General features: G+C 34.7%; 2 protein-coding genes and 1 pseudogene across 2 annotated transcripts; 1 reads left to right on the top strand and 2 right to left on the bottom strand.

Annotated features, from left to right (window-relative positions):
* Nucleotides 1–20,862: 20,862 nt before the first annotated feature.
* Nucleotides 20,863–36,788, bottom strand: LOC120196817 (annotated as a pseudogene).
* Nucleotides 30,659–33,156, top strand: LOC120196816. Its single transcript, XM_039198535.1, has 4 exons — nucleotides 30,659–30,677; nucleotides 31,458–31,741; nucleotides 31,977–32,098; nucleotides 32,751–33,156. The coding sequence occupies exons 2-4, from the start codon at nucleotides 31,474–31,476 to the stop codon at nucleotides 32,913–32,915; spliced, it is 555 nt and encodes a 184-aa protein (XP_039054466.1). The 5' UTR covers nucleotides 30,659–30,677; nucleotides 31,458–31,473; the 3' UTR covers nucleotides 32,916–33,156.
* Nucleotides 36,789–69,948: 33,160 nt separating the features above from the next.
* LOC120196500 lies at nucleotides 69,949–70,992 on the bottom strand. Its single transcript, XM_039198303.1, has 3 exons — nucleotides 70,799–70,992; nucleotides 70,577–70,748; nucleotides 69,949–70,476 (listed from the first exon to the last, which is right to left on the bottom strand). Exons 1-3 carry the CDS (start codon nucleotides 70,990–70,992, stop codon nucleotides 69,949–69,951), a joined length of 894 nt encoding a protein of 297 aa, XP_039054234.1.
* Nucleotides 70,993–72,089: the final 1,097 nt, after the last annotated feature.

A 72,089-nucleotide genomic window follows, 5' to 3' on the forward strand; every position in this document is an offset into this window, starting at 1 on the left:
TTACACCACATAGAAGCAAGATTGTAACATCAAAAGAAAAAAACTGAAAACAATACAGTAGGAGCCTGATTAGCTGATTGTAGGACAAAGCCTGCCAGGATGATCTAAGAAAAGAATCCCCATATCCTAAGGGCTACGATGTTGAAGCTGTTCGCTGTTACCACATAAGAAGCCCCAAACATTCCTCTGAAAACTGTAAGGCGCTTGCCGAAGAAGGGGGCATGGTATATACCATTTGCACTTAGAGGATTGTTTTGTTTGAACACGTCTTTGATATTTCATGTTTGCTTAATCTTTTAAATGATTGAATTTATGTTGCTTTCTAAGGTGGAGCAATTGAACAAATTTTAATCTTTAGTTCTTCGAATATTAAATGAATTAATGATTCTTTTAATTCTTCAAGAATTATAGGTTTTTGACATATGGAAAGATTTGACCTTTCTTACCCTGTCTCAAACCCCAGAAAAAAATACCTTGATTCTTTGCCCAAAACAACTCTTGGTCATTACCAAAAGACGAAATTTTGACATTACCTCCTTTTGAAATTCTTGAACATTGCCTTTATCTATTTGATATACTCATACCTTTCTTTGAGTCAATAAGATCACACCACTGTCTTTTTTAGACTCAAAAATAACATTTCTTACCATTAAAACCCAAGGCATTGAGTTGTTCATTTTAACATGAGCATTCTTCTAAAGAACCAACTTGGGGCATCTCGCGGGGAGCCTGAACATTGAGACATCTGGGGAAAAAGAAGAAGAATTCATTCGAAATAATTCTATCATACAATAATTACACTGTTTTCATGTGAATATAATTAATCTTGAAAATCTATCCCCCTGGGGATACCTCTTCTGTGAAGATTTATATGTATGAAATGATGAACGACTTTCTTTCTTTATCCCTTCACAACAGGAGAAAAAAATATATCCCTTGTGTCCCCTTTTGAGCCTGTAGTATTTTTCTTTTGATTCAACCCTAACCAAGGATCACCCTCCACACTGGGGGGGCAAGGTGGAAGAAATATGCTCACATGAGTGAAGACATTGATTCAGATGAGATACCAAAAGGTGAACCAAATGCCAAGTGTGAAGATTCAATCAGAACAAAAAGGGCAAAAACAAAAAAGAAAAGAAGAAAACAAAAAAAAGAAAACAAAAAAAAGAAAGAACAAAAATCAAAAAGAAAAAGGGACAAAAAAGAACATGCAAAGATTCCCTAAAGACAAATGGTACATCAAGCTTCAAACTATGAGATTGATCAAGCATAATCATTCCCGAATTACTGAATCACTTCACTCGAAGATCATAGAGCATCAAGAGAGAGAATCATTTTGAGCAAGATTGAAGGCATCAGAATGAATTGATCATTGGTTCAACACCCTGAAACACTTGTTTGGGGGTATTTATCCTTTTCTTTCATAATCATGAATCCTGGCCTACATTACGTGCCTTAAAAGTCCCTTCTAATCATACATGGATTTCTAAACAAAAGAGAATATCTTCAGATTTCATCCCTCCCATCAGGATTAATCTTTGTTTGCAAAACACAATGTAATTAATGCATGGTAGAGAAAAATAACAAAGGGGGTTCAAGATGTAAATCCTGAATAACGTCTTAAAACCAAAGGAGGGTTCGAGTTGAAAACCTGAAAAGGCGGCTCGAATATAAAAAATTTTCAACTGAGGCGATCACACAAATTCCTTGATAAGGCATCGCACAATCCAAATGTGACTATGAAAGCTGGGAGTCGAAGAACACTTCCAGTAGAGGAGCATGCAAGCTACCCCATCAAACCTTTGAGCATCAAATGCCAAACCTTTGACCAAACACAATAACCTGAGACCTTTTTATCCTTTCCTTACTTAACCATTTCCCAAAGATAGCTTTGATCTTGGCACGAGTCAAATAGCTATAATTTATTGAAGGATTGACATTGTAATTAAACGTTTGATATCCAATGAACTCTAGTTTTATGATTTGTCTCAATTGTAAAACCGTTAAAGAGACAATATTTTCAAAACTTTTGATTAAACATTTTTCGAAACTCTTTATTGATATTTTCATAACTTTGAAAATAAAAGAGAAAGAAAAACATTTTTTCTTCAAACAAGACAGTCTCTCTAGAGTGGATCTTGGTAAATGACATGTGACTCTTAGACACAAAACTCATGCTCAGAATCAATGCTGAAACAAGAAATGAGGAACATTTGGGGCATCTTTGGAGATTCAACATCAAATATTGGGGCATTTTTGGATATTGGGGCATCATTTGGGGATTCAACATCCTAATGAAATTATCAGACCTTTTTCAGGAGATAAAATATAACCAATTCATGTTACATGCATCTTATGCATATATTTTAGAGCATCATATTTATCATTTTCCACATACTTAATTTTTTGCAGCTTTTAGAGTCAAGTTTCAACTTCAAGACGAAGGATACTCGATTCAAAAGCACCTTTAAAGATTCATGTTGGTTGCTTAACTCAGCAGCAAGAAGCTACACTTCGACCAACTCGACAGATTGAAAGTTTCTCTCGAAACAACACAATTTGCTCGAGAGTGGATTTCAACTTCACGACGAAGGATATCTAGCTCGAAGCCAAACTTCACAATAAAGGGGTCTCTACGGTTTCAACTTCACGGTGAAGCGAATTGTGTCCACCCGCAACATACAATACTTCGATTTCAACTTCACGACAAAGGATATTCAAGTCAAGGCTCAACTTCACAACGAAGTGGCTATCCGCGATTTCAACTCCACGACGGAGGATATCGTGCCACTCGAGACAACACAAGTTCAACTTCACAACGAAGGGACGGCTGGTTGTCAACAAACAACTTCCCAAATTCAGAGCCAATTTCAACTTCACAGCGAAGGATATTGGACTCCAGACAACACAAGTTCAACTTCACGACGAAGGGACCGCTGGTTGTTAATAAACAACTTCTCAATTTCAGAGCCAATTTCAACTTCACAACGAAGGATATTGGACTCCAGACAACGTAAGTTCAACTTCACGACGAAGGGACCGCTGGTTGTCAATAAACAATTTCCCAATTTCAGAGCCAATTTCAACTTCACAGCGAAGGATATTGGACTCAAGACATGGCAAGTTCAACTTCATGATGAAGGGACCGCTGGTTGTCAATAAACAACTTCCCAATTTCAGAGCCAATTTCAACTTCACAGCGAAGGATATTGGACTCCAGACAACGCAAGTTCAACTTCACGACGAAGGGACCGCTGGTTGTCAACAAACAACTTCTCAATTTCAGAGCCAATTTCAACTTCACAACTAAGGATATTGGACTCAAGACAACGCAAGTTCAACTTCACGACGAAGGGACCGCTGGTTGTCAACAAACAACTTCCCAATTTCAGAGCCAATTTCAACTTCACAGCGAAGGATATTGGACTCGAGACAACGCAAGTTCAACTTCACGACGAAGGGACCGCTGGTTGTCAACAAACAATTTCCCAATTTCGGATCCAATTTCAACTTCACAGCGAAAGATATTGGACTCCAGACAACGCAAGTTCAACTTCACGACGAAGGGACCGCTGGTTGTCAACAAATAATTTCCCAATTTCAGAGCCAATTTCAACTTCACAGCGAAGGATATTGGACTCCAGACAACGCAAGTTCAACTTCACGACGAAGGGACCGCTGGTTGTCAACAAACAACTTCTCAATTTCAGAGACAATTTCAACTTCACAACGAAGGATATTGGACTCCAGACAACGCAAGTTCAACTTCAAGATGAAGGGACCGTTGGTTGTCAACAAACAACTTCCCAATTTCAGAGTCAATTTCAACTTCACAACGAAGGATATTAGACTCGAGACAACGCAAGTTCAACTTCACGATGAAGGGTCCGCTGGTTGTCAACAAATAATTTCCCATTTTCGGAGCCAATTTCAACTTCACAACAAAGGATATTAGACTCGAGACAACACAAGTTCAACTTCACAATGAAGGGACGGCTGGTTGTCAACAAACAATTTCCCGATTCCAGAGCCAATTTCAACTTCACGACGGAGGATATTGGACTCGGAACAATACTACTTACTTGGATTTCAACTTCACGACGAAGGATATCCAATTCCAGGCTCAACTCCACGACGAAGGGGCCACCCGCGGTTTCAACTTCACGACGAAGGGAATCGTGCACACAAGCATCATCCATCTTTAGATTGGATTTCAACTTCACGACGAGGGATATCCAACTCAAAGAAGGATTATTTGTCAACAAATACCTTCGAGTTCGACTACGCTAAGCTCCAAGGCATATCATTTACAACATAACTCAAGGCTAGAAGGGTTATCTGCCATCAAAATTGTCGAGTTCGATTCCATTCAGCTCGATGACACATCAATCGCACTACTTTCCGGTTGCAGTCGAGGTTTTCAAGTCGAGAAGAGGACCTGGGTTAGCCGTGCTTGAGTGACAAGCAACCATTTTCAAGCAGCATAGCTTAAGTCAAGAAAAAGCTATTTGTCAATGAAGATTTTTGAGTTCGATTCCGATCTAAGGTCTTTAAACCGAGAAGAAGACCGAAGGGCAATGGGAAGCCACGTGCTGGTTCAAATTCTGAACTACGGCTTCAATTTCATATCATTTCAAGATGAACTTGACTTCACGATGGAGGAGTCATCCGTAACTCAATTCGACAGGGAGTTATTGAAACATCAGAGTCAATTTTCAACTCCACTGAACGAAAAGTGTATCTTTTAATCTTTTCCCTATCCCGTTACACGACTATGGGCAAAGAGGGGCAGCTGTCAACACACCTTTTCGTCCTACTAGGATTCAAACTCCTAAAAATATGATAGAATTTTGCTAGGATTCAAACTCCTAAAAATAGGATAGAGTTCTACTATTATTTAAACTCCTAAAGATAAGATCCACAAGTATTATAAATAGTCATTGTAACTCACTATTGTAACACACTATTGTAACACATTAGTAAGAGGATGTACGAAATACCAAGCAAAAAATTACAAGCAACTCGTAGCCATTTTTCGAAGCATTTATATTTTGAAAAGTAAAGTTCATACCTTCGCATGTTATTTTTCCTTACCCTTACTGTGTTTTGATTTCGAAAGAAAACTGAGAGAAGTGTTTTTGGCCGATGAACGGGGACGTTTTCGAGATCTATTTTTGTAGATCTAGTCCCCGAGGCTTGTGTTTTTGAAAAACTATTCGGATTTTTATAAACGAGTTGTGTGGATCCGCGTGTTTTGTCATTTTTTCTTCGATTGGTTTTAATTTTGACCCCTATTTCATTTTTATTTTAATTTAACCTTATTATTTACGTATATTTAATTATTATTTTTATTTATTTATTATAATTTTGTTTCATTTACTTTACGTTATATTATATTATTTCCTATTATTATATATATATATATATATTTTTTTCTATCTATGTTTACTTATTTACTATGTTTTTTACTATATTTTCCTAACATTATATATATATATATCTTACTTTATTTTATTTTATATTTCTATGATTACTATTTTTTTTAGTTAATATTATATGTATATTTATTTTTTCATTTATTATTTTATTATTACTATTTAGTATTTTATTATACATAAATTTTTATATTTTTATATATATTTTTTATTATTTTATTTATACTATTTATTTATTTTCATTATATTTTTTAGTTTCTTTGCTCTTATTATTTTTTTAAAAAAACACTTTACCTTTTTATTCTTTTTGTATATATTTTATCTTCATTTATTTATTTTTCAATTTCATTTTTTTTCATCCAATTATTTATGTTTATTTTATTGGTTTCATTTATTCCTTGGTTTACTCTTTAGTTTTGTTACTTTCTTTATTATTTTATTTTCTTTTAAAATCTTATTTTTAAGGGTATTTCCGTAAACTCATTAAGGGTAAGTAATTCAGATCAAATTTTACATTTTAATTTAACTTGCAATTTTCTTAATCAAAGACAATTGGAAATTACGTAGTACCGAAAGGACGATTCAAGGGTGCTAATCCTTCCTTGACCGTAACCGACTCCTGAACCCGACACATCTTTGGAAAGGCGCAAATCAGGTAAGAAATAGGGTATCTGATCAACCTATTTATTTTAAATAAATGATCGGTGGCGACTCCAATCCACATTTTTCAAGTCGAAGCCCAATTCCAGGGCCCAACCGAAAGACAGTTGCGACACCGGGTACTATTCCGGTCACTATTAACAGTCGGAAAGAATCAAAATAGCTCAAAATGTAGATCTATTAACCCTCTACCCGAATCCACCATCTTTTTTCCCTAAAAAACTTCAAAACGACCTAGATCTAAGATTTTACCTTCGGTAAAACAACTTTTCCGACGATGTTTGGGCTTCGACGAAGGTAAAATCTCCTATCCTTTCTTCTCCTTTCGGTTTGTTTGCTACTCGTTTGGTGTTGCTTGCTCTCTTCTCGTTCTTGCCATTGTGTTCCCGTTTCTTTGCATGGAAATCAAGGCTTTTTATAGCCCTCAAAACACTGTTCGTTCGGTGAGTCATCGGATCTACGATGGTGACTCACCATATAGATGATGAAGTGTGCGACTATCCTCGCTTCTTCTGGATCCTTTTGTTGGAGGCGACGGCGTCGTGGCAGTATCTGGTTGGAGCACCTAGAGGCGGCGGTCGAAATATCTCTAGGGTTGGTGAACCCTAGATTTTTTTCTAGATTGGATCTGGACCTTTGGATATAGGCCAGATCTAACGGTTGTGAGGAGATAGGGTTTAAAAACCCTAACTATAACTGGATCGAGTTTGTTGGGCTGATTCTGCACTGGGTTGTCTGGATCTGGGCCTCCGGGTTATTAGGCTCTGAGATTGATTTGTATTTAGGCCTGGGTTTTGGGCTAAGACTGTTGTAATCTATAAAATAATAATATTAATAAATTATTATTTTTATTGTTAATAATAATAATATATTAATAATATAATAATATTATAACAATATTATTAATAATATCGAAAAATGAGTGCCGACAGCTGCCCCTCTTTGTTATATTTTGTGTTAACAAGAATAGGACAAAGACGAAGAGACAATACGTTTTTCGTCCAGTCAATCTCAAGGTTTGGAATATGATTAAGAAATCTGTTCTGTTGTTACTCGGGGAATATCTGATTTGAGGATGTTGATCAATTCCACTGTTCTTCAGGGAAACTTGAATCGAGGTAGATTTATTCCACTAGCACTCAAGGAATATCAAATATTGGAATATATGAATCTGTTCCGCTTCTTCTTGAAGGAAATATCAGATCTGGAAGGAGATGTGATTCATTCCACTATTTTTCAGGGGAAATTGAATTGAGGTAGACTTGTTTCACTTACTCTGAAGGGAATATCAAATCTTGGAAAAGAGAGACCTGTTCCGCTTACTCTGAAGGGAATATCAAATCTTAAGGAATTTGATCCATTGAATTGGGGCAAACTTGTTCCACTTACTCTGTAGGGAATATCAAATATTGGAAAAGAGAGACTTGTTCTGCTTACTCTGAAGGGAATATCAGATCTGGGGTAGTTGATCCATTAAATCGGGGCAGACTTGTTCAACTTACTCTGAAGGGAATATCAAATCTTGGAAAAGAGAGACCTATTCCGATTACTCTGAAGGAAATATCAGATCTTGAAGGAGTTTGATCCATTTAATCAGGGCAGACTTGTTCCGCTTACTCTGAACGGAATATCAAATCTTGGAAAATAGAGACATGTTCCGCTTACTCTGAAGGGAATATCAGATCTGGGGGAATTGATCCATTGAATCGGGGCAGACTTGTTCCACTTACTCTGAAGGGAATATCAAATATTGGAAAAGAGAGACATGTTCCGCTTACTCTGAAGGGAATATCATATCTGGGGGACTCTGAATCGGTTATTTTTTCAAAAATTTCTTCTCTTTTTTTCTTCAGAAAGTATTTTAATGAGAGACTTCGGAAATTGTTTTCTTATTTTCTGAAAAATCATGCAAAAATATCATGCCCGAAGGACTTATCATCTTGCTCGAAAGGCTTATAGATGGCCTGAATGACTTAAAATTTTTTGACATAGTTTACTAGGTAAGAAACATTTTTTACTTTTTAAAAATTTCAAATCTCAGATTTAAATGAGAAACATTTCTCATATTTTGATAGACATGTGAAAACATCATGCCCGAAGGACTTATGGATGACCCGAATGACTTATCATCTTTCTTCGAAAGATTTATAGATGACCCGAAGGATTTATAAATTTTGAAAATAGTTTACTAGGTAATAAACCTTTCTTACTTTTCCACAATTTCAATTTTCAAATTTAAATGAGAAACCTTTCTCATATTTCTTTTATTTATAAAACAACTTAATAGTTGGGGAACATGCCCCATTTCAAAGTAATGTTTCCTCTGTGAATTGGGTCCACCCTGTTCTTCTGGTTCTATCTCCTTAAACATGATTCCCTGTATTTGAAGTTTGAATTTTAGCTTCCACTTGTTGGGATTTTGATATAATAGATCTTCTCTTTTCCTTGGAAAATATGAAAATCCATACATCTATGTGTGAAATGCGAATGCAATGCAATACATTTTCTTTTATGCAAATGATGTTTTCGTGCATGCATAAATCCTGATTCAATTCCTTCGACTCCAAAGTAGAGAACCAAGTCTTCTATCTTTTGATCATTCTTCTATATGGTTTACTCAGATATCGGTGTAGCAGTTTACAACTCTTGGAGATTTACCCAATCATCTTGTTTTTGTGTCTTCTTTAACCTCATCTGCATTAGTATTAGAAGAAATGTTTCATTTCTTGTGGTGATCAGTAATATGATCTTGATGTCCCATTCTGACTTTGGCTCAAATGCGACATCAGAGTTATTGTTTGGGACTTTGCCATTAATTGATGCTTGATTGATTTGCTTTACAATGTAAGCTCTACTTATAACCAGGGTTTACCCCTGGCACTTCAAGTTGTGAGACACATCCTTAATGTCTTCTCAGTATGAAATTTGCTATTTCGACATGATAAGGGTCTTTGGTCATGCCCCAAAGTGGGTACTTTTATGGCTTCTCCCTACTTGGGTGCCAAATTCCATCTTTGACTGGTCACATTCTTTTATTCTTGCTATATGCTTGGGATATGCCCTTTTTAAACAAGGCGATCATCTGTCTCTTCAATAGATCACTACTTCAAAGACTTTTCGTATTTGAAACTGCCTGTTTGAAAATGTTTTTTTTCCTTTATTTTATTTTAGAAATCAAAGAATGAAATAAATTTGTAAAGAATTGCCCCCTAATTCAAGCTCACAATCAAATCACAAACATGAGTTCACAAAATATCAAAAGAATCAACTACCCTTTAACTTTTCAAAGTTATATATCTTTGACAAGTATCAAAATTAATGGGTTGGCTTCAAGTTGGCTTCCTTATTTTCTAAGGTTTCAGCCATTGAAATATTTGTTTATATGCATTTGTGAACCTTATGACATGCCCTTCTTTTTCGGCTTGGCATATTAAGTGGAAGCAAACAAAAGGAAGCAACGAGCATATTCAATCGCTAGACTTTTTGGAACACTTGTATTTCAGTTCTCTGAAATCTTCAATTTGTTCAAGCTTTGTAGAATCCTCTACAAAGGCAGGCAGATCAGTCTAAAATAAAATTTCTAAGTGCTTGTGTGAAATGACTAAAACAAGTGTTCATTGACTCCCTTAGTATCTTTACCGAAACTCCTTATTTAGTAAATTTGATTTATTTGCCATGTTTGGCTAGCTGAATTCAGCTTTATGTATACATCTATTTTATAATAGCATTTGTTCGATTAGCTGAAGGATTCATGTCATCACAAAGTCTTTGAATTGAAAACCACAGTGGAGTAAACACTGAATTACCAAGTACCCGATCAATGTCATGGTTTGAATATAATCTATTCATAAAGCCAGGGCTTTCGAGTTTTCTCTATAACCAGTTGCTTTAGCGGAATAGCTCAGCTTTATTGTATACACATATAATTATATTCTGGGTATACATATTTAATTTCTTAAGCTTGTTAAGGAGAACCTGTTATAGTCTAAGTGTTGTTGAAAGTCAGAAAATCTCATTCTTATAGTTCAATTTCCAAGCAACTGACTTAAACTAGATTCACCTACTCTACTGTTTCATTTGTGAAGATCATGATCATCATTGAACATCACTAACAAAAGTGTATACCAATCGACTTTGCAATCTCATATGTAAGATGCCCCATTTTGTCCACATCCTTACATATCTGAATGCCAAAACCTTAATTGTAGCTTCATGCAGAGAGAAGGCTAGCTTGGTCATTGCAAGAGAAGGGTATGGTGTTCGAATGTATATTTTGGGGTAAAGTCCAGGGTCATTGTTTTATCAGTTTTCAATTTTGTCATTTTGTTAAAGATTTATAACTCTGATTAAGTAAAGAGTTTATTGATATTTGAAGTACTGCAAGATTGCAAATTTGATTCAATTCTCACCATCTTTAAAGCAGCGTAATTTATTTACATATACTTACAAAAAGAAAGATAAGAAAGCATAAAAAAAAGTTCAAACAGGATGCTGCAAAAAGAAAATGTGATTGCAGTGAAGCATGACCTTCCTTTGTTCAGCAAGAATACCCTATTTCTCCTAGAATGGTGGGTGTTCATTTGGATTAGGGTATTTACCCTCACTTGTTCCTCATTTCTCTATAACTGTATTGAGACTTACCCCTGCATGGTTTAACAGTGGGTTCTGATCCACGTTGGGTTGCTTGTTGTCACTGAAGTTAATGATATTTCTCTGTTTTAATCATTATACGACCTTTTTAAAAGTAAAGCAATTTTCGATTGAATGCCTATGAACCCCCGCATGATATTCACATTGGGCATTGATCCCAAACCATTTCGGGTAAGGAGGCAGCATTGGTGAAATATGGTAAGGTGACACCACATGCTTGTCGTACAAGATTTGGAACAAATCCTTGTAGGTCATGGGGATGGGGTCAAATTGAATTCATTTTCTTTCCTGACTTAGTTCTCTTGCCCCTTGCTGGGCAGGGTTCTACATGAATGACCTAATGGCTTGAGGTCGGGACACAGTAACGTTATTGGAGTCATATTTCCTCACGTTACTGATCTCATTATCATTCCTTCTTTCTGACAGCTTCTTGCTAGATTCTCCTCCATCTAGCTTCCCACACCTAATTGCCACCTCAACCATTTCTCCTACCGTGACCACATCAGCAAAATTCTTGGATGAATTTCCTATAAGGTGGCCAAATAATGGGCTTTCAGAGTGTTCACGAAAAGAATATTAGTTTCTTTTTTCTCTAGCGGTGGATGAACTTGCACAACCATATCCCTCTACATTTGGGCATATTACCTGAAGCTTTCGTTGGACCTCTTCTCCATGCTCTGTAACTGGATTCGGTTTGACCTTATATCTTTTACGTGCTTATACTGTTCTAGAAAAGCTTTAGCCAGGTCCTTCATTCCAGGATTTAATCTAAACCCGACTTAACTGATTGTACCAACGGATAGTTGACCCTGCTAGGCTCTCCTGAAAGCAGTGGATTAACAGTTGATCATCCCTTACATAGTCAGTCATTTTTCTACTGAACATTGTAATATGTGCAGAAGGACAACAGATCAAATTTCTCGAATTATGGAACTTTGAATTTTGGTGGCAACACTAAATCGGGAACCAGACTTAGCTCTTTGGCGTCAATTCCATATAGGTTAGCGTATTCTTTCATAACTCAGAATTCATGCTTCATTTGTTTCCCATTCTTTCTTAAGCTCCTTATTATGTTATTTCTTGTCCTCTTCATCGAGATCAGAGACACATTCTACTGGTTGTGGGTTTACAGAAGCCCCAGGTTGGTTCACTTGTTTTTTTTGGTTGAACAGTCATTGCTTGTTGTGCTCGGACATGCAGTGGTATAAAGCCAGAGGGATATAATGGTTCCACATAAGAATTAACAACTGGGGCTTTTCCACTGTCAGTTCATGGTTCAGAACCTAGGGGATATACATACTCCTCAACATTAGGACCGATAACTGAAGTCTCTTCTTGGATTATACTATTTCCTCGTATCAAACTAGCTAACCCTTCCATCATGTCGTTTTGAGCCATCATCATCTGCTCGCGCATATCATCTTGCGTTTTCTTAAAATTCTCTTGCATTTCAGTTTGAACCTTCTCTATTTGGTCAATTCTGTTATCCACTGACCTTTTCCGTGTGTGATACAGATGCTTGTAAATGTCCAGTATTCTGCCACGCAATGCTTTTATTATCATTGGTGTTTTATTAATGAATGTGAAAAATATGACTAAAGTGTAATACAAAAAAGTAAATGCAATGTGGATGCAATGTGAATGCAATACAGGGTGTTGATTCTAGAATGATTCCTTAGAACAACTTTTCATATTAGAAACGAAGTTCAATTAGAAGGATTAAACATATCACATATAAATCTAAGCTATCTCTTCTAATTATTGGATGTGCCCCAGTAAGTCCAGGATCCTGTGTGCTTTTTCAGTCTCGGGCTTCAATCATTTACTTACAGCATCAACATCATGTGATAATTCAACCAAGTATTGACCTTCCTTGTGCATGTTAAATGTAACTAGTGATCAGGTCATTTTGACAGTCATTAATGCGTGTGCCTAGTCAGATCTGAGCCAGTCTTCAAACTGCCTTTATTTGTTAGCTGAGACTGGTTGGACCATCTCATAATATCTGCATCATTTTCTACCTCTTTTGAATCCTTCGTTCTATATTACTAGCCTTCTATATGGACATTGTTCAAGGGTCAACACCATGAGATGAATAATACAATGCAAAATGGTAACAAAATTTAAGCAAAATGATAAGAGAAAATTGGTTAGTAATCATAAATGAATTAATCAAATGTAATTTTATTTTTCAATAAAACCTACCCCACATGTTGTCTACCCAATCATGCTTTAGTAGATCCTAACCAGTCATGATTTCTACCCATATGCTTTGTTTATAGAACATCCTAACCTCATACCGTCTAGTTCGCATGCTTATCCAAGAAATTAAACCTAACCGCATGATTTCTAGTTCGCATATATTTATTCAAGAAATTAAAATTTCACTAAAGAATGCTCAAATAAGCTTTTCCTTATGTACTCTCCTTGCATGATCATATGGTCTGGGTAAGACTGTATTTGGGTTCTAAGTTTACTACATGCTGGGTTCGGTTCTAAAGTAAGGGGTCATCGAATTGTCCTTTGTCGGTGCCCTCTTGGGCTACCGAACCCTCAATCATGGCCCATAACAGGCTTTCGAATCGAGTTCAATTTGAGGGGACACACTTCCTTATGTCATTGCGGAGGTGAAAACCTCACGAGGATCATAAGGCGTGAGCCCAAAAAGCGTTTCACTATCCCACACGGAGGTGAAAACCACACGAGGGAGTAGTTACTTACTCCTACTTAAATAGGACAGAGCAGGGTTTTAGCTCATGTCATGCAAATGCAGTTGTGCAGTGTATGAGGAAAAGCGAAAATAAAGCAAACAACACTGAACAGAAAACTCAAGACCATGAACAATTATTTAATCTGAAAACATTAGCAAACAGATCAGTACGACTATTTAGTGGTTAAGCAAATTAAGAGTCAAAATGCAAACAAAACTTATTTAAAACCAAATAAGGGATCAAAACCAAATTAGAACGAACTTGTAATTTTATTTGCAAAGACAATTTATTAATCGACTAATGGCCTGACTCTCTAAAAAAAAGTCCCCAGCGGAGTCGCCAAGTTACTGAATCGGTCTTTTACCCACGTGGGGGGAAAGGTTGTCCTCGTTTCGAAAATGATCTTTGGATCGATCGGTTTGAACTAAAACGTGGTTCGGGGAGTCGCCACTAATATTTTATTAGGGTGTGATTGGACACCCAAAAATAAATTTGTCATTTTAATAAAATATTAACTTCAATTAAAAAGACAAACTTGGGATCTGCATTACCAAACTTTGAGTTCGGGAGTCGGTTACGTGTGTGAAATGATTAACACCCCCACAATGCCCTAAATCGGTACCTAGTCGTTTAATTAATTGTATTTTCTATAAAATGTACAAGCTTGAGTCTGATTTAATTTAAGATCCCTTAAAATATAATTTTTCAAAATTTTGGATGAAAGATAATAATATTTAATTATTTCTTATCGAGAAGAATCGATTTATCATACCTTGAAGAAATCGATTCTTACTATAATTGAAATAAAAAATATTAAAATTTCATTCTAAATTTCAAAATAATAATACCCAAAATAATTTTTAGAGTGAAATCATGTAAAAGTCAAGCAAATTAAAAATAAATCAAGCAATTAATTATATTATTTATTTTACCAATATTTAATGAGGATAAGGACATTCGATTAATCAAATATCTTGAGACAAGACTTTAAATTTGATCTAACTGTCTTTTCTGATTGAATTTAATTAAAAGAATACGATCTTTTCCTCGATTCCCAAATTTTTTAAAAATGAATTCGCTTTAATTAGTGTCATTTAGCGGGATAGACTTTTATTTTAAAATTATCGAAAGTAACTTTCTTATACGTTAAGATAGTCACTTTACGACAATATTAAAATGCTCGAATATTACCTTTAGTCAATGTATTTCGATTCGATTCAAGTGATGCTTATGAGGATATCATGTGAAATTAACTAGGACTAAAATAAAATAAAGAATAATAATTAAAGTACTAAATTAAAAATATTAAAACTAAAGAGGTAATAATAAAATATAAAATAAAATAAAATAGTGACCAAAATAAAGAAAATTAAAATTATAGGATTAAAATATAAAATATCAAAACTCATTGCCCTAATTCAAAATATTAAGAAATATAGATAATATAAATGTAAATAATCCTAAAATATTATTTAAAATTAAAATATTAAAGCTTATTGATTAAATTATAAAATATCTAAATTAATGGTCTTAATTCAAAATATCATAAAATATATGACATAATAATCCTAAATTTTATTATGTAAATTTATATTTTATTAATTCAAAATATAGATAATATAAATGGAGTATCCATAGTTATAGTGCTCTTATTAAAAAACAAAAATTAATGTGATTATAAATAATTAAAACAAAAAAACGTGGGAACATGACAAAATTTGGCAAAAATTAATAAACATGGGTAAAAGTTATTTGAACATCCACCATAATAGTGCTCTACCTTTCTATTTTTTATTATTACTTTTAATAATGGTAGCATTTTATTATTATTTTAATTATTCAATATTTTATTTTATTTTATTTTAAACATTAGTATATATTATTAGGATACATATATGACTAAAATAAAAAATAATAAATAAGTACTAGATTTAAAATATTTAAACATAAAAGGTAATAATAAAAATAAAATAAAATTACAATTAAATAATAACCAAAATAATAATAGGAAAATATAAAATATATAATTACCATAATACAGAATATTATAAAATATATATTAAAAGTGTAAGTTATCCTAATTACTATTAAGATTAAAATAATTATTAAAATTATGAGGACTAATATGAATATTTTATCTAATATATGTAAATATACGAGTAGTGACTAAAATCAAAATAAATAAAATGCGAAGACAAAATTAAAAGATATAGAAACCTGATTTCGGTGACTATAATGGAAGATTATAGAATATAGGGACCACGAATATGATTTATCAATTCTGAAATTACACAGACACTCCCTCCTTAAAACGACATAGTTTTGAGGAAAGTATAAATAGGTCTTAAATGACCATTTTTTCTCATTTTCCCTCATTTTCCTCTTTTGCTTCTCTCTCTAAGAAGCTCTCCATTCTCTCTAAACTCTCTCACCGAAGGAAACTCCGGTCACCAGCCGACCACATAACAGTCATTATTCCGATCACCGTCAGTCAATATTCACCGTCACTGGTTACTATTCCAGTCACTATTCATGGCCGGAAAAAATCAAAATAGCTTAAAATGTAGATCTATTAACCCTCTACCCGAATCCACCCTCTTTTTTTCCCTAAAAAACTTTAAAACGACCTAGATCTAAGATTTTACCTTCGGTAAAACAACTTTTCCGACAACGTTTGGGCTTCGACGAAGGTAGATCTCCTCTCCTTTTTCTCCTTCGAGTCACTCGTTCTGCCGAAAAAAAATCAAAATAGCTTAAAATGTAGATCTATTAACCCTCTACCCGAATCCACCCTCTTTTTTTCCCTAAAAAACTTTAAAACGACCTAGATCTAAGATTTTACCTTCGGTAAAACAACTTTTCCGACAACGTTTGGGCTTCGACGAAGGTAAGATCTCCTCTCCTTTCTTCTCCTTTCGATTTGTTTGCAGCTCGTTTGGTGTTGCTTGCTCTTTTCCCGTTCTTGCCGTTGTGTTCCCCTTTCTTTGCAGGGAAATCAAGGCTTTTTATAGCCCTCAAAACACTATTCATTCGGTGAGTCACCGGATCTACGATGGTGACTCACCATATAGATGATGAAGTGTGCGGCTATCCTCGCTTCTTCTAGATCCTTCTGTTAGAGGCGGCGGCGTCGTGGCAGCATCTGGTTGGAGCACCTGGAGGCGACGACCGAAATATCTCTAGGGTTGGTGAACCCTAGAGTTTCTTCTAGATTTGATCTGGATCGTTGGATCTAGGCCAGATCCAATGGTTGTGAGGAGCTGGCGGCTGGAGATAGGGTTTAAAAACCCTAGCTATAACTGGATGGGTTTGTTGGACCGGTTCTGCACTGGGTTGTATGGATATGGGCCTTCAGGTTATTGGGCTCCGAGATTGATTTGTATTTAGGCATGGGTTTTGGGCTAAGCCTGTTATAATCTGTAAAATAATAATATTAATAAATTATTATTTTTATTGTTAATAATAATAATAATAATAATATATTAATAATATAATAATATTATAACAATATTATTAATAATATCGAAAAATGAGTGTCGACAGTATACAAATGGTCTCTCAACTATAGGATATTGTTTTGTTGAGTCTTTCAACTATTGAAAGTTACAAAATAGTCCCTCAATTATAAGACATTATTTTGTTGAGTCTTTCGACTATTAAGAATTACAAAATGATTATCCGACTATTCATATATCATCATTTCCCTTTAAAACATTGATAGTCGCCTGAGTTAGACAGTAACTTGTTGACTGTGATATGATAAAATCTGATCTCATAATCGTTTGAGTTGTATTTTGTGGATCGCCTAACCGTTTTCTTTACGTCGTCAAGCTAGTTCTTGAAAGAAATTGTGGTGTCAATAGACATCATTAAAATGTGATTTTATCATATCTCAATCAACAGGTTAATGTCAAGCTCAGACGTCCGTCAATTTTTTAACATAAAAGGATGAGTTTGAAAAATATGAATAGTCGGGTGATCATTTTGTAACTTTTAATAGTTGAGGAATCAAGAAAACAATACCCTATAGTCAAGAAACTATTTTGTAACTTTTAATAGTCAAAGAAATTAACAAAGTAACTATCTATAATTAAGGGTCCAATTGTATACTTTACCCTAAATTAAATGAATTGATAGTTTGTGTTACCTTTTTGCCATTACCTTGGCAATAGCCAATTCTTTCATAACTTTTTGAAGGGGGCCTATGTTGCTATCTTTACTAATTACTTAGCTTTTCATGGCCCATAAATTTCACTTCCCTAGGCCTTAATTATCTTCACTAATTTCTTTTATGCTGCCTCAACTTTTTCACCATTTTCGTTATTGTTACGAGTTAAAGTATAATCCTTTCCCTTTTTGCACTTTCATCGGTTATGGCGGGCCATTACTCGAATCAATTTCTTGAACGGGAAGATGTTTGAGTAATCCGCATCATGTCTTCCAGCGATCGATTTAGAAATATTTTTTAAGGTGCGTATATGTGTTTTAATAATAAATATTTTTATAAGAAATGAGCAACAATAAAATTTTAAAGTGGATACCATTAATAAAAGAGAAAATCGCCTCAGTGACCAAAAATGTCTTATAATATACGATTTTAACCAACTTTTTTTGGATTTGCCAAAATGACCAACAAAATCGCAACGCGAAATAAAAATCGCAACGCGATCCCCAGAATCGCAAATCAGTTTCCAAATCGCAACGCGATTCTTGAAAATCGCAATGCGATAGTACAAATTCGCATTGCGATTTTCAAGAATCGCAACGCGAATATGAAAATCGCAACGCGAACACATAAATCGCAACGCGTATCCGTAAACCGCAACGTGTATCCGTAAATAGCAACGCGTATCCGTAAATCGCAATGCGTATCCGTATATCGCAACGCGTATCCGTAAATCGCAACGATAATCCGTAAATCGCAACGAGAATCTGTAAATCGCAATGATAATCCGTAAATCGCAACGAGAATCTGTAAATCACACTGAAATTTGGGTATATAACTACGCAACAGCAGCAAATCATAAACTAAATCCCTAAATCGCAACTCATTCCATCTCCATCTATCACTCTCCGGCGACATCCGTTCCTATATCCAACGACATCCTTCCCAATCCGGCAACAGGTTTTAGTTTCGCAGCGTCTGTTTAGTAAATTAATTTACAACCATGAAATCATCTAATGTTGATCATGTTTGGATAGATTTGTGTTTGGAGGGTCATGGGATAATGTTCATGGTGTTTTACAATATATGCCTTTACCCATGAATTCAACTAAAATTGTCTTTACAAAAGTTAACTTATGAAACTCTAATGCTACGTGTTTCAAATAAATGAATTTAGAGCCCCTAAGTGGATTTAGGCTATCTTATCAGAAATGGTAAAGTTTATTTGTTAACCGACAATGAAGATGTTGAACGATTCATTGCTTACATTAGTGTTTCACAAGATGATGTTACATTGTATGTGTTGAACCTAGAAGTAGTATTGTTGGGTCAGTAGCGGGTAGTAATCAACTAAGTTTTCTCAAAACCACAACCTTTCTCTAATCCAAATCCCAATCAACTTTCAGCACCAAATTCCGGTTTTCGTATTGACCAGTTAGACGATCGCAACAGAAGTTTATCGACAGACTTATGCCGAGATTGTCTACCCTATTCCACATCCTTCTGAGTGGGACATACCAGATGACTTACAAACAGTTTTGCCACCAGCCATGGACAGAAGGCTACCTGGCCGACAAAAGTCACGATCGTATACCGTCTAAGGTGAAGAGAAGAAGAGATCGACATGTAGTCGGTGCAAGGAAAGTGGTCATACAAGGTTGACATGTGGATCACCAGTGCCATCAAAATCATCTTTTCCTCTACAAAATGGATCCTCATCCAAAGCTCATATGGTGTCAAGCAAAAGGCAATCATCTTTAAAATCCCAATCACAATTGGCTTCACCTTTTGGGACTGTTAACTTAGGTGATTTTTAAATGCAAACGTTGTGTTATATGGATTTTATGTGTGAACTTTTAACATTTTCAGTTGAATTAATGACTCAGGCCAACCATTTTGACTTAACCAACTCTTGTTATTCAGTTGTTATCACTTATTAGGCATGCATTTGACTATCGCAACACGGAAATTACAATCGCAACGAGAGAATCGCAATGCGAAATGAAAATCCCAACATGAAAATCGCAATGCGGAAATGAAAATCGCAATGCGAATGAAAATCGCAACGAGAGAATCGCAATGCGAAATGAAAATCGCAATGCGAAATGAAAATCGCAATGCGAAATGAAAATCGCAATGAGAGAATCGCAATGCGAAATGAAAATCGTAACGAGAGAATCACAATGCGGAAATGAAAATCGCAATGCGAAATGAAAATCGCATTGCGATTCTCGTTGCGATTTTCATTTCCGCATTGCGATTTGCATTTCGCATTGCGATTATCTCGTTGCGATTTTCATTTCGCATTGCGATTTTCATTTCGCATTGCGATAGTCATTTTGCCTTCAACATAATGCAGATTGAAATCAACAAATCAACCATTACATTTCAATCAATTAAACAAGCACAAATAAGAATTATGTTCGTATCAATTACACAAATCAACTTTTACAATCATCTTTTACAAATCAATTAAACAATCAAAAAATAAGCAATAATTCTTATTCCAATCATCTACTATTGAATCAACTTTTACAAATCAATTAAACAATCAAAAAACAATCAATTAAACTATTGAATCAACTTTTGCAGCCATACATCATTTCACGCAGTTCACTTCTGAGATTAACCTGCAGAAACCAAAATTTGCTCAAACAACACTTTCTACACATCTAAAACCTACAAACAGCAAATTATTGAATTCTAGGTACTTAACCAAACATTTTCAAACCAAAAGTCTATAAACTTACCAATGTTTATGGACATTTTTATAACGCGGATGCAGGTAGGCAGCGTCTCGTATATATCGATTTAGCCATATAATGCCGAAACCACAAGCCTACTGCAGCTCTATCTCTATCGGTGGGAGGTAGATACTTGGTGCTTCCGTCGTCAAACGCTCCAACGCCAAGCATACGAGAGGACCACAATCTCCTCTGGCTCCTTCTATTTGTTGTGGCGCGGTTCGTCTCTAATAACTGTAATATTGAGCTTCTTTGGCTTCTTGTTTCCAGAACGAGTCCAATAATTGATCGCATCCAAGAATTTAGCCAAATGAGAGCTCCATCCCTTAATAATATCTCTTAAATCAGCCAATGATATGTAATTTATCATGCTGTCTACACTATTGTCTTAAGGGATGGGAGCTGAAGCTCGACGAGAATCCAATGTTTACGTTCCAAAACAGGGATAAACACCTGCAATCATAAGTAATAATTCATTCATTTGCGCACTTATTCATAAAACCTTTAAACTCAATCTAAAATAAATACTAACCTTATCGACCTCCCACCATGCAGGATAAAGTTTAGCTTGTCCATTGCCCAAATCAAATGATTCATCTCGTGCATTCTTCAAGTGAACGGCGTTAAAAGACGTCGGCATAATTGTATATCATATTTTATTTTTCTTAAGTTTTCTTATTATTAGAAGACGTGTCACCCACGCATCGATATGCTGTTTTACAAAAAGACATATATTAGTTACTTACATAAATTTAAAAAAAATTAATCAAATTGAAATATAAGAAAATATAAGACTTACCCCCCATCGAAATAGCCATTGTCTTCGACCCTAATAATACGCCCCACCAAGACTGATCAAGCAACAAATAGATATCATCGGTGAGCTTGCATATGTCAGTGAAACACCCCTGGCTCCGCTCATGTAGATAAAAATCAACTGCGGTCTTAGCCCAAAGGGTGTTATCCAGAATTGTGTCTGGTAGTTGTCTCCTCTCCACTTCCGATACCGGAATGGTACTGGCCGGTAACTTATACGAGAGCCAACTCTCATCCATTATGTCCGGCACGTCAGAGGGTTTATCAAGAAGCCTACATATGACGCCATGTGAATCGGGCTCTTGAATGGTGGGAGGGACCTCTTCAATGATGACAGTGGCCTCTTGAACGGTGGGAGGGGACTCTCGAGGAATGATAAGGGGGCCTCTTCAACGATAGGAGTGGACTCTTGAGGGATGACAGGCGAGTCGGGCTTCTTCTTGCGGTGTCTTCGCACTATTGGGGTGTACGGAGACTTAATAGCACGTGCACGCTGTCTAATGCATGAACTCCGTCGTGCAAGCATAACCCGACGTAAAGCATCCACTCTATCGGGCCGCTAAATAATTAAATACAAAAATCAGTAAATAAACAGACATGATATTTAAACAGTGAAAACAAAGACAAATATGTTTCAAACTTGCATTGTATTCACCCAAGTCATTATCTATCATAGTTCACAAAATGCATCAGATAACAAAGAAAAATATGTTTCAAACTAATACCCTGAAGTTAGATTTGTCTTTGTTTTGTCTATTGGTTGAAGTAATGCAATCCATTCAAGTTTCAATTTGCAGAAGAAGAAATAGTTTACTTTCGCAACACGAAACTTAAAATCGCAACGCGAAACCAAAATCGCAACGCGAAATGAAAATCGCAACGACAGAATCGCAATGCGAAATGAAAATCGCAACGAGAGAATCGCAACGCGAAATGAATCGCAATGCGATTTGGTTTCGCGTTGCGATTTTGTCGTTGCGATTTTGGTTTCGCGTTGCGATTCTGTCGTTGCGATTTTCATTTCGCGTTGCGATTCTCTCGTTGCGATTTTAAGTTCGTGTTGCGAAAGTAAACTATTTCTTCTTCTGCAAATTGAAACTTGAATGGATTGCATTACTTCAACCAATAGACAAAACAAAGACAAATACTGACTTCAGGGTATTAGTTTAGCAGAATGGTAGCAACCGAACAAATTTACTTTCAACCAAAAGACAAAACAAAGACAAATACTATTTCACAGTGTTAAAGAATACACAGTTTAGCAGAATTGGCAGCAACCGAACAATTTACTTTCAACCAAAAGACAAAACAAAGACAAATACTATTTCACAGTGTTAAAGAATACACAGTTTAGCAGAATTGGCAGCAACCGAACAATTTACTTTCAACCAAAAGACAAAACAAAGACAAATACTATTTCACAGTGTTAAAGAATACACAGTTTAGCAAAATTGGCAGCAACTGAACAAATTTACTTTCAACCAAAAGACAAAACAAAGACAAATACTATTTCACAGTGTTAAAGAATACACAGTTTAGCAGAATTGGCAGCAACCGAATAAATTTACTAAGCAATCTAAGTGAAATGGCTAATCTAAGTGAAATTACGAATAAATTTATCATTAAGTTAAATATGGAAAATCTTAAACTTACCTCGTTGCGTAGAGTATGAACCTCATTCTGCAACGATACTATCATCTCACGTAGAGCGGCAACCTCACCATGTAAAGTTGACACCTCCACACGCCATGCACCATCGTTATCGCGTAGAGTACCGATCTCCTCACGCAAGGCATTGACCTCATCACGTAACTCATCCCGTGGAGGTGGAGAACAAGGAGATAAATGTCGTGGCCTCTTTACCGGTCGCCTATCATGAGGTGATGGTGGAGAAGAGGCTCGATGATGTGACGGGATAGGTGATGGCTCTCGTTCTAGAGGTGTATAGTCGGGGTCGGGTGATGGCTCTGGGTGAGGTGATGGCTCTCGAATTGGAGGAAGTGGATGCTGCTCATCATCCGTGCCATCAAAAAAACTCTGACTAGCTTGCCACCAATTGGCAAGCTCTTCCTCCGTGGGTGTCAGTCTTTGTAATGGAATGTTGGCCTCCTAACAATATAAAACTCAAACAAAGTTAAACGTCTACTATTAATAACTTGTTTATATATATGAAAGTATTTGTGTTAACTTACATTATTTATTGTCGCATATGGTATTAAGTCTTCCCAATCCAACAGATTTTTCCTCTTCCAGGAAATAGCCCTGGGAATATCATTTGACGTTTTATTGCATATGTATGCTGGGGAAAGCCTCGAATATCCAAATCTACAAACAATATAATACAAAATTAGTAATTGTTAAATAATTAATTATAATTTTAGAAACATTATATAGAAATTCTTACCTTAAAGGCCCAAACAAAGCCTGACAAAGTGTATTTCGACCCACGCCACGCAAACTTTTGCGGTCATCAAAGGCAGTAGACAACTTAGTCCAGGTAGCTTTCCATATACGAACCCCACGGAAACAGATTCCATGCATTCAGGTCCTCTACCAATATTATTAACTCCCGAGGAATAGGTTGTCTGGCCTCTCTGCCTAAAAAGCCGGCATACACAAGTAGTAGAAGGCATACTCGGACAACATCGACGTCATCCATCCGAGTGAAACCAGCTTTCTTATTAAACAATTTCTTCAGGTCGTCGACGTGTAGTTCGGCTTCTCCATTGACTCATCCGGAAAAACCCAGGATAACCATGATGGGCGGGCGATATGACGAGTGTACGGCCTACATCATCGTGTCCGAATCGTAGACCAGTGATTAAGCAGAACTCCTTCCGCCAAAAACAAGTATACGCTGGTGGAAAATGAAACCATATCTCTTCCTCACCACGTTGTATACTGTCGGGTAGATTTGATGTCATGGTCTGAAGCCACAAATGGGTCAAATTAGCATCTCCACCCGGATGTTGTACTCTCAGCCATGGCCCGAAGCAGGTTTCCTCAAACAATTGTCTTTGTGCAGGTGAAAGCTTCGAAGCAATTGTAGTGGCTAGGCTAACTTTATTCCTTAATGTCAATGAAGCCGAAAAAAATTTCTACAAAAACAATAAACATACCAAGTTAGATATACCAAAAACTACACTGTGAAGATATACCAAAACAATAAACATAAAAAGTAGTAGTTTATTCTTGAAACTAAAATTTGTAACACTGTTTTGTCTTTTGGTTGAAATGAAAATCGCAACGAGAGAATGACTGTCGCAACGAGAGAAATGAAAATCGCAACGAGAGAATCGCAACGCGAAATGAAAATCGCAACGCGAAATGAAAATCGCAATGCGATTTGGTTTCGCGTTGCGATTCTCTCGTTGCGATTTTCATTTCGCGTTGCGATTCTCTCGTTGCAGATAGTCATTTTCACGTTGCGATTTTCATTTATCTCGTTGCGACTCTTCTGCAAATTGAAACTTGAATGGATTGCATTACTTCAACCAAAAGAAAGAACAAAGACAAAGACAAATACTAACTTGAAAATCGCAACGAGAGAATAGCAACGCGAAATGAAAATCGCAACGAGAGAATCGTAACGCGAAATGAAATCTAAGTGAAATGGTTAATCTATTATTGAAATGACCAGTAAACTTATCATCAGTTTCAATATGAAAAACCTACAATAATGCAAAAATTTCAAAATAAAAATAATTAAAAAAACTAACCCTCGGAGGTTGATTTTCCATTTCTGAATATTGTGAGGGATTTCTGACCGTGAATGGTTGTGAGGGATTTCGCCAGAGATGGGGACAGAAATCTTCGGAGATGGGGACGGATTTTGCCGTAGAGAGTGAGAGATGGAGATGGGAATGAGTTGTGATTTTAGGTTTTAGGTTATGAGTTGCGATTACGGGATTTTGTCTTAATATTCGTTTTTGTAATTTGAAAATAAAATACGCTTAGCGATTATAATGGCGCTTTAAAAATCGCGTTGCGATTTACGGATACGCGTTGTGATTTTACGTATTGTCGTTGCGATTTACGGATACGCGTTGCGATATATACGGATACGCATTGCGATTTACGGATACGCGTTGCGATTTACGGATACACGTTGCGATTTACGGATACGCGTTGCGATTTATGTGTTCGCGTTGCGATTTTCATATTCGCGTTGCGATTCTGGAAAATCGCAATGCGAATTTGTACTATCACATTGCGATTTTCAAGAATCGCGTTGCGATTTTGGAAACTGATTTGCGATTCTGGGGATCGCGTTGCGATTTTTATTTCGCGTTGCGATTTTGTTGGTCATTTTGGCAAATCCAAAAAAAGTTGGTTAAAATCGTATATTATAAGGCATTTTTGGTCACTGAGGCGATTTTCTCTTAATAAAATGAACAACAAATAAAAAAATTTAAATTTTAGAATAATCACGTGTACATCCTAAAATATGTAAAATATACATGCATCCGCCACCCGTGTAGGCGCCAATTTCACTCAACTACCGGGATATATCTTTTCTTCACTTTAATATCAATTGTTTATAGTAACCATACGCTTTACTTTACTCCCATTGTCCAAGATTCTAAACCCATTTTAAATTATCATATTACATTCATTTTTATGTTTTTGATTTCTAACATTTTATTGATTTAAATGTGAAACATATAGCTTTTTCCGTGATATTTTATTAATTTTAACGTCGAGCATACACTAATCATCTACAGTTTATTCATCTTGTTTTAGTCCCATATGTGTTTTGAATTCATGTTTAAGATTTTGTCACGTTTCATAATTTATGTTGTATTTAAGTTGCAACATGTATGTGTGCGGAATAACTCACATTTTATTTTTGAATAATAATATATGCAAGGCTTGATTTTTGGCTTTTTTAAACTGATCATTTGATTAATCATAACTTACAAATTTATTTATTCATATTAAAAATATACCATAATTTGAATTGAATGTTAACATATTAAATGAGATTAAATAAAATAAATTTTTTATTACATCCGGTTCTAAAAGCAAACAAAATCAGTTAGCCTTGTTGAAGCTCTCCTCTTTCGCGAGTCTTGACGCCTTCCTGCTGACTCATCTTCGACCGTTGCAACCTTCTCCTGAACAACATCCTTTTATTGAGCTACCTTCTGGGCCCTTGTGGCTATACTAATATCACAGTCAGTAGGATAACATTCAGCTTCGACAATTGTCTAACTTTTAACAAAAATGAACAAGTTATAAACGATTAGTTGAGTGACCGATTTATAATTTTTCATAGTCAAAGAATTCATTAACTGTAACACCCCAACCCGTACCCGACTCGAATACAAGTCCGAGGTGTCACATTGACTTTTCAAACTTTGACTCTTTTGAAAAACAGAGAAATTTAAAACTTTGTTTAAAGCAAAATACGTTAATTTACATAAAAAAGGACCACAAAATACAAACTCCATCAGAGTACTCATAATTAACGACTTATTACATGCCAACACTCTATACACACCAAAATACATACTTTGTCGATTACTTCGGATCTGATCTTCTAGTAATAATAATGTCCTTGCCACTTCTATTCTTGCTCTTCTCGTTTCTTGGTACCTACGTGTAAATCACTTACACGCTAAGTCATAGACTTAGTGAGGCAATAAATAAACATTTAACAACAAATTCATGAATGTGCATTCTTATCATTTGATCATGACATTTCAATATGCATGTATCTATTACATGATAACATATATAAGCATGTCATGCACATGTAAAACTTACCTTCTTGTGCCACTTTCACTTTAATTTATCTTTCAATTGCATTGCCCATGTATATTATTGAGAATAGAGGTATGCGAGTACACTGAGGTTGTGCACACATATGCTGTCACCACAGCTCATATAAATGTCCCGAAGGACCTATCATCCCCAAAGGATGCCATCTGTGTCCCGAAGGACCTGTCATCCCGAAGGATGTAATCTGTGTCCCGTAGGACCTATCATATGTCTTATAGGACATATGTAACCCTCGACTCTTGGCATGCCAACTATACCTATAACTCTCGTATCATATACTATGGGCATTTATTATGAATACATTTCTCATCACTTGTTCTTTCTCTTTTATCACATACCACATGTATGTGTAACCATGTATTTCATATCATATCACATGTATCACGTATTACATATTCATATGTCATTTCATATCATATCACGTATTGCATATTCATATATCATTTCATATAGTCATATAGCTTATCTCATTTCACGTTGGTCATGTCTCATAGCATATATCACATATGCATATTATGTAACATATATAAAAACCTATACTCATTTCATGTATTCATGCACATATAAGAATCACAAATCAAATAACATTTTAGGAGTCACTTCTTACCATAGTAACTCCATCACTAACTCATCGCAAGCCAATGTTCGTTCAATTATATAAGTACAATTAAAATTGCACTCACCTTAACCTTGTTTGATTTGAATCAATTATAATCCCTTGATTATTCTAGAGCTTGTTTAGACTCAATATCTACATAAATATAACATTTCAAAACAACTATCAGAAGCCTAAACTTTAAACTTGATGTTAATAACTTAAACCGATTTAATGAATCAAATTCCATTTTTTCATTTAGGGGGGAATCGATACCCCCCAGAGGGAATCTGTTCCCAGGGAATCGATACCCCCCCAGGGGGGAATCTGTTCCCCCTGCACATACTGGAATTTTTCGTCCAAGAGGGGGAATCGATTCCCTTCATAGGGTATCGGTTCCCTCTACCCAGAAATTGTATTTTAACCCCAAAAATCATCAATTCTTCACTTAATTCTTTTATTTTAAACCCCTATCATGTCATTAAACTCAACTACCATTACTTAAACCAACTTATATCCATGAAAATCATCTATAACTTCAAAATCCTATTCTTCATATGTAATTCAAGAATCATACTCAAATTTCAATATGTTCTAAATACAATTCTAATACTTCATATTCCTTAATTAGCATGATGACAAGTCAAATTTAACTTCAAATTCAACTTATCAACTCTTTTCCATGATTTCATATAAAAACTCGTTTTCTTAAATCTCTTATAACTTCTTCATCTTTTGATTATAAGACAACTTAAGCTTTCCTTAAGCTTAGTTATCATCTAATGATCAAAACCTAACCTTAAAATCAACAATTAATTAACAAAATAGAAAACTCACCTTTGATGTCTCTCTCTCTCGTATGGAAGAACAAAGGAGGAGAAGAAGAAAATCTCTATATATTTCTTCTTATCCATTCCCCCGTATATATCCCATTTTAATTCATTTAATGGTTAAATGATCATTTTGCCCTTTAATTCCTTTAATAATTATTAATAACTTTCAGGAAATATTTCTGAACAAATCATTAAACTATTCAAATATCCTACTTCGATCACCAAACTCTGAAGTTTTATAATTTAATATAAAAGATACACAAATTTATAGATTAAAATGTGATATATATATATATATGTGTGGTTAAGATAAACTTACACAATGCAAAATTCTTTAGTTTTACATAGATTTAAGACCGTTGGATAAATGAAAATAGCTGATTGAGATTGACTCATTGTTTTTCTCCAATTAATATCTTCTCATTTCCTACCGTTAATCTCAACAATCTATTTTTACTTATCTAAGTGTACTAAATCTGTTTTTAGTTTTACATTATAACATGATCACATCTTTTATATATATATATATATATATATAACATGGATCGTGGAATCTAGACTTTATTTAGCTGATACTTGGAGACTGTAGACACTTGAAGTTGAAGTAATGAGTTACATCATTCTTGGTTTTGAAAAGCATGCTATTTCCTTGCACATTTTAACATATAACCAACCAACCGACAAGTGTATTCCACATCCTTGTCTCATATCATTGGGTTCAACTTGTTAGTTACATTTTATCGCGGTTAATTAACCACCCACTTCATTATTACTATTACTTTTCTAAGGTAGGATTCTAAGAATTACCAATGCCATTTAAGTACTATCATCCACCCACTTTAGTAATTATTAGTGTTGTATTTGTCTTTGACCGCGTTGTTAGTGGTAAATCAATATATTATTATTTTAGCCTGATGATATAACTTTATTAATTTAAACGGTAGAAGAGTGCGTTATTTTTTTTAAGTTTTGTGTTCAATTAATTTTATATATAGGATATGCGTACGTTGTCAATGATTAAATAAAATTCTAAATATTTATTATCTTATAATTACACTAAACTATTAAAAAATGATTAATTTATATTTAAATTCAATTTGATCTAATTTGATCATAAAATATTAATAATTCTAATATATCCAATGTAAATCAAAATAGAATGCATTTAAAAATAACTTAAACTACAAAAAAAAAAACCTTAGTTTTTTCTCTTTTTATTTACCATCTGCAAGTCTTTTTATTTATTTATTTATTTATTTTGTCAACGACAATATTAGTTTTGGTGCTAGTTCTGACTGACAATTTTATCTTTATCATTTTTTTCCATATCCCGTTTGAGTTTGTTATTTTTCTCAAATTAATCCTAATTTTTAATAAAAATCTATTTTATTTGACTTCTTACTCTCTAGATATTTTACGTATTTTCGTGTTCCTTTTTGACACGTTTTAACTCTACTCTTGTGGCAAGTTTCTTCTGTCTTATGACACATTGTTCCCCTATCTTTGTGGTAGATATGTGACCGTGTAGAGATTCTCACGTCGTTCGTATCTGATTTGTGATTATCGGTAGTCTTTCAGTGGTTAGATTCAATTATATGGTTGTTTGTCGATGTATTTGTATCTATTTTACGAAGCATCATGTAAGTTTGTTTTGATTCACTCGACACTCCTTCATCATCTTTAAAGCGTATAGTTGGATAGAGACGAAGGAACGCTATTGATGATGACTGGGTTACTATGAACGATGGACATCAAATTCAAAATAAGACTTCAATTGTTATTCTGTCATTGGATTTTCTTTTTTATTTTCTTTTATTTTTTTTAATATTTTTTTGGTGAACATTGTTCCTAAAATTCTCTTTGTGATTGGTTATATTGTTAAGGTTGTATATTATTTTGTTTCAATAAAATTCAATATTGTTTCAAAGTTAAAAAAAACTTAAACTACAATAGACTTATTCTAAGATGATTTAGAAAATGATCCAACCCAAAATAATTCAATCTTAAATTATTATAATTTAAAAAATGACGTGATGATTTAACAACTCAAATTAATCTAATCTGGATCAATATGACCCATACAATCAATATATTTGATTGTATATACTGAAATGTGAGACTAAATTCATTGTATGATTTAAATGGTTAAAAATAATGTTATTTTTTTAAAAAAATTTAGGTTCGAATAACTGAATTTACATGTTGTGTATGCATTATTAATAATTAAGAAATATTCGAAACATATACTACTTTATAATCACATACTATTTGGATCAAAGTATTTGTGATTTTAGTTTAGCATATTGTGGAAGTCGGTTTGGACAGTCTCATCGATTCGGTTTGGATCTTAAATTTAGAAACCTTTTAAACCGATTTTTAATAAACCGGTTTGGATCTTTTTAAATAATATATAAACCCAAACACAATACGCTAATAACACTACCCAAACCCAAATATCAGTCCAGCCCAATTAAAATTTAATTTTAAAACCCAAACTAAATAAAAAAACTCAACCCAAATAAAAATATCATTCATTAACAAAAATAAATATTAATAAAAAATAGATTAAACTACTCATTTAGTCACCTAACTATTTCTGTGGTTCGATTTAGTCACTAAACTATTTTTCTTTTAAAATCATATCTAAAATTATGTTTTTATTCCGTTTTGGTCACCCGTCATTAAAAATAAACAGAACAACTGACGTAATAAATTTTTTATTTTTTATGATGAAATGACATTATCTTATAATGACACATTAATTAATTTTTTAATGAAGGGTAGCCAAAACATTACTTTAGATATGATTTAAAAAAAAATTAAAGAAATAGTTGAATGACTAAACATGTAGTTTACTCTAAAAAAAATCCAAAAGTCTAGAACAAAAAACCTAAGTCCCTCCCTCATCCATCTCACTCGGCAGCAGCAAACTTCACGACCTCAGCAGCGTCCCGCCTCAGTCTTCACTTCAGCAGCAGCAAGATAGCCGGCTACTGCCGCCTTTGTCAACGACGGTATATATTGCCGCTTTATCTTTCAACAGTTGCACTTTCGATATCTCCATTTCATGATCTAGAACAATGGGGTTTGGAGCTTTAAGAAGTATCGCTCGACCGCTATGTCGGACTCTCCTATCTCAGACCTCCCCTGCTTCTCGAACTATATCGACTCTCCCCTCTTCGTTGTGTACTAAACCCTGTTTGAACTCCTTTATGGGTGGGTCAGTTTACCGCCAATCTCCATGGACCTCGATGTCAAATCAACTGCATAGCTTAACCGATACTCGTTTCGCAAAGAGAAGGCCTCAAGACAAGCCACGCCGAAAAAGAGCCAGCTTGAAGCCCCCAGGTAAATAATTAAGCATCCCTTCATTTTTTTTTGTTAATTTATCTCTTCAGGGTTTACATTTGGTTTTTCCCCCCTGTCAAATAGTAGAGCTTTATGTGGAATTAGGGTTTTAGAAGCCAATTAGGAAGAAAGCTTTTCTTTTCCCTTTAAAGATGCCAATTTTAACGAAACCCGAAGTTATTGGTGAATGAATGGGGAAAAGGAACTGGAAATGCTAATGAATTTAAGAATGCAGGTCCATATGCGTGCGTAAAGCATACACCAGGGGAGCCTATTCTCCCAAATAATCCGAATGAAGGGAGTGTCAAAAGAAGGAACGAGAAAAAGAGAATGAGGCTGCGCCGTGCATTTAAATTGGTTTGTTTCCATCAAACCACATTGAAAAAGTTTTTCTGATTTCTGATTCACATAGCAATTTATCAAGTTTGTGATATTATTTTTTTTATCAAGTTATGAGTGATGAGGAAGGAGGTGCCTTATATTTCTAGTTGTACGCATTATCAAGCATTTTTTCCTTTAATTATAGTTGCATTAAATCTTCAATATTCATTTTATTGGTTGGTTGCCTTTTGAAGCTATGATCTGCATAACTGGTTACATTGTCTAATATATTTAGAAGAGATTAGAAGGTGTATATATGATCAATTTCGTTAGTCAATGATTTTGGGATGTGAAATGAGGGCAGGTAGGTTCATGTTTCCTGAATAGATTGTGTCCCATTTTCAGAATCATTGGGAGAAGGTTCATGTTAACCATAGCCCGACGTAAACGTTCAGGCTGATGCTGAATTATGTGTATGGATGAACCGATTTATTTCATAACTTTGGTTATTAATGCCTGTTCAATTTTTGGTTCATTTCATTTAAAAACTAGCATTTGGTTGCGACAACTTTATTGAAATCTGTCTTTAATCGGTAATTAATTTCATATTATGCCTCTACCATATTGTTTCCTGGGGATTGCATTGATTCTGGAGAAAATGCTTATGTCTTGCCGTTGGGTTCTACAGGCAGAGGCAAAGAAGAGGAAAGCTCAGTTGCAGGAAGCTAATCGAAAGAAGAAGATAAAGCAAGTAGAACGTAAGATGGCTGCGGTGGCAAGGGAAAGAGCTTGGGCTGAAAGGCTGGTAGAACTGCAGCGGCTTGAGGAAGAGAAGAAAAAGGCCATGGCTTGAAACTTTCACTTGCTTATGTACCCGTTGTCTTCCGATGCTATGATGATTTTGTGACGGTTTATAAGAACCTCTAGATTGTGTTTCCTTTCTAATGTTTGGTTATTGCTAGCCTACATAATGACACATCTGATGTTGGTTTCTCTAGTTCTTCACTTTCTCTAGTGTAGGATTAGGAAACATAAAGGTGTCGAAAAGTTCGTTTTCTTAGACTTGGGTGAGAACTTATTTTTAAATTGGTGAATCAAGATCTGAAATAAGTTGGGGCCAATTTTTACCTTTTAGTGATGAATTATTGCCGAGGGACCTAACAGAGAGACATGAAAGTATAAAATTTCCTTTTAAGATATGCTTCACTCCATCATGTTTGAAGATTCTTGTGGTACCATTTCTTACCTTTTTGTTTTTGGTCTGACGACTCACATTGTCAATTAGACTGTGGCTCAAAGTGTTTCTAAATTGGGCTGACTCGTATTGTCGGTTGGGTTGTGTCTTGAAGTTTTTCTAAATTAGGTTCTCACATTGTCAATTGGGTTGACTTACATTGTTATGGATATAGTTTGCATGTTTATAATTTAGGCCAGCTCGCAGTGTTGGGAGACGTAAGGTTAAAACTTGGATCCTGGGGAACTTGCAGTGTTTGTTATTAACGGATTGATGAGTAATTTAGCTTACTAGTTCAGAAAGGCATGACATACGGACTGTTAATTGCATGTATTGTTATAGTTACCATTATGGCCTACTGTAAAGCTCTTCTGTTTGTACTGTTACTATGTAAACTTTGTTTGATAATGTTTATCATCAGCACCGTTAGACCCATGTGAGTTTTGAGCTCACCCTTTCCTTCAACTCTTCGTTTAAATATTATAGGACGCTAGGATCGAATTGGTATTCAGAGAATCAGTCTCAATTTTTTTTCTTAATTTTAATTAAATAAATTTGGTATACGTTTTATTTCATATTATGACAGGATTTTATAAAAAAAAATTTGAGATATTTAATATTACTAATTTATGTATAGTTATAATAAAAAGAAAAAAAGTTATTCCATTACAATAGAGGACAGGCACAAATACCAGCATCAAAGTAAGATTGTCAAGCAATTAATCTATTCGAACTTCTCCTTTTATTGGGGAGGCAATTGTTCAATTCCAATCATAGCTATCCTTTTCTCAAAATATAAATAAAATCAAATGAAATAAAAAATGAATTTTTTTTTAAGATCATGAAAGATAGAATATGAAAAGATGATAATGCAACAAAAACCCGACGCATGGAAAGGAGCAAGTTTTCAACTTGTGGTACCACAGGCAATTGCTGGTTCATCCACATTGTTGTAAAACGTGCTTAATTTAGTTATGGCAAGTGCCTCTCCAAAAAGTGATGCTCTTGAAGACTTTGTTATATGGACTTCTACATAATCACCGATAACAGGATTCCTTTTCTTATCCGTTTGATTATCCCGATCTAGCAAAGGAAGATTAACAAATGCAACTTTATGGCCTTTATCGCTTTTTCCAATAAGCTCTGTATCTAGAGCTCTCTTGTTTAATCCTTCAACCAGTACAACTTGGATGGTTCCAATCTGAGAGTCGTAGCACTGACCTGTACTCTCGCGGAAAGCTTTGATAAGTTCAGTAAGCCTCCTTTTCTTGATTTCTTCAGGAACATCATCGGTGTAGTTTCTGTGGGCATGTGTTTTCTCCCTCATGCTGTAAGCAAACATGTATGCCATATCATAACCAACAGCCTTTACTAGGCTTAGTGTGTCAGCATGTTCCTCTGTTTCACCGCAGAAACCTGCACCATTGGATCCCGACAATAAGAACACCAGAAACTTGAGGCTACCATTCATACATAATGAAGATCAGTCACTGGCAGCAACTCTAGCAGCAATGCATCAGCAGATCATCGAACACCAACAGCGCTAATTTTTACAATAACTGATAATTAATGCCAACCCTTCATAGTCCATACTAAAGGTAAAATGTCCAACTTCCAAGTTCCAAATATAAGTAAATAATCGAAATGGTAAATCAGAATAAGATGATAATAACTTACCACATATAAAATCACTGGTTATTGCAACGTCTGGGATGATTTTGCGTATCTTCTGAACAAGTTCTAAATAAGCCTCTCTACTATATCCCCGACGCATTCTCTCAAGCACTGTGGTACTCCCAGTTTGTGCAGGCAAATGGATGGACTTGCAAATATTATGGCGGTTGTGCATCAGATACAGTAATTCATCTGGAAAATCTTTAGGGTGTGGGGATGTATATCTGAACCTCATCTCTGGAAACTCGGTAGAAAGTCGGTCTAAGAGGTCAGCAAAACGCAAGCCCATATTCTTTACCTTACACATGCTTTTAAAGCCATCACTCAACTCCCAATTACTTCCTGGTTCAACGTCTTTTTCACTACCAGATGCATCATTATAACTATTCACATTCTGTCCAAGAAGTGTGACCTCTTTCACACCTTGTTCCCAAAGCTCCCCCACCTCCTTCACTATAGACTCCACAGGACGAGATCTTTCTCTGCCTCTAGTAAATGGAACAATACAAAATGAACACATATTATTACAACCCCTCATCACAGACACAAAAGCCGTAACCGAATTCTTTGAAATCCTAACAGGGCTAACATCTGCATACGTCTTCGAGGGAAAGAAGAGTGTTAATCCCTTTCTGACCATAATCAACCTCTTCCAACAACCTCGGCAAGTCTCTATAAGCATCCGGCCCACAAACCACATCAACCATCTTATCAGCATCCAGAATCTTATCCTTTAACCTTTCAGCCATACATCCTAACACAACCACTTTCGGAGGGTGCAACGACAATGATCTTCCATTAGCTATATTATTCTTCCAACGCCTCTTCAAAAACCAAAAGTAATTAAGCCTTTGCCACACGTTTTGTTCAGCATTGTCCCTTATAGCACAAGTATTAATAAATATAATCTCCGCACTCTCTGGAACTTCCACAGTTTCAGTATGTCCAGCGTTCTTCATAATTGATAGCACAATTTCCATATCATTTAAATTCATTTGACATCCATAAGTTTCATGATAAATTCTACCCTTTGAAGCAACTTCTGAAATCGGTGCATCACTAGACAAAATACTAAAACCAAATAAAAAAATAAGATATTTTAAAATAAGTACTTGTTTTCTCTTGATCTACTTATGAATTTCATCTCGAAAAATAAAATGTTAATCCTTCTGCTTCAATTTATCAAAATTTGATCCTCGTACTATTATAAAAAACAAAAAAGCTTAGTGCAATTGAGTAATATTATTAAACATGTATATGAAAGAAAAACACAGTTTAACGAGTTCTATGAAATAAATTAGTAAATATCAATAGTTCGAGTTATGAATTTACCAATAATTGAAACCAATTCTCAGTTTTCGTAAAATATGAGAATCAAATTAAACAAATCAAAGGAAAACAGACTAATTTTTCAGTCTCTTTTTGTTGCAAATAGAGGCATGAAATTCTTAATTTAACCAGATTTCTTCCTTGAAAATTTACTTAATAATTCCACGCATAAGAACAGAAGTAAATGGAAAAAGAGACTTACTCAGGTTGTGCTTGAGAGGCGGAGAGCGAAGCTTGAGAGATGAAGTGTTGGAGAGTAGAGGCTTGGTGTTGAGGAGGCGGTGAGATTCAAAGAAGCTTCTGGAAACGTCGAGAGCGAAGCGTTTTCTGAGCGGCCGGTGCGATAAATGGCGATGGGGATTGGAACGGGAAACTAACGGCTTTGAAGAGAAGAGCCTAAGAGTGCTAAAGCAGCATCGCCGATGGATTCTAATGCAGCAGATGCCCGGTTGAGTGAGAATGGAGGCCATTGGAACCATTTCGTTGTGTGAGTGCTCTGTATTATTACTTCAACGCGACTACACCGACAGGAAAAGGATAGGGAACTGGGGAAAGGATCAAAACGCTGCGTCTAAGCAAAAGAAATAGGAAAAGGTTAAATTTCATGATTTTAGCCCCGTCTTATTCTAAACTTTAGAATAATCCATGTATTTGGCATAATTTGGGGCTCCTACTTTTATAATATTATAAATTAGTCCCGATTAATTGAGCTTATTACGGTGCTTGTCTCCGTGAATGTTTTACTATTACATAAATAAATTGATCTTATTATTGTTCTTGTCTCCGTAATGAATTACTATTGTCGCGGCCGTCTTTCAGGTGGGCCCGAAATTGGGCTTCGACTTGAAAAATGTGGTTAGAGTCGTGTTGAAAATATTTTGATGTTTCGATATAACAAATTAAGTATAAATGAATTTTAAGATTTTACAAAGATTTTTATAAGTATATTCGATTCAATTAATCGAATATCAAATTATTACTCCAAGTCTTTCAAGATCAATTTCAAACCTTACTAAATGTGTAAAATTGTGTTTTATACTTAAACTTTTTTTTAAACAATTTTCACAAAGTATTTTGAACCAAAATCAAGCCTAAAATCAATTTTTCAAAGTGATGCATCGATGCACCAATCCATGCATCGATGCACCATGGAATAAATTGAACATCGAATGCGTTTGATGCATCGATGCACTGAGGATTTTATGAAAACATTGAATGCATTTGATGCACCAACCATGCATCGATGCACTCTGACTATTTTGAAACATAGAATGCACTTCATGCATCGATGCACTAAGGGTCCAACGATCAAAATATTTGAATTTTACACTTGATGCACCGATGCACCATGGGTATGCATCGATGCACTGACGCTCCCAACTGATTTAATTAATTGTTTTCACACTTAAACGGCATTATTGACTCCACTAATCATCCCCAACGTCCAGAATCAATTGAAGGAGTATTTAAATAAGCTTAGAAGCCATTGATCAATAAGATAAAACAAGTAGAAACAACAAGCAACTAAAATCAAGAGAGAATCAAAGAGAAAGCATCAAACTTATTGTTTGAGCACTTCAAGCCTATTTTTCATTCAATATTCATTTTGCTTTCAAGAACACTACTTGTACTCAATTGTATTCATTTTTTAGTGTTCTTTTCTTTGTTCTAGAATTATGCAAACAATCTACCTTGTGAGGATTTCCTTGTAAGTTTGCAAATTTGTAATATTCTCTTTGAGAAAGAGTGTTCTCAAGAATTGAGGTATATTCTTAAGAGAGTTGTAAGGTTATCTCTTTGGCCTCAAAAGAAAGAACAAATTAGTGAATTTGTTGGAAAATCCTTAGTGTGGATAGCTAAGGTAGTGGACGTAGACTTTGTTTGAGAAAGTCGAACCACTCTAAATCGCTGTGCAATTACTTTTAATTTTCTACAAAAGTTTCCACCAAATTTTTAATTGCCAATTCACCCCCTCTTGGCTGATTCCGTCGATCGATTAACTCAACAATTGGTATCAGAGCCTCACTCATTTGAAGGTTTAATCGTCTCTTGAGTCGATTCAGGAAGAGTTAAATCAATTTTCAAAGTCATCAATGGTCGGTACTTCAAACTCCGACTTCGGTCTCGATTCATTGCCCGTTAACAAGCCTCCTTTCTTCAATGGAGCTAATTATGCTTATTGGAAGAATATGATGATGTATTTCATTCAAGAAAGTGACATGGGAGCATGAAATATCATAGGATATGGATATATCAAACCCTCCACTCACCCGAGGTTGTGGAGTGAAGGAGAGACAAGAATGTTCCAGCTCAACTTCAAAGCTATCCATATTATCTTTTGTGCTCTTAGACCAGATGAATACGGGAGAGTTTCATCTTGCACAACCGCCAAGGAGATATGAGACAAACTACAAGTCACTCATGAAGGCACAAAAGAAGTAAAAGAATCTAAAATTAGTCTTCTAACTCATAGCTATGAAAATTTCAGGATGAAACCGGATGAAGATGTCAAAGCTATGACGGATAGATTCTCCACGATTGTCAATAGTCTCAAATCATATGGAGAAATTATTCCAAATGACAAACTTGTAAGGAAGTTAGTTTACTCTCTTCCAAAAGCTTGGCAATCAAAGAAGACGGCGATCATCAAGGCTAAGAACTTGAAATCCATGACCCTCGATGAACTTATTGGATCCCTCATCACGCATAAAATGATGCTTAAAGAAGAGAAAGATCTATAGAAAAGAGACGAGCCAAAGAAGGATACGGAAAAGAAGAAGAACGTAGGAGTTCCTCTCAAATCAACAAAAGATGAGAGTGACTCAGATGAAGATGACGATGACGAGGAAATGACATTGTTTGCCAAACGGTTCAGAAAAATGATGAGGCCTAATCGAGGAAGAAAATTCAAACGAAATGAAGGCTTAAAAAATGAACCAAAAGAGAATGACCATATTATTTGCTATGAATGCAAAAAATCGGGGCATGTCAAATATGATTGCCCACAATTAAAGAGAAAGGGTCAATCAAAGAATAAGCACAAGACTCACGTGGCTACATGGAGCGATGAAGAAGGTTCTGATGAAGAGGAACAAGAAATAGCAAACTTGTGCTTGATGGCATTTGGGGAAGATTCTAAGGTAACCTCTAATTCATTTGAATTAGATGATTTATCTTATGATGAGTTATTAGAGGAATATAATGGGTTGGCTTCGGATTACGAGAAATTATTTTTAAAATATAAAAATGATATTTCAAAATTGAAAAAATGAAAATAAACTCATATCCAAAACCAACAACGATCTTGAAAGTAAAATCAAAGATTTGCAAATCAAACTAGAAGAGTTTGAAAAGAAAAATTCGGATTTGCAAAATTTACTTTCAAAGGTCAATGATGATCATCAAAAGAAAATTGATGATCTTAAAGCTTCTTTTGATAAAGTTGGAACAAAACGTTTTGAAAATGGAGAAAATTCAAAATCCAACTTTGTTAGAAAAAGTTTTAAAAACTACAATCATAGAGGTCCCCGAAGAACCTCTAATGGAAAAGTCGTTAGAAGTATTTGGGTTCCTAAAGAACTCATTACTACTAAAGATAAGGATATCCTACACAAATGGATACCTAAAGGGACTAGGATTTTGGAAACTAATGAATATGGACCCAAAAGAATTTGGGTACCAAAAATAAAAAATTAATCTATGTTTGTAGGAAAAGGAGCATTGCTACAAGGCAAGGGAAACAAATTCAAATTCATGGTACCTTGATAGTGGATGCTCAAGACACATGACCGGAGACAAAAGCCGGTTCATAGATCTTAACGCCAAAAATGGAGGAGAAGTGACTTTTGGTGATAATTCAAAAGGTCACATTGAAGGTATAGGTACAATAAGTAATACCTCTTCCATAAAAATTAAAAATGTTTTATATGTGAATGGATTAAAGCATAATATCTTGAGTATTAGTTAATTATGTGATAAGGGATTCAATGTCATGTTTGAAACTAATGGTTGTAAAGTTATTGACATTGCATCTAATCGGATTATGCTTGTTGGTCATAGAATAGGAAACATTTACATGGTGCATTTAGACTATATTGATATGACTAATTTATGCCTAGTTGCTAAGGATGAGCATGATAGTTGGTTATGGCATATGAGACTAGGACATGCTAGTATGAGTGTTTTGCAACGGCTAATTCAAGGAGATTTAGTTCAAGGTTTGCCTAAACTAAAATTTGATAATGATAAAATATGTGATGCTTGTGCTAAAGGAAAACAAAAGCGAGTTTCTTTTAAATCCATTAATGATGTATCAACTAGTAGAGTATTACAATTGATCCATTTAGATCTTTTTGGGCCATCTAGAACTACTAGCTTAGGTGGAAAATAATATGCATTTGTCTTGGTAGATGACTATTCTAGATATACTTGGGGTTCTATTCTTAAGTACTAAAGATGAAGCATTAGAAAAATTCATCACGTTTTCAAAAGCAATCCAAAATGAAAAAGGTTACTCTATAACTAGTGTTAGGAGTGATCATGGAACCGAATTTGAAAATATTGGATTTACTGAATTTTGTAATTCTAATGGTATTAGCCATAATTTTTAAGCACCTAGAACCCCTCAACAAAATGGAGTTATTGAGAGGAAAAATAGAACTTTAGAAGAAATGGCTAGAACCATGCTTTGTGAAAATAATTTGCCAAAATATTTTTGGGCGGAAGCCACAAATACCGCTTGTTATGTTATTAATCGAGTAATGATTAAGCCTATTTTAAAGAAAACTCCATATGAACTTTTTAAAAATAAAAAGCCTAACATTAGCCATTTTCATCCTTTTGGATGTAAATGTTTTGTTTTAAACAACGGTAAAGACAATCTTGGCAAATTTGATGCTAAAAGCGATGAAGGAATTTTTCTGGGTTATTCCTTAAATTCTAAAGCTTATCTAGTATTTAATAAAATAACTTTAGTTGTAGAAGAGTCTATACATGTTGTTTTCGATGATAATCTCCTTCTGAGGAATGATTCTTGTGTGAATGATGATGTAGGCATTATAAATACAAATGACGTTAGACATGACGTTGGAGAACCATCATCAAATGAAGAAACGAAAGATGAGAAAACTCATGATCCTCTCGAGAATCCAACCATTGAAGAAAGGGAAGTATCTTATCCAAGAGAGTACAACTATGTCAAGGATGGTGAGATTATAGGTGATCCATATAAAGGGGTAATAACTCGATATTCTCTTAGAAATATTTATAATTATGTTGCATTTATCTCATGCATAGAGCCTAAGAATATTAAATAAGCATTAAATGATGAACATTGGATTATGGCTATGCAAGAAGAGTTAAATCAATTTGAGAGAAGTAAAGTAGGATATTAGTTGAAAAGCCTAGTAATAAATCTACTGTAGGTACTAGATGTGTATTTAGGAATAATCTTGATGAGATTGGTAATATAGTGAGAAACAAGGCTAGACTTGTTGCTCAAGGGTATACTCAAGAAGAAGTCATAGACTATGATGAAACATACGCTCCTGTAGCTAGGATGGAAGCAATTAGAATGTTATTAGCATTTTCTTGTTTTCATGAATTTAAATTATATCAAATGGATGTTAAAAGTGCATTTTTAAATGGTTTTATAAAGGAAGAAGTGTATGTGGAACAACATCCTGGTTTTGAAGATTTAAAATTTCCAAATCATGTTCTTAAATTGACAAAAGCGCTTTATAGCTTAAAACAAGCTCCTAGAGCTTGGTATGAAAGATTGTCAAACTTTTTAATTGAAAAAGGTTTTTCCAAAGGGAAGGTTGACACTACATTGTTTTTAAAGCATAAAGGTAAAGATTTATTAGTAGTTCAAATTTATGTTGATGATATAATATTTGGTTCTACTAATGAGGTTCTTTGCCAAGAATTTTCTAAGCTAATGCAAAGTGAATTCGAGATGAGCATGATGGGAGAGCTCTCATTTTTGTTGGGACTCCAAATCAAGCAAAGAAAAGATCGCATCTTCATCAATCAAGCTAAGTACGTCAAATATATGCTCAAGAGGTTTGGACTAGAAAATGGGAAACCTCATGACACTCCAATGAGCTCATCAACAAAGCTTGACATAGATGAAGGATGTAAATGTGTGGATGTTAAATTATATACATCAATGATTGGCTCTTTGCTTTATTTAACCGTAAGTAGATCGGGCATTATGTTTAGTGTTTACTTATATGCTAGATTTCAATCTTGCCGTAAGGAACCACATTTACTAGCTGTTAAGAGGATCTTTAGATACCTCAAGGATACTCCTAGTTTAGGACTTTGGTATCCTAGAGACTCTAGCTTTATCTTGCATGCCTTCTCTGATGCAAATTATGGAGGATGTAAATTAGATAGGAAAAGTACATCCGGTACTTGCCAATTCCTTGAAAATATGTTGATTTCTTAGTTTTCAAAGAAACAAAATTATGTTGCATTATCTACCACTGAAGCGGAATACATTTCAACCGGTAGTTGTTGTGCACAAGTTTTATGGATGAAACAACAACTTTATGACTATGGAATTGAAGTAGGTACCATTCCTATCAAGTGTGACAATACTAGTGCTATTTGTCTCACTAAAAATCCCATACAACACTCTAGAACTAAGCATATTGAAATTAGACATAACTTCATTAGAGACCATGTCGCCAAGGAAGATGTAGTTCTAGAATTTGTTGATACTTTGCACCAATTAGCGGATATCTTTACAAAACTTTTAGACAAAGAAATATTTTGGACACTTATGAGAGAATTAAGTTTAACTAACCTATCTTCACTTAGTGTTTAAAATGATTTTAGCACTTTTTAGAATAAATGAAAAATGCTTATAATAATAATTTTTGATTGCATTCTTTGCTATTAGTTAGGGGGAGTTTATGTTCTTTGGTGAAAATTAATTTTACGTTCAAATATAGTTTAAAGATTAATTTGATTGATTGAACATGATTAATTTTCATTATATGAGTTGCCAGTACCACTAGAGCTAATTAATTTAGCATTTTAAGTGTTTAAAATGGATTTTTGACATTTTTGTGCTTAATGCATCGATACACCTAACAGTGCATCGATGCATCCTTGAATGTGCATCGATACACCATGAAGGTTCACCGATGCACTCCTTGAATGTGCATCGATGCACAAGGCCATGCATCGATGCATCAGTCGGGTTTTTGGGTTTAAAAAGCTTATTTTCTTATTTGTTTTAAACCCTAAAACTAAACCCTCTCTAGCTATACGCATCTATTCTTCTCTAAATCCTCCTTTTGCTCAAAATCAATGAAATTTTGTCGGAATCCTCGAGATTTCATCTCTATATCCTGCCTTTATCATCAAATCGTGCGAAACAACATCACATTCCTCTCAAATCCGAAATTTTCAAGGTATTTTTCTAAAAACTTCTAGTTTATCATATTTTGATTTTAGAACTAGTTTATATTAGTTCTAGGATGAACATTATATCGGGCATTGATTGTTTGATGATTAGAAACTAGATTTCACAACTGATTTCATTAAAAACTCACAATTTTTCAATAAATTTTTGAATTTTCAAAATTTTAAAAAAAATAAAAATCTAAATTTAATTTTAAAATTTGATGTTTTTTATTTAATTGTGTTGTTTTCATGAAAAACTATACATATTATAATTTTCAAACATTATTTTCTAAATAGTTTTTCAAAACTATGCCCATTAGGATTTGGTTTAAAGAACCTAGAATTATTGCGGACTCAATTGAGTTTTGGGATTGATTATTGTGCATACATGTGTTTCAAATTGCAGGTTTCTTTCCTAATTCTGATTTCTTAACCATGTCCAACCCCAAACGTCCTAGGAATTCATCGAGTCATTCAATCCGACCTTCTAATCCCGTTCCTCCTCTACCTAATAGTCTTATAGGATCCTGTTTTAATATGCCTGAACGTCGTAGAGACGAATTGTACTCTAGGTACAGAAATTGTTTCCAATCTTATAGAATCCGGAAAGAGCGTATTCATTCTCTTCAAGCTATGATAGATATTGACTTCGAATACCTTGCAATTCTTAAAACTTGAAAGTTTGATAAAATGTTTCACCTCAAACCTATCGTCTATCAATAGTTAGTCCGCATTTTTTACTCCAATGCGGTATGCATTCAAAACCAAACTCAATGTGGGACTATAGCAATTAGATCCTATCTTTTAGGCCAATATATTAATATTGACCCTGAGACTATAGCTTTCCGTTTTGGGCTAGATGATGATGGGTTATATAATGAGAATGAAACTGTGGAATATCCCTATGTTCCAAACTCTAGTGTTAGTACTCTACGATCTCATCACGATCGTTTTCTTCATTTGATGATCTCTTGGTGGTTTAGACCATCCAGAGGTAGGTACTTCACTCTTCGTACTAGGGATTTATGGTGGATACACTGTATCAAGAATAAGAACAAAATAAATCTGCCCCACATTATATTTAGTCAACTAGTGGATATCATAAACATTGTTCCTTCAAAACATGTCGAAACATTAATTTATGGATGTCTTCTTAGTAACCTTTTTTATCAAACTCGATCTAAACGTCTCTCTCGACAATCTCATCCCTCTCCAAATCAAATCAATCTCACATCATTGAAGAAAGTGGATTGGAAACAAGATGAGGAAACCAGTCTTTGGGTCTTTTGACCCGGTAAGTAAACTCCGGGAGCTAGTTCTTCACGAGCTGCTCCTAGCTCTTCTCGTGCTCCTCCTCCGGCACCGGATGCTGATGATGATCCCGAGTTTCAAAAACTTATGCAAGATATTGACGATCACGTACCAGACGATGAGCCTGCACCGGAACCAGCACGGTAAGAAGATCAAAAGCCACCATATTTTCGATCTTTCTTAAAGTCGTTTGATCTGAGGTTTGCTTCCATGGAGTCTCAGATTACTGAGTTTCAGCGGGAGATGCGTGAACGTATGGACGCTCTCACTCTTGAAGTTCGAGCTCATTATCCTCCTCTTCCCGATCCTTCGATGGAGTAAATTTGTTTCCTTGTTATATTTTCTTGATTTTTAAAACTTGGATTGATTTTGATGTTTCTGGATCGTTAAATGTTTGAATTTGTTATGGTTTGGATGATTGGATTTTGAACTTAATATATATATATATTTGGTTTGGTTGAATTTTCTTATTTTTGCATCATTAGACATTTATGACCAATTATGCCATTTCACATTTGATTATGAATATTGATTATGAAACTAATGGTTAATCTCTCTTTTGATTGTGATCTTAGCAGCTTTATCTTATTTAACTTATTATCAATTGGCTATACTTTTCTAAACCTTGTTTAAAAATGTTTTAAAGTCTTTTTGATTTAACAAAAAGGGGGAGAAACATTAAGTGTTAAAAGGGAGAAGTGTTAGAGTAAGGGGGAGTAATTTTTCAAAATTGATTTCAAATTTTTAGAAAATCTTAAAATTACACAAATGTTTTGTTATATCAAAAAGGGGGAGATTGTTGAAAACATTTTGATGTTTCGATATAACAAATTAAGTATAAATGAATTTTAAGATTTTACAAAGATTTTTATAAGTATATTCAATTCAATTAATCGAATATCAAATTATTACTCCAAGTCTTTCAAGATCAATTTCAATCCTTACTAAATGTGTAAAATTGTGTTTTATACTTAAACTATTTTTAAAACAATTTTCACAAAGTATTTTGAACCAAAATCAAGCCTAAAATCAATTTTTCAAAGTGATGCACCGATGCACCAATCCATGCATCGATGCACCAATCCATGCATCGATGCACCATGGAATAAATTGAACATCGAATGTATTTTATGCATCGATGCACTAAGGATTTTATGAAAATATCGAATGCATTTGATGCATCGAATGCACCAACCATGCATCGATGCACTTTGGCTATTTTGAAACATCGAATGCACTTCATGCATCGATGCACTCTTAGTGCACCGATGCACTAAGGGTCCAACAATCAAAATATTTGAATTTTATACTTGATGCACCGATGCACCATGGGTATGCATCAATGCATTGACGCTCCCAACTGATTTAATTAATTGTTTTCACACTTAAACGGCTCTACTGACTTCACTAATCATCCCCAATGTTCAGAATCAATTGAAGGAGTATTTAAACAATCTTAGAAGCCATTGATCAATAAGAGAAAACAAGTAGAAACAACAATCAACTAGAATCAAGAGAGAATCAAAGAGAAAGCATCAAACTTATTGTTTGAGCACTTCAAGCCTATGTTTCATTCAATATTCATTTTGCTTTCAAGAACACTACTTGTACTCAATTGTATTCAATTTTTAGTGTTATTTTCTTTGTTCTAGAATTGTGCAAACAATCTATCTTGTGAGGATTTCCTTGTAAGTTTGCAAATTTGTAATCTTCTCTTTGAGAAAGAGTGTTCTCAAGAATTGGGGTATATTCTTGAGGGAGTTGTAAGGTTATCTCTTTGGCCTCAAAGAAAGAACAATTAGTGAATTTGTTGGAAAATCCTTAGTGTGGATAGCTAAGGTAGTGGACGTAGACTTTGTTTGAGAAAGTCGAACCACTCTAAATCGCTGTGCAATTACTTTCAATTTTCTGCAAAAGCTTCCACCAAATTTTTAATTCCCAATTCACCCCCCTCTTGGCCGATTTCGTCGATCGATTAACTCAACAAGTCGCCACCGATCATTTTAAAAAACATTCAGGTGGATCGGACACCATCTTACCTGATCTGCATTTTACCAGAAACGTGTCGGGTTTGGGAGTCAGTTACCATCAAGGAAGGATTAGCACCCTTGAACTGCCCTTTTGGCACCAATTAATTTGTTGGTTGTCTTAAATCGCGAAAATTAAAATTTTAAAAAAATAAATTCGAATTAATTACCTCTGATTGATTAAAATACCTCTAACATGCATTTTGTATATGAAATGCATAATACACCAATACAGACAGCTAACATGCATAATATATATATATATATTATGAAATACACAATGCATGAAAAATGTGTATATGAAATGCACAATACAAACAGCTAACATGAATATATATATATATATATATATATATATATATATATATATATATATATATATTATGAAATACACAATGCACGAAAAAATGTGTATATGAAATGCACAATACAAACAGCTAACATGCATAGTAATATATGTATATATATATATATATATATATATTATGAAATGCACACAAACATATAAAACAATAATGCCCTACCATGTAGGTACAAATAGTTGGTGGACATAACTATACGTTTGACACGGCTAGGAGTGTACAAAACTACAAGCCTATATATATATGAGCGAAAATCGACCCAAAAAGTTGACCGAATTTAAAAATAAAAAGATAATAAAACAAATAAAAGATAAAAGGAATAAAAAACAACATAAAATGTTGAATTAAAAAAAGGAATATGAAAACCAGTAAATAAAATAAAAATAAAAATAAAAAAGAATGTCAGGCTATAAAAAAAAGCCAAATCAAAAATGTGAATTAAAAATAATAAAACAAAAACACAAAAATGAAAAGGACCAAATTAAAAGAAAGATAAAATGAATGGTGGATTTAAAAGGAAAAAATGAAATTAGAATTGAATTAAGGACTCGAAAATAAATTTTCAAATAACGGAGGGACCAATTTTGTAATTAGCCCCTGCCGAACGAAAACACGCGGATCCTAGGGGATCCGATCGGGTCATCGGATTATATAAAAGCCAACCCTCACAAACAATTTTTCATTTGGCTCCAAAACAAATCAAACCGCCCAAATTCTCTCATTTATTCATCGATGTTCTTCATCAAATAAAGAACACCATCTTGGTACCTAGAAAACGGCCGGCCACCGCCTCGTCGACCGCCGTTCATCGGCGATGATCGATTTTTTTTTTTTTTGCATTTTCTTAAAGATCTTTTCACCCTCTTTTCGACACTCTTGTTGGTTTTCACAAAATAGGCCTCGGGAGGGCTAGATCTAAGGAAAGAGATCTCAAAAAAGCCCTCCTTATGTTCATTGGCCGTTCGGTTTTTTAGGGATTTAAATTAAAAACAACAAAAAATACCACATGCAAGGCCGAACAAGGTAAGTAAAAAATAAATGCTTTATTCAATATTTCCCTTTCGAAGATTACAAAAGCTTGTTTCGATTTCTCATATTTTCCTCTTGGTATTTCTCTTGTATTTCTATAATTTCTTGTGTAAAAAATAGTGTATCGATTACATGCTTATATATAGTAAAACAACGCTATTTTTAGTTCGAGTTAGAGTCACACTTGGACTCAAATGCTTCGATTTAGTGCTCTGACTTGGTTGCTTTCTTGTTGTCGAGAAATCTGGTCGTTGGAGGCGTGAGGAGTGGGGAGTCTGCGAAGGAGGAAGTTGCAGCTGGAACGGAGCTGATGAGAAAGAGAGGGTTTTGAAACTAGGGTTTCTTGAAGTCGGTTCGGTTTAGTGACTCCAGTGGATTTGGGTTGCGGGTTCTATTCCGGATCTGGTCTGCAAGGGCTTGTAACCATCGGGTTGTTGATTTTGGGTATTCTGCTGTGCCACATTTGATACTTGTATTTGGGCATGTCAAATAAAACTAAATGTATTATTTTATAAAAATAATAAGCATATAATATATAATATATAATATATACTATATAGTATGGACAGAAAAGTAGGCCTACAACTGCCCCTCTTTGTCCATTATTGTGTAACGAGAATAGGGCAAAGATTACAAGACACAGTTTTCGTCCATCACGAATGTATTTCTGAGTTTAATATTCTTCTTTGTGGAGTTGAAATTGACTCTGATATTGCAATTTGGAATAACTCCCTGTCGAATTGAGTTGCGGATGACTCCTCCGTCGCGAAGTCAAGTCCATCTTGAAATGATATGAAATTGAAACCGTAGTTCAGAGTTTGAATCGGAATGTGGCTTCTCATTGCCGAATTGTAGTTAACTTCGGTCTTCTTCTCGGTTTAAAGACCTTGTTTAAAAATTCAGCTGGAAAATAGTTCATTGACTCCACCATGTGGTTGATAGGCCCTCAAAATCGAACTCAGAAATCTTCGTTGATAGATATAGCTTTTCTTGACTTGAGTTATGCTGTTGGAAAATGGTTTCTTGTCACTAAGAAACAACTAACCTAGGTCTTCTTCTCGACTTAAAGAACTCGGTTTAAACTTTAGTCAGAAAGTAGTCGATACGTCATCGAGCTGAATGAAATCGAACTCGAAAGTTTTCATTGACTGATAACCCTTCTTGTCTTGAGTTATGTTGTAGTAAGCTGAGAGATTGCCCCAAATCTTCATCTTGACTCGGCTTCAACCAGAAAGTAGCTTCTTGATGCTACCATGTGGTTGATGTGTCATTGAGCTGAATGTAATCAAACTCGACAGTTTTTGTTGACATATTGCTTTTCTCGACTTAAGTTATGCTGTAAATTTGATATGCCTTTGAGCTGAATGTAATCGAACTCGAAGGTGGTCTTGGTTGACAGATATCCCTTCTTACCTTGAGTTATGATGTAAAATTGATATGCCTTTGAGCTGAATGTAATCGAACTCGAAGGTCTTTGCTGACAGATAACCCTTCTCGCCTTGAGCTATGCTGTAAATTTGATATGCCTTTGAGTTGAATGTAATCGAACTCGAAGGTCTTTTGTTGACAAATAGCCCTTCTCACCTTGAGCTATGCTGTAAATTTGATGTGCCTTTAAGCTGAATGTAATCAAACTCAAAGGTCACGGTTGACAGATAACCCTTCTCGCCTTGAGTTATGCTGTAAATTTGATATGCCTTTGAGCTGAGTGTAATCGAACTCAAAGGTATTGATTGATAGATAGCCTTTCTCGCCTTGAGTTATACTGTAAATTTGATATACCTTTGAGCTGAATATAATCGAACTCGAAGGTCTTTGCTAATAGATAACCCTTCTCGCCTTGAGTTATGCTATAAATTTGATATGCCTTTGAGCTGAATGTAATCGAACTCGAAGGTCTTTTGTTTACAGATAACCCTTCTCGCCTTGAGCTATGCTGTAAATTTGATGTGCCTTTGAGTTGAATGTAATCAAACTCGAAGATCACAGTTGAAAGATAACCCTTCTCGCCTTGAGTTATGTTGTAAATTTGATATGCCTTTGAGTTGAGTGTAATCGAACTCGAAGGTCTTAGTTGAAAGATAGCCTTTCTTGTATTGAGTTATGCTACCAATATTTCTTTTAAGTGAAAAATGGCTTCCCTTCACGGGTCTAAGCCGGTCATAATTCTTCAGGTGGTTCCCCTTAACGGGTCTGAACCAAGTGAGATGATCTTTGGGTGACTCCCCTTCACCATAAAGCTGTAACATCCCAAACTACGGGTTAGTGACTAAATTGTAAAACTTCAAAATTTGGTGATTAAAATAAAATAGTTGAATAGTTCAAGAATTTATTTAGAGATATTTGATGAAGGGTTGTTAGTAATTATTAAAGGAATTAAAGGGAAAAATGGTCATTTGACTTGGAAATGATAAGATAATGATATATATAAGGATAAGGTTGAGAGATTTCTCCAGAAATCTCTTCATTCTTCCTTCTTCTTCTTCTTCTTCTTCTTCATACACGAGAGAGAGCCAAACAAAGGTAAGTTTTCTGATTAGTTGATTATTTATTAATTTTAAGTATGGGTTTTGATCCTTAGGTAATACTTAAGCTTAAGGAAAGCTTAAGTTGTCTTAAAATCAAAAGATGAAAATGTTATGAAAGATTAAAGAGAAGAGGTTTTTAAGGGAATTTCTGGAAAAGAGTTAATAAAGGAACTTTGAGATGGAATTTGACTTGTCATAGGTGTGAATAAGAAGTTATATGTATTAGAAAAGTTCGAATTACATGGAAAATTTAGTAAGATTCTTAGTTTTAAGAATCTGAATGATATATGGGAGATAATAAAGTGTTAAAATGATAAAAGTTAGTTAAAATGGTTATAGTTGAGTTTAGTGGTATGAAAGGAGTATTATATGAGGAAATTAGGTGAAGAGTTGATGAATTTTCGGGTGAAAAAGCCTGTTTTGGGTAGAGTGTATCGATACCCTATGTATGTGTATCGATACCCTATTGAATGAAAAATCAAATAATGCAATAAGGGTACTGATACCTTAAGGAGTGTATCGATACCTCCCCTAAAGGAAAAAAGTGAATATTTGTGTAACATCCTCAATACCGGGTTAGTGATCAAATTGTAAAGTTTCAGAATTTGATGACTAAAGTAGAAGAATGAAATAATTCAATGATTATTTGAATATATATTGAAGGTTATTTAGTAATTATTAAAGGAAATTAAGGGTTAAATGGTCATTTGATCATTCAAGGAATGATATACACGTGAAAAGGGGAGGGAACTCTCCAGAGTGCTCTTCTCCTTTCTTCTTCTTCATACGTGGGGGAGCAAGCCAAAGGTAAGTTTCTTTGTTTGTAAATGAATTGTTGATTTTAAGGTTGGGTTTTGATTATTAGATGATAACTAAGCTTAAGGAAAGCTTAAATCATCTTAAAAACAAAGGATGGAGGGGTTAAGAGAGATTAAAGATTTGGAGTTTTTATATGAAATTTTGGAAAGGAATTGATAAGTAGAATTTGAAGTTAAATTTGACTTGTCAATAGTTAAATTAAGAGATTTGGAGTGATATAATTGGATTTAGAACATATTGAAAATTTGGTATGATTTTTGAATCTCATATGGAAGATAGGATTTTGAGGTTTAAGATGAAATAAATGAATATAGATTGGGTTAAGTATGTGTACTAGAGTTAAGAATGAAAAGGGGATGATATATGAAGTGTTTGAGAGGAAATGAAGTAATTTTCGGGTTGAAAATATGATTTCTGGGCAAGGGGAATCGGTACCCATTCAAGGGGAACCGATACCCCTTCAAACGATAGAATTCCATAATGTCTTGAGGGAATCGATACCCCCATGGTTGGGAACCGATTCCCCCTAAAGAAAAATGTTAATATTGGTTTAATAAGTTCGTTTAAGTTGCTAGTATTCAATTACAAGGTGTAGGTATCTAATGATTACCTCGAAATGTACATTTATGTAGATTCTACGCATAAAGAATTCCGAAACGTTTGGCAAGTAAGATCGATCAAGGGGAAAGATAAGAGATTGGAATTGACTAGTGAGGCCAGGTGAGTGCATATTAATTAGTTTATGGTGCTAAATGGAAACAAGACTTGCAACAAGTCTATTTCCTCTGTTAGAATGCATGAATATATGATTATACGTATATGAATGACATGAATTGTATGTATGCATGATTATATGTGTTAACATGCTTTTGAATGTAATGTTATGAGAAGTATGTGCTATGTAATGTATATATATATGAACATATGTGAAACTGAACTATGTGAACATGAGAAAACAAAGTATAAGACATGAACTATGTGATCCTATGAGAATATGAAAAGAAGCTATGTGACTACAAGTATATGTTATGAGATGAGATCTATGTGATTGCATGCAACATATGATATTAGATATATGTGGTATGTGACAGAAAAGAAGGAACATGTGGTTATGAGATCAATGATTACACGTACATGTGATACGTGACTGAAAAGAAAAGATATGTGGTTATAAGAGAAAGAATATGAATAAGTAATGTGAACTGTTATAAATGATAATGCCCATGTTATGTGATATGAGAGCTAGGGGTATAGTTGGCATGCCAAGGGTCGAGGGTTTACCTATGTTCTTCGGGACATATGGACTGTTTACCTATGTTCTTCGGGACATATGGACTGTTTACCTATGTTCTTCGGGACATATGGACTGTTTACCTATGTTCTTCGGGACATATGGACTGTTTACCTATGTTCGGGACATATGGACTGTTTACCTATGTTCTTCGGGACATATGGACTGATTACCTAGGTTCTTCGGAATCTATGGACTGGTCCTTCGGGACATTGATCGAGCTGTGGTGACAGCATATGTGTGCACAACCTCAATGTACTCACATACCTTAAGTTCTCACTAGTGTACATGGGCTAATAAAGTGATTAAACAAGCATACTGAATGTGATATGTATACGATGGGGTTATAAGTGGTTTGAAATGTGTTACGTGAACCATATGATGTTGTGTGTGTATAGTGTTTAATTGAAAAGGTTAACAATAAAAGTATGTGATTACATGATAAACTGTTAATGATGAATTATGTGTCTGTATGTATTTACTGTAATTAATCTGATATGATTTTATATGATACGAAGAATGCATGGAATTGGTATAACATGATAGACCAGAACATGCATGTATTGATATATGTTATGAAGTGCATTGTAAGTCGTTATGCCTCACTAAGTCTTCAACTTAGCGTGTGATTGTTTCACACGTAGGTTTCGAGAAGAGGAAAGAGTAATGCGGAGCAAGACAGGTCAGTTTTCCTTACCAAATGTCAGATCAGAAAATGTATGTACTGTTTACAGAGTGTAGTTGGCATGTAGTCTAAAGATATAATGGTATGAACTCTGATATCTGTTGTAAACGTTTTGAAATAATTTAAATGTTATCAAAGTTTTTAAATTACCCACTATTTTATACGAATGAATGTTTAAAAAGTCAATGTGACACTTCGGACTCGTATCCGGGTCGGATACGGGTTGGGGGTGTTACATTTAATGGTATCAGAGCTAAGGTTTAGCCGATTCTTGGCATAAACCGAAGTTCAAAGTGTCATAAAAGGTGTACATGCCAACATAGATTGAAAAATTTCTGATCTGATTGTGTAAGGAGTATGTTGTCTTGCTAATAGAATAAGAATAGTTTAATACAGTAGAAATCCGATCGTGATAATTTCGAAGTAAGTGAAAGGTGATATTCCTGATTGTGATAGCTATTCACTTGCCCTGGCCAGGCAGGATGAAGAGCGGACACCTCAGGAAATGCCTAGTAAGATCAAAAGTTGATTTCAGAAAGCTGAAATCATATCTGAATAATGATAGAAAGTTTTCATCGTTTGGAATCGGAAAAACGATATAGAGTTATTATGTGGATAAGATAGAATATGGTGAACGGGTGTCACCATAAGAATGTTAAAAAGATCTAAGGATGTGATGAGTACGTATAGAAGAACTTAAGGATAAGTGCATCAGTGACAAGTGTATAAGATGTATAAAGTCAGAGTTTATGAGTTTGAAACGAAGTGATAGTATTGCGCATAAACAAGAGTATGTTTATGATAAGGGTTTGCAGTTAAGATGAAAAGAGTTAGTATGGGCTAACTAGAGTATTTGATAAAAAAAATGTACTGGAATGATAAGATTATAAGATATTGTCAGGATATGAGAACCAAATCCGTAATGGATCTGGATACAGTTGCATATTTGGATCATAGTAATGTGGTATAGTAAAGGAAAAGGAAGTAAGAATTTGTATATTTAGGTAAAGCTGAGGATTGATAAGAAGAGTTTGAGAATATGTATATCGATGATCAGATTATAGGACACAGGAAGTCATAATGTTGAGTTTGAGTAAAAGAAATTTCAGGATGTATGAGAATAGAGGTGAAATTGATAAGTTGAGTTAATTGATTATGATATGAATTTGAATATAATTGTATATTCTGAGCAGATAGCCATAATGTAGAAACAGAGATAAGTATTTGCATGGAACCTTCAGGAAGGAAAATACAAGTATAAGAAATGAAAGTGATTGATTTAAAAGAATCAGATACGATAAATATGGAAGTACAGAGGACAGTTTTGATATAGAGTGATGAAATGAATGTTATTGTCAACGTGATGAGTGACATTATATGGAATTTTAGAAAGGTCAAAGGAAAAATGCATAATCGAATGAGAGAAAAGACAACAATGGATTGGTATTACTGGTTATTGCTTATATGATAAACAACAGAAGATAAAGGTATAAACGAAAAAGATAGTCGAAAAACTAAGGGATTGAAAAGTAAGTTTCTGATGATGACAAGAAAGAATAAGTCAGGGAAGCAACATAAGAACATTAGAAGATATGTTCCTATTAAGATGTGCAGTGAAAATTCGAGGACGAATTTTCTTATAAGGAGGGGAGATTTGTAACATCCTCAGTACCGGGTTAGTGATCAAATTGTAAAGTTTCAGAATTTGATGACTAAAGTAGAAGAATAAAATAATTCAATGATTATTTGAATATATATTGAAGGTTATTTAGTAATTATTAAAGGAAATTAAGGGTTAAATGGTCATTTGATCATTCAAGGAATGATATACACGTGAAAAGGGGAGGGAACTCTCCAGAGTGCTCTTCTCCTTTCTTCTTCTTCATACGTGGGGGAGCAAGCCAAAGGTAAGTTTCTTTGTTTGTAAATGAATTGTTGATTTTAAGGTTGGGTTTTGATTATTAGATGATAACTAAGCTTAAGGAAAGCTTAAATCATCTTAAAAACAAAGGATGGAGGGGTTAAGAGAGATTAAAGATTTGGAGTTTTTATATGAAATTTTGGAAAGGAATTGATAAGTAGAATTTGAAGTTAAATTTGACTTGTCAATAGTTAAATTAAGAGATTTGGAGTGATATAATTGGATTTAGAACATATTGAAAATTTGGTATGATTTTTGAATCTCATATGGAAGATAGGATTTTGAGGTTTAAGATGAAATAAATGAATATAGATTGGGTTAAGTATGTGTACTAGAGTTAAGAATGAAAAGGGGATGATATATGAAGTGTTTGAGAGGAAATGAAGTAATTTTCGGGTTGAAATATGATTTCTGGGCAAGGGGAATCGGTACCCATTCAAGGGGAACCGATACCCCTTCAAACGATAGAATTCCAGAATGTCTTGAGGGAATCGATACCCCCATGGTTGGGAACCGATTCCCCTTAAAGAAAAATGTTAATATTGGTTTAATAAGTTCGTTTAAGTTGCTAGTATTCAATTACAAGGTGTAGGTATCTAATGATTACCTCGAAATGTACATTTATGTAGATTCTACGCATAAAGAATTCCGGAACGTTTGGCAAGTAAGATCGATCAAGGGGAAAGATAAGAGATTGGAATTGACTAGTGAGGCCAGGTGAGTGCATATTAATTAGTTTATGGTGCTAAATGGAAACAAGACTTGCAACAAGTCTATTTCCTCTGTTAGAATGCATGAATATATGATTATACGTATATGAATGACATGAATTGTATGTATGCATGATATATGTTAACATGCTTTTGAATGTAATGTTATGAGAAGTATGTGCTATGTAATGTATATATATATGAACATATGTGAAACTGAACTATGTGAACATGAGAAAACAAAGTATAAGACATGAACTATGTGATCCTATGAGAATATGAAAAGAAGCTATGTGACTACAAGTATATGTTATGAGATAAGATCTATGTGATTGCATGCAACATATGATATTAGATATGTGGTATGTGACAGAAAAGAAGGAACATGTGGTTATGAGATCAATGATTACACGTACATGTGATACGTGACTGAAAAGAAAAGATATGTGGTTATAAGAGAAAGAATATGAATAAGTAATGTGAACTGTTATAAATGATAATGCCCATGTTATGTGATATGAGAGCTAGGGGTATAGTTGGCATGCCAAGGGTCGAGGGTTTACCTATGTTCTTCGGGACATATGGACTGTTTACCTATGTTCTTCGGGACATATGGACTGTTTACCTATGTTCTTCGGGACATATGGACTGTTTACCTATGTTCTTCGGGACATATGGACTGTTTACCTATGTTCTTCGGGACATATGGACTGTTTACCTATGTTCTTCGGGACATATGGATTGATTACCTAGGTTCTTCGGAATCTATGGACTGGTCCTTCGGGACATTGATCGAGCTGTGGTGACAGCATATGTGCACAACCTCAATGTACTCACATACCTTAAGTTCTCACTAGTGTACATGGGCTAATAAAGTGATTAAACAAGCATACTGAATGTGATATGTATACGATGGGGTTATAAGTGGTTTGAAATGTGTTACGTGAACCATATGATGTTGTGTGTGTATAGTGTTTAATTGAAAAGGTTAACAATAAAAGTATGTGATTACATGATAAACTGTTAATGATGAATTATGTGTCTGTATGTATTTACTGTAATTAATCTGATATGATTTTATATGATACGAAGAATGCATGGAATTGGTATAACATGATAGAACAGAACATGCATGTATTGATATATGTTATGAAGTGCATTGTAAGTCGTTATGCCTCACTAAGTCTTCGACTTAGCGTGTGATTGTTTCACACGTAGGTTTCGAGAAGAGGAAAGAGTAATGCGGAGCAAGACAGGTCAGTTTTCCTTACCAAATGTCAGATCAGAAAATGTATGTACTGTTTACAGAGTGTAGTTGGCATGTAGTCTAAAGATATAAATGGTATGAACTCTGATATCTGTTGTAAACGTTTTGAAATAATTTAAATGTTATCAAAGTTTTTAAATTACCCACTATTTTATACGAATGAATGTTTAAAAAGTCAATGTGACACTTCGGACTCGTATCCGGGTCGGATACGGGTTGGGGGTGTTACAATTTGTCTATTAAATTCGTTTAAGTTAATAGCATCGAAGTATAAGGTTTAGGCTTCTGATAATTATCTTGAAAATTATATTTATGTAGATACAAAGCCTAAACGAGTTCTGGAACAATTGACAAGTAGGATTGATCGAGGGAAAGACAAGGAGATATAAGTGAGTGCAATTTAATTGGTACTTATATTATCAAACAAACATTGGCTTGCGATGAGTCAATGACGGAGTTACTATGGTAAGAAGTGACTCCTAAAATGTTATTTGATTTACAATGCATGGATACGTTATATGTGTTTACATGATTAGATAAATGATATATAATTCATATGATATGTGATAGAAGAAAAGACATATGTGATTACAAGAGAAATGACATGAATACATGAACATATGAAGTATGAGAATAATGCCCATGTTATAGGATATGAGAGCTAAGGGTATAGTTGGTATACCAAGAGTCGAGGGTTCTACGTGGTCCTTTGGGTCATATATGTTATAAGTGGTCATTTGAGACAAATTTCACATGCCCATAGTGGAACCTCATACGAGCTGTGATGACAACATAAGTGCACAACCTCAATGTACTCACATACCTTAAAGTTCTCAGTAATGTACATGGGCTTACTAAAGGTATCAAAAGTGTTTACAATATTACATGTTATCATGCTATTATCATCTACACTGAATTATCTGTGACATGATAGAATAATTAGATTATATGTTCATATGTATATGAGATGCATTATTATTATATTTTATGCCTCACTAAGTCTATGACTTAGCGTGTAAGTGATTTACACGTAGGTACTGAGAAGCAGGAGGATCAAAGCTAAGTTCAAATGAACAACATATCTCCGCTCAAAGATTAAATCATAAGTAAATTACATAGTATGTCTTGTTATGTGATAAATAGGTTGGCATGTAAATAAAGTCGTTAAATTAAGTATGTATGCTATGATCGAGTTTTGTAATATTTTAAACGTATTTATATAAATGGTAATCTTATAGTGATGAAAGTTTAAATTTTTATGAGTTTATATAAGTTGGCCGAAATTACTTTATTATGTTGATGGTACTGTTCACAGTACTATTTATACAGTATCAATACTATTCATACAATATAATACTATTCATAAAAACGTTTATTTCCTTAAATTTGTTATAATGAACATAATTCAATAGTATATTATCATAATTTCTTAATATAAGTCCAAATGCTCTATTATTTTGTAAGAATATTGTTTTAAAAAGTCAATGTGACATCTCAGACTCGTATCTGGGTCGAGTATGGGTTGGGGGTGTTACAAAAGCCATGTGAGATGTTCTTCGAGTGACTCCTCTTTGTGAGAAAGACAAGTGAGGTAGTCTGTCAGTCGGATATCATCCGTCATGGAGTTGAGAAATAGCCGTTGGTCATTGAGTTGAGCTGAACTGGATTCGTTCTGAATTGGCTCTCGAACCTGTCTGAAGTTGATTCTGAGATCTGTCAATCTTTTAATATGTCAAGCTATTTGAGGTGTAGCTTATCGCTGCTGAGTTAAATCACCACTATCGATCTTTGAAGGTGCTTTTGAATCGAGTATCTTTCGTCATAAAGTCAAAACTTGACTCTAAAAGCTGCAAAAATTATGTATGTGAAAAATTATAAATGTGATGCTCTTAAGTATGTCTAAAATGCATGCAATATGAATTAGTTTTATTTTATCTCTTGGATGGAGTCTCATGCTTTGTTTGCCGATCTGGTCCTTGGAATCGATCATGCCCCATTTCTTTCTTGTGTTGCAGCCTTTCACATTTGAGACTGTCTTGTTTGAAAATGTTTTTCTCGTTTCTCTTATTTTAGGAGGGAAAATAAAAGATGTGAGAATATAAGAATTTTGTAAAACAATACCCCTTAATTCAGGCTCGCAATCGAATCAAATCATAAACATGAGTTTACAGAAAATCAAAGGAATCAATAACTCTTTTATGCTTTTAGAGTTATAGCTCTTTGACAAATATTCGAATTAATGGGCTGACTTTAGGTTGATTCCCTATTTTCCAAGGTTTCGACCACCCAAAAAAGTCATTTCTTTTTTGAACATCGTAACATGCCTATTTTCCTTGGCTTGATAATTTAATTGGATGCGGAAAAAATGGCGCAACTAGCATGATCAATTACTAGACTTTCTATTTCGGTCCTCTGAAATCTTTCATTTGTTCAAGCTTTGTAAACTCCTCTAACAAAGGCAGTGCAAAAATATCGGTCTAAAAATGAAATTCCTGAGTGCTCGTGTGAAATTGACTATAACAGGTGTTTCTTATCTCCCTAAGTCCATCTTTACCGAAACTCCTTATTTAATTTACCATTTTCTGGCTAGCTGGATCCATAAAGCTGAGGCATTTAACCAATTTCTCTAAAGGGACAGCTCAATATCATAGTATAGATATCATAATCACCTTTATCAGGCTAGCTAAATATATCCATAAAGCCGGGGCATTTAACCAATTGCTCTAGAGGGACAACTCAAGCTTTATTGTATATTATAATCACATTTATCATGCTAGCTGAATCTTATCCATAAAGCATAGGCGTTTAACAAATTGCTTTAGAGGGATAGCTCAAGCTTTATTGTATACATATAATATTATAATCTGGGTATACGGGTCCAATTTCTTAAGTTTATCAAGAAGAACCTGTTATAGTCTAAGTGTTGTTGAAAGTCAAGAAATATCATATTTAAAGTTCAATTTCCAAGCAACTTGTCTGAATTAGATTCACCTACTCGACTATTTGACATGTGAAGATCATTATCATCACTGAACGTCTTTAACAAAAGTATAATAATGACATACGCAAGGGATGCCCCATGTTGTCCATTCCTATGCATACATAATACCAAGCCTCTTATTTATTCTCTTATGAGAGGAGAAGGCCATATCGGTTCTTGCAAGAGAAGTGTATGGTGTTCGAGCATATTTTCTGGGTAAAGTCAAAGTCCTTTGTTTTATCGGCTTTTTAATCGTGTTACTTTGTCATAGATTTATAACTCCTGTCATTTACAAAGTTTTTAATTCAGTTGATATTCAAATAATTTCAAGTCTGCAAATTTGATTCAATGCTCAGCATAAATTCATTTAAATATCCTTATAAAAAGAAATATGTCAAAGTTCGAAAGCAAGTTACAAAAAGAAATATGAGAAAATTCAAAAAAAACAAGTCCAAACAGGATGCTGCAAAATGGAATAAAGCCTTATTAGGATGCCCCACTATTTTCAGAATGTCAAGGATTAGGGCCTTCACTTGTACTTACTCCCCATCTTTCAATCGTTTCACTTGCCAGGGCTCCTTTTGATGTACCCTTAGATGCACAAATTTTTGATTCGGGAGTGTCCTCATCGTAAAATTCCAGCTCTTTTCTGTCCATCAGTAGTTGGATCAAGGCTCTAAATTTGACACATTATTGTACATCATGTCCATCCTCATTGTGATAACATCAATGATTGCCACCTTCAGAGTCTGATGTGCTAGGATATGGTACAAGAAACCCCATATTTATCATTTTCCTCCATACCCAAACAAGAGGTGACTTCACTTCGGAAACTCTGGTTTTGTCCTTTTTACCCTTCTCCTCGGTGATTGCACTTTCCTCATTCTCTTGATGATTAAACAGATGGTTATGTGCAATGTGGGGTGATTCTGAATTGTTGAAATGAATTCATCTCCTGTTGCACATTCTTTGGATAATCCTCTTAAAGGCGAGATAATTTTCAATAGCATACTCTTGAACACTGTCATGATATGCACAGTGTGCATTTTCTTCATACCACCTAGGGTATGGGGGCTTTAAAGGTTTCTCTGGATATGGTAACACCACATGTGCGTCGAACATCTGTTTATAAAGCTCCTTATATGTCATGGGAATGGGATCGAAATGCTCCTTCCCCTTTTTTCTCCTTGGCTCTCTCGAATCTTGCTTAGAAGTACCTGATGGTACAGATGCAATTGGTTTTGATTTGGAGATCATAACTCCTTTGCTAGCGTTAAAAATGTTGATGATCCCTATTTCTTTTTTTAGGGGAGGTATTCACTCGACCTACCTCCTTGTTTAATGGTCGTTTCTACCATCTTTGTTTTGACTTATTCACCAAATTTTGGAATGAGGTAACCATCCGAATTATTGTGAAGTCCTGGTAAGATTTTGGGTGGGATATCCACTTGCGGGGTAGGTGGCATAGTTACCCCTTCCGATGAACCTGCCCCAGGCGCACTTGTCTGACGTAGGCCAGCTAACTTGGTAACAATCTGATCGACCAAGAACTCTTGACTTTTTATGATTGTAAATAGGGTACTCTGGCTATTTTGATTTATCTTTTCTTCTAAATCCTTTTGTAATTTTAACATGTTCTCTTCAAGTTGGGTAATCCTGGCTTCTATTTTCCTTTGCGCGGGTGTTGTGAGGATGACATGTGTCCGAAGCTTGAGGAGGTAAACCCGGTGTTTGTTCCCTTTTTTGTGAGACATCTCTTGTTAGTTAATGTGAATGTAATGAAAAAAGAAAAATAATGTGAAAAATGCAAGAATGCATGATGCATGAAATGTTCGAGGCATTGATCAAAAAACATGTATGTTTTATAAATAATCATTATTGGGGACAAAAGTGTTATTTCTTTAAGAGACAAAAAACCACTAAGTCTTCTAGATCCCGAACAGCTTCTGACAGGTTGACTTGTCTTCTGCATTCGTTTGTACCCTGTCGAACCGCTCTAGCTTCTCTGGTTAAACTGTGCAAGTGATGAGCTGCTTTTTGTACTTACTCTAAGAAGTCTCGAATGACTACATTTATGGCTTTCATCTTCTACTGAACATGTTCCCCACGAATACGTCATTGGAGCTCTCTACCGAAAGGAACAATCTGAAGCTCACTTGTTTACTTCTTTAATTTTTCAACAATGGCCTTCAATTTCGGCTATCGTTTTGCCATTTTGTTCTTGTTGTCTTTAAAGGGACTCCCCAGGCTAGTAACCTTTTTCTCGTCTTGCCCCTGTAACTTTTGCCAACCCGTTTTGGAAAAGTTGACTTCTGATGTGCTTGGTGTAAACCTGGTCCATTCGGAGTCTTTTTTGACCATAGTAGGACTTCTGAGCTTTTCATCACTTATATTACAACCCCTTTGTTCATTAATGCAAATTATTTACGTTTAACGAACACGTTTTTTGTGGATCAATATCTCTTTTGAATGATGCAAAGGATAAAAATAAAATGAAGGAAAAAGTTAGTGGGATAATGATAATAATTAAAACAATAATGAAAATAAAAGAAAACCTACCCCACATGCTTATTATTCTTATACGGACATGATCTCTATCCCGTAAGTTGATTTCGAACAAGTTCTAATTGCATAAATTTCTAGTTCACAAGCTTTGAACAGATAATAAAGCATGAAATAATCTCAAAACAATATAGGGTTTGAAATGAGGTTTTGGGGTGGGCTCTAATTACTAGTAGTCTCCCGGTTTAGGTTCTAAAGAAAGGTACCCGAGTTCTCCTTGCTGGTGCCCCTTGGGTTTGCCAGACCCTTAGTCCTAAGCCCATTACAAGCTCATGTGAACTAAGTTAAACTCGAGAGGATACATTCTCTTATACCCGCACGGTGAATAAATTCACACGAAGACATAAGGTATATGAATCCCGAAGGTTACTTGCTAGGCACATACGAAGAATAAATTCCCACGAAGGCGTCGCTTTCGCCCCACTTAAAAGGGTTCGGAGCTCGGGTATAAAGCCTTAGATGGAAAAAGTTAAAGATCTGAAATTATTGAAAAAACGTCAGTACAACTATTTATTTGAAAAATAATCAAAGATAAATAATTAGAATCAAATAAATAAATTAAATTTTAAACTTGCAATTTTCGCTCAAAAAGACAACCGAAAATTAATTTCGACATGACTCACTTACCTGTCCCTAATAGAGTCGACAAGCTATTGCGGCCGTCTTTTGGGTGGGCCCATAATTGGGCTTTGACTTGAAAAATGTGGTTAGAGTCACCACCAATCATTTTAAAAAACATTTAAGTGGATCTGACACCATTTTATCTGATCTGCGTTTTACCAGAAACGTGTCGAGTTCGGGATTCGGTTACAGTCAAGGAAGGATTAGCACCCTTGAACTGCCCTTTCAGTACCAATTAATTTTTCGGTTGTCTTAAATCGCAAAAATTAAAATTAAAATTAAAAAACTCAATTCGAATTAATTACCTCTGATTGATTAAAATACCCCTAAAAAGTTAAAAACATTATAAAAAATATAACAACTATATCTTCCTACATCTACCCTAGAAATAATAACAACAAACCACATGTATTATTGAGGGAAAGCATATACACCAATACAGACAGCTAACATGCATAATATATATATATATTATGAAATGCACAATGCACGAAAAAATGTGTATATGAAATGCACAATACAGACAACTAACATGCATAATATATATATATGTATTATGAAATGCACACAAACACATAAAATAATAATGCCCTAGCTCGTAGGTACAAATAGCTGGTGAACATAGCTATACGTTTGACACAACTAGGAGTGTACAGAACTGCAAGCCTATATCTGTCAAGGATTTATTAAAGATAATATATATATATATACGAGCACGTAAATCGACCCAAAAAGTTGACCAAATTTAAAAATAAAAAGATAATAAAACAAATAAAAGATAAAAGGAATAAAAACACAAAATAAAATGTTGAATTATAAAAAGGAATATGAAAACAAGTAAATAAAAAAAAAAGAAAACAATAAAAAAGAATGTAGGCCTATAAAAAAGAAAAAAAAAGAAAAAATAAACCAAATCCAAAATGTGAATTAAAAATAATAAAACAAAAAAAATAAAAAATGACCAAATTAAAAGAAAGATAAAATGAGTGGTGGATTTAAAAGGAAAAAATAAATTAGAATTGAATTAGGGACTCGAAAATGAATTTTCAAATAATGGAGGGACCAATTTTATAATTAGCCCATGCCTGAACAAAAACACGCGGATTCCCTAGGGGATCTAGTCGGGTCATCGGGTCATATAAAAGCCAACCCTCACAAACAAATTTTCATTTTTCATTTGGCTCCAAAACAGATCAACCCCCCCCAAATTCTCTCATTTATTCATCGGTGTTCTTTATCAAATGAAGAACACCATCGTGGTACCCAGAAAATGGCCGACCAACGCCTCACCGGTCGCCGTAGACCGACGCCGGTCACCGTTAATCGGCGATGGTCGACTTTTTTTTCTGCATTTTCTTGAAGATCTTTTCACCCTCTTTTCGACACTCTTGTTGGTTTTCACAAAATAGGCATCGAGAGGGCTAGATCTAAGGAAAGAGATCTCGAAAAAGCCCTCCCTATGTTCATCGGTCGTTCGGTTTTTTTGGGCTTCGAATAAAAAACAACCAAAAATACCACATGCAAGGTCGAACAAGGTAAGTAAAAAAATACATGCTTTATTCAATATTTCCCTTTCGAAGATTACAAAAGCTTGTTTCGATTTCTCGTATTTTCCTCTTGGTATTTCTCTTGTATTTTCGTATAATTTCTTGTGTAAAAAATAGTGTATCGATTACATGCTTATTTATAGTAAAAAATGCTATTTTCAGTTCGAGTTAGAGTCCCACTTGGACTCAAATACTTCGGTTTAGTGCTCTGACTTGGTTGCTTTCTTGTTGCTGAGAAATCCGGCCGTTGGAGGCGTGAGAAGTAGGAAGTCTGCGAAGGAGGAAGTTACGGCTGGAACGGCATTGATGAGAAAGAGAGAGTTTTGAAAGTAGGGTTTCCTTTGAGCCGGTTCGGGTCAGTGACTCCAGTGGATCTGGGTCGCGGGTCCTATTCCGGATCTGGTCTGCAAGGGCTTGTAACTATCGGGTTGTTGGTCTTGGGTATTCTGCTGGGCCACATTTGATACTTTATTAATTTATAAAAATAATAATCATATAATATATAATATATACTATATATTATGGACAGAAAATTACAGACATATAAAATGATGAAAAACAACAAAATTCATTGACATATCATAGTTGAAATTTATCATTAGTAATCTTAGAAAATAACATCCAACCGATCATGCAATTAGTTAAAATTAATATCTAAAGTAACATTTGTTTTTCGATTATATATTAAAATAACATTTATTTATATCACGTAGAGCAAAAACTCCCCTCTTAATCGTATCTTTTATTAGACGCATCTTTAACTTATGATCAGTTGTATCTTTAAAGATTTTGAAAGAAAAATCAAAATATTAGGAAAAAATGGTATTATAATACTATTAAAAAAAGATTTAAATAATTATTTAACTTGAATGAAAGTAAGCATTATAATAATGTATTAAATTTAATCAAAATAAGGTATTACAATATTAATAAAAAAATAATATTATAATTGAGATTGTCATATATATAATAATACAAGAAAAAATCGTATCACTTATGAATTCTACGTGAATGAATGTTACAATGTGGTGTCATCGGTTATAATCATTGTCTGTGTCATCTTGATTGACATTATCTCCAACATTGTAAGCATCATCTTGTTCAATTGTACGATGATGAATAACCTATGAAGAATAATGATTACGGAGGTTTCTAACTAACAATCACATTGTTGAATTCAAATTGCAAAAAAAAAAAATTATCATCAATGAATATGGTAGAGGTCTCATATTCTCTCTTCCTCGATTAACTGGGGTCGATGGTACTATATCGCTGGACATTTTTTCCTTGACTGATTGTAAGAATATTTTAACTCCGACACAGTGACCGGAGCCTGTTGAACGACGGCAGTCAGAGGGGGAGAAGAACCAACAACCATAGTTTGGTGAAGAGAACAAATAATAGGGAAATAGGGTCTTTTACTAAAATCAATAGAAACGAAGTGCTAACATAATAACAAATACTATCTAATTTTATTAACATTCTAATATTCTAAACGGTGATGAATCATTAGGGGGTCAGTTCATATGATATAATAGATATCTCTTGCAGTAACTCATAAACTATGTTATATAATTTTCAAAAGCTATCATATCAAGTTTTCAAATTAGTTAACGATAAGGTATACAATTTTCTTGTGAGCTCCGTATTACTAATTATTTGGTGTGCTTTTAGGTCTTGTAACACCTGACTGTAAAATTTTTTTTCTGACGTTTGATGATCGAATAATAATTTCTAGAGATTAATTTATTGTTTTTAAGTCATAGGAAATGTGTTTAATGAAGAGAATTTAGTTTGGTTAAAATATGATCTCAAATCTATTTGAAATCGAAAGGTGAATATGAGAAGTTTGGAGGATGAAGTGAAAACAAAAGAATAGACGAAAGCTTGCTTAGTAATTTGAACAAAAGAATCCTTTAAATGAATAATCTAGCTACATTGATTTTTTACTTTGGTTTTAAATGTTGTAACTCTTAATATTAGACAGTTTTCTTATGACCAAGTTGAACGGGGAGGATATACTTCTTATGGTCACGCGGAAATATCATTTTTCACATACGTTTAACATTCACCCTTAAAAAAAAAAAGGATGAAACTAAGATAGAAAGTTCTGTGCGGTAAACATTTAAAAAACTAAAATAAGACTTTTTTATTTTTATTTTTCATTTTCGAAACTTTTACAAATCTTAAAATAATGAGTTTAAACATCATTACAACTATTTACGATAATAAAAATGATGCCTGACATGATGAAAATTTCAATAAAAAATAAAAAAAAAATGAAAAGATCGTAAATCAACTATAAATATAAATTCAAATTTTCGATTTCAAGTTATTAAGACGGTATGTAATCGATTAATGGTTTGATTCTCTAATGCCTTAAACAGTGTTATAACCTTTCGAAACAGTCCTTAAACTCGATGATTCTCTGCTAACTTTTAGAAAAATAATGGTCTATTTGCAAATTTATTTGAAAACTATTTTTTAAAAGATTTAGAGTTGCTATCGACCATTTGAGGATTAGATAGAGCCGGATACCTATAGAATCATATTTTTAAAAGAAAAATTTTAAAACATCTTTTTAAAAGACAATTTTAAGATCCACGTTTTACTAAATATTCATTAAGAAAGAGTTCATAAATTGATTACGTGTAAAGAATAGTTAAGACACACAACACCTACAATTGATACCTAATTGATTATACATTATTTAAATATTAAATTTTACAAACTTGAATTTAAATCTAAAATATGATCCTTTCATTTATGTAAATTTATTTTTATCAAATGAACTTTTATAGAAAATAATTGAATACAAAAATAAATTAATTCACCCAATTTTTAATTTTTAAAAGGATCCCTTTATTTCCAAAAACAAGAACGTTCATAAGGTTGATAATGTTAATCGATGCTTGATTTATTTCAATAGGAATCGGGAAGAACTGAGAGGGCATTTGGCAGGTATGATTGTTCGATAATCAAGAAGAAATTCTTGCTGATTACTCGCACATATAATCTGATAGCCCCTCCTGGAGCGGCTAATCAAGCAGTAGCCGATCTATAATTATTTAGAGGGTGAGAATACATATGACAACAACATAAATTTTTCTAATAATTACACAAATAATTTTTTTTTATAGAAGTTGGAGGTCTCATTAAAAACTCCCTTCGTATTCGTTCACATACTAAAAGTATGTTAACGAACATTGGAAGGAAGAAAAGAGTACATCAGATTTTATAAATATAATACCCGATACAAAAAACACCACGAAATATCCTCTCATGGTGATGCACACCATTACAACAAAAACCTTAACCTCATAAAACCTCATCCAAAGCTACAGTCAAATCACCTTACTACTAATTACACCACCAACAATAGTAATAAAACAACGCGACAGAACATAATACAAAATGAAAGCAACACCTACAACCATATAGACTAAAATAAAACCACAAATGAAGAGACGAGATCTAATGAGACTTGTATTCTTCAGGAGCCCAAGAGTTTGGTTTGAATGAAGGTTCTATCTCATGCACCATGACCTTGAAGAAATTGTCACCAACCTTCAATTCAACCATCGAATCAATTCTCGCATCAGCCTTTGTTAGGACTTGAATTTTAGCCCGATCAAAGGATGATGGAGATTGACAACTTTCGTCGATAGCCAATAAAAGACCCCACTTATCAGCAATGTTCTTGAAAGTATTCCAATTCCATGCGTGAAAAGGAACACCCTCGCAAACTAGCCATACTCGACGACACTCCATTACCAAACTCTCTGACCAAGCTTCGACGATGGAGAACCACTCTGCGAGAATCTTTGATTTGTCGTTCTTTACACTTCTCAATGAAGCATTGTCTTCGAAAATCATTAAAATCGCATTACCAGCAGCTCTCATTAATGTGAAGCCAGTGAGACCCTTCGATTGCATTTGTCTAGCGAGATGACCAATTTTAACAAAGTCCTTGCACCACCCCACTAGACAATTGCTCAACACCTGGAGTTTTTCTTCATCTATAACACCTTCAACTTTATAATGATTCTTACTCGAAACATCTTCCATCCAAGACTTGCGAAGAATACTTGTCGATGACTTTCTCCAATATGAATGACGAGGTTTGAATTTAGCGAAAAAAACACCAATTTTGCTACCGTCAATACGAGAGCCATTAATTTTAGAGATCGTTCTCCTTGCTTCTTCGAATGATGCGAAGCGAATAAAACCAAAACGAAATCCTTTTGAATTCCTTTTATTTGGAATAAAAGCATCAAGTACCCGGCCATGAGAGCAAAATAAAGATCCAAACCTCTTCTAATGGATCTTCTCTGGTAAATTATCAATAAATAACGTGAAGCATCCAGACTTGTCATTGATGCAATCCTTTGTTGTGGACTCCCCGGATCCATCCATCTTGGACAGCAACTGCGGTAGACTTTTCAACATAACACCCAGATTTATCATGCACATGAATACTTGGAGACGCTCCAGGAGCTGGATTTGGCACAGGCAAAACCGGAGGAACAGGATGACAACTATAAATGTCCACTGCAACAGAATCAGTACCCATTCATTTTTTAACAACCAGATTTTTCTTTGCCATCTCAATGTGCAAAAGAGACTTCAACTTGGCATCAAAAACCATCTCCTGAAGGGTATCTTTGGCAGCAACAGCAAATTTTGCAGTAGAGAATAGAGCGAAACCCTTGGGCTCTTTTCCCTTGAAGCTCACTTGCGAGGCTTCAAAACCTGGAAGCCATCTCAGCAAGTTTTGCAGCTCTCTCTCTTTGACATCTGTAGGCAGACCCGAAATGAAGATGGTACGAACCTTGTCATGATGAGAATGATGATTAGGCGAAGAAGGCGAGGCTGCAGAGGACGGAGGAGCTATGACCGGAGGTCTCTTCTGGTTACACGGGAGGATTCCTTCACCCGACATTAGAGGAAATCTCAGTGACTTAACGTAAAATCCCTGTCGCGCGCCCGGCGATGGAGAATGTTTGACTGGCCGGCGAAGAAGAGAAGGATGGTAGGGATAAAGAGAGTCGGACAGGAAGGTCCTGAGCCTTCGAAAAGGAGGAATAACGTAAACTTCCTTCTACCAAACCCTCAGACTTAAACGGGATCGTGAAAATCAGATACTGCCTTCAACAAAACTCTCAGACGTGGATTAGATCGGGGGAATCGCTTAGCAGAACCTTGGCTTGTTCTGATAAGTCGAGCCGGTCAAAGGCAGACTCACGGGGAATGGCAACAAGACTGAACGCCAGGACAGAAAAGGAAAAGATCGCAAGTGAAAGACGAGCCCGAAGGTCATACGATGAACTGACGACGGCCGACGACAAAAACGGTAAATAACGGCGATCAGATCTGTGCCGAAAGAAAGACTTTCTCGAAAATCCAAACTCAAAAAAGAAAACAGAGTGAGGAGACGATCTTCCTGATGAAAAATGGCGGCGAACGGATGACGGAAAATGGCGGCGGACGGCGGATGTCGGACGGCAGACGGCGGACGGCGGATGTCGAATGGCAGACGGCGGCCGGAGGACAATGATGAAAGACGTGGAGGGAAGTGTTCACCTCGAAAAGTTGTGGATCCACAGATTAACACCATGGATTACTGAAGAGGAACTCCAGGATTTTGCCAACAAGAAGTTTCAGGAATCTGGCTTCACTGGAGCTTTAATTTACTACCGTGCCATGGACTTGTAAGTTCGTTATCCTATTTTGATTAGGATCATTAGTCTGAAATGGATGACTTCATATATACAAGTGCTCTTTCTGGCAAAGCTAATGTTCAAATTAGTAAAACAGGAATTGGGAGCTTACTGCACTACAATAATAATAAAAAATCACTGTTCCAGTGAAATTCATGGTGGGTGAGAATGATCCGGGTTTCGAAATCAATGGTACAAGAAAAAACGTGCAGGGAAGTGTTTTCAGGAGCCTTGTTCCCAACCTGGAAGTGGTTATTCAGACCCTAAACACTAAATCCTACAAATCGAACAAACTTGTTAACATTATACGAGATCTAGCTTTGTTCCAGGGTACAAACTTGTTCGTAGCAGTAAAAAATCGATGAAATCCATCAGGGGAGCACTGGAAGAATTCTTTATAAAATGAATCTATTGTCAAAGCTCTAGAACAGCTGGTTTAGAATCAAGAAACTATAGTGATCAATGAAAATGAAAACATAATTGAATTCAGCAGCAAAGCATATCAGTTTTTCTTTTTCTTTTTTCTGGATGTCCTGCTTTATCAAGAATCCCCAAATTGATCCCCCTTACCCAACAGTAAGCATCATACATCAAAATCAGTTACTCTGCATTTTCATAAATCATCTGAAAATGCCATGAACTTCTTTTGTCCCATTTTCCTTGGAGAAATCTAGCGAAGTTAAAACAAAATAACACAAGCAGTTCATGGAACTGCATAATACAATTTATAACCGATAATACAATCAGTTAATGCAACTGTAGGCCGTGAATACACTATCAGATGCAATCTCTAGCCATTCCCTCTTACCCCTACATCCCACTCTCACCCAATGTCGATTACCGTTCTAATATAAGACACCCTCACCAAAACAAAATCATGTCCATAAAATTCTACTGTACATCTTGTATGCATTCATCAACTAAGTTAATATGTCAGTATAACTAGAACTAATTTCTTGGTTTCTAATTATCAAGATAAAACTAATAGTAGCAA

This window comes from Hibiscus syriacus, unplaced genomic scaffold (genome assembly GCF_006381635.1).
Source record: "Hibiscus syriacus cultivar Baekdansim isolate YM2019G1 unplaced genomic scaffold, ASM638163v2 tig00117034_pilon, whole genome shotgun sequence".
NCBI lineage: Eukaryota > Viridiplantae > Streptophyta > Magnoliopsida > Malvales > Malvaceae > Hibiscus > Hibiscus syriacus.

What these genes read in the sequence shown, in the direction of transcription:
- LOC120196816 (XM_039198535.1), top strand. Translation starts at nt 31,474, where the DNA reads ATGGGGTTTGGAGCTTTAAGAAGTATCGCTCGACCGCTATGTCGGACT. An exon ending in AGCCAGCTTGAAGCCCCCAG is followed by an intron (nt 31,742 to 31,976) that starts GTAAATAATTAA and finishes TTAAGAATGCAG; the next exon opens with GTCCATATGCGTGCGTAAAG. An exon ending in TGCGCCGTGCATTTAAATTG is followed by an intron (nt 32,099 to 32,750) that starts GTTTGTTTCCAT and finishes TGGGTTCTACAG; the next exon opens with GCAGAGGCAAAGAAGAGGAA.
- LOC120196500 (XM_039198303.1), bottom strand. Translation starts at nt 70,992, where the DNA reads ATGGTGTTAATCTGTGGATCCACAACTTTTCGAGGTGAACACTTCCCT. An exon ending in GAAGATCGTCTCCTCACTCT is followed by an intron (nt 70,749 to 70,798) that starts GTTTTCTTTTTT and finishes CTTTCGGCACAG; the next exon opens with ATCTGATCGCCGTTATTTAC. An exon ending in ACTTATCAGAACAAGCCAAG is followed by an intron (nt 70,477 to 70,576) that starts GTTCTGCTAAGC and finishes AGGGTTTGGTAG; the next exon opens with AAGGAAGTTTACGTTATTCC.